This window comes from Magnolia sinica, chromosome 11 (assembly GCF_029962835.1).
Source record: "Magnolia sinica isolate HGM2019 chromosome 11, MsV1, whole genome shotgun sequence".
NCBI classification, from domain to species: Eukaryota; Viridiplantae; Streptophyta; class Magnoliopsida; order Magnoliales; family Magnoliaceae; genus Magnolia; species Magnolia sinica.
Genome location: NC_080583.1, coordinates 73,964,209 through 74,036,297, shown reverse-complemented (window position 1 = coordinate 74,036,297; position 72,089 = coordinate 73,964,209).

The following is a 72,089-nucleotide window of genomic DNA, read 5'->3' as shown; positions in this document are numbered from 1 at the left end:
CTAGCTAGGATCTGCATATTGTATTACATCCGTGGCATATGGCATTTGGATTGCTATGTTTTTGCATTTATATGGCCTAGGCGAGGTTGATGGTATTCATGATTCGTTAAAAATTGTATATTACATTGCATCCTCGGCATCTGATATTTAGCTCATTATGACTCCACGTTCGCATAGCCGATCTGCATTGCATGCTCTGATATTGTATGACTTATGGATTTGCCAGTATTTCTACTTACTATGATATTACATACTTGTCACTTACATTGCGCACACACTTATACCACCCTCTAAGCTTTCTATAAGCTTATACATGATAGATGCGTGCAGGTGACATTAGGTCACATCAGCATTGAGCTTGAAGCGTGCATCTGTCTTTTGGAGCTTTGATTTTCAATATATGTATTTTCCTTTCAGCATTATATTCAACTGTTTATATTAGTTGATATGTGATGATGATGTTGGCTTTGTGATTTGGGTAAACTTGTGGTTATGCTTCTTACGAGATAAATGTACATTAAAAAATCTTCTTTATAGGATCCTAGGATCGGAATCTAGCGTATGGGCGCTGGGAGCCGAGAATGGGATATTACGGAGGCTGTCGGCACCGGATTCGGCAATCGGGAATTTTGTGAGCCCAGTTTTCGAATTTAGGGTGTGACAGTGTATGATCGAGATCTAAAGAGATCAGTCGCCTATTCAGCCACTTGCTTAGTGTGTAAAATTGGATTAGGCAATATATAGAGGGTGGGGTTTGTCCTCTGATGATGAGTTGCACATTTGCCTTCCATATAAAAGGACTTTTCGATATAAACAAAAGGGAATGGAAAAGGGATTCTTGTAGTCTGTCACAAAGAACCACTGTGGAACATTCTGTCAATTGAAGAACTGCGTCCAACATACTAGTGTAAACTCAAATTATAGCTAAATATTATCAGCTACTCGGTTATCGCTACGGATTACACTACAGAATGTAAAACAATGGTCTTGGAAAGTAAAGATTTGCAACACCCTGTACTTTTTAGTACTCGGGTGTTACCATGAAAATCTAAATCAATTTACACGTGTGGGAACACACGTAACTTACCTTACATGTCATCAGGAGGCAACTCTCAATCTATCCATCTCAACTGTCTAGCCCAACCTTCATGCATATAACAAGTCATCCATACGATTGATCTTCAAATTAATCCATCACGATTTCAGAAACATTAATTTCAAGGCATAAGCCTAAAGATCCACCGTCCATCAAGAATGTGGCGTCTCGTTTAATGAACCAATACTAAATCATGTGAATCCGATTATTAGATGGTAATGATGATTATTCGGAAGCACCTAAACTAGTTTAGGACCCTTAGGACGTTGCAAGTGATCCCCATCTATAGATTAAGTGATCCAACCATTATTATGGATCCATTGAACTCATAAGATCCACAATGCTTCCGTTGATTGATCCAACGATCAATTCCTATAACTCGACCATCGGGTTATAAAATTAACTATAAATGGCGGCCCAAGTAGTAGTTATGCGCAAGATTTGGACTTATGGCTTAACAAGACGTGATTCAAACCGTTGATGACTCTAATCAAAGGCGGGTCCCACGTAAAACACTACTACTAATAAAATAAATAAATAAATAAATAAGTAGATACCTATGTATAAACATATAATAATTATATACAATAATACAAATAATATTATTAAAGACTTTAATAGTAAGGGAATTATCAATACAAATTGAGGAAAACCTAACCATTAGATCCCGAATTTTTCCATAGGGCAACCCACCACTTAGTTGCAATAGTAAGAATGTCAAATACCTTTTAAGATCCAACCGTAAAAATAAAATGATAACTGTATTGAGACCCATGCATAAGATTCACATAAACAACTTAGGGAAAAATATAATTAAATCTACAAGAACAAGAAGAAGAAGAAGAAGAAGAAGAAGAAGAAGAACAACAACAACAATAATAATAATAATAATTATTATTATTATTAAAAGTATGGTAACATGTTATTTAATGTTATAAAAGCATAATAGGCCATACAATCCATAGCCATTGATTTCTGGCTTAATGGTTCCTTGGACCCTTTCAACCGTTAACGTTCAATTTCTCACCACAAGAAATAGGATTTTTACCGACGAAATTGTAATTTCAGAGGTAAAAGTTCACTTTTATCGACAAATTTGTAATTTCGTAGGTAAAGTCCTTTTTATCAATGAAAATTTTAGTTGGTAATGGTTGTTTTGAATTTTTGAAAAAAAAAATTGAAAAATTTACTTTTACCGATGAAATTTAATTGTCGTAGTTAAGTGTTTTTCTCGATGGACATGAATCGTCGGCAAAAATCTGGTACGATGTAATTACCAACGAATTCTATCTTCGTCGGTAAAAAGTGTTTTTCCCGATGGACAAACCGTTGGCATAAATCCCGTACAATGTTTATACCGACGAAAACTACTTTCGTCGGTAAAAGTGTTTTTCCTAACGAACATGAAGCATCGGTACAAATCCGGTACAATGTTATTACCGATGATATAATTTTGTCGGTAAATGGTTTTTCCCAACGGACATCAACTGTCGGCAAAAATTCGATACAATGTTATAACCAACGAAAACCACTTTCATCGGTAGCAGTGTTTTCCCCAATGGACAAAGTGTCGGCAAAAATTTGGTAGGCTGTTAATACCGATGAACACCATCTTCGTCGTTAAAAGTGTTTTTCCCGACGGACATCAATCGTCGACATAAATCCCGTACAATGTTATTACCTATGAAAACTAGTTTCATCGGTAAGTGTTTTTCTCGACGGACATCAAACGTCGGTAAAAATCCAGTACAATGTTATTACCAACAAACACCATGTTCGTCAGTCCCGACGGACATCAACCGTAGGCAAAAATTTGGTATGATGTTATTATCAACGAAAACTATCATCGTCGGTAAGTGTTTCAGCAATATTGTTTACAGACGAACTAAAACCATAGGCAAATGTTTCCCACCAAGAACCTTAAAAGCATGACACTTTTGCCGATGAACTAAAACCGTTGGGAAAAGGTTCTCATGATTGAAAATAGTTACTGAAGTGTTTTTACCGACGATTATTTTCGTTAGGTAAAAATAAATATTAAAAGTTTTTCCGACGGCTGATAACAGTCGCTAATTGTTTACTGACGAACAAAAGCCGTCGGTACTAATCCTCTGTTTTTCTGTATATATATATATATATATATATATATATATATATATATATATAGAGAGAGAGAGAGAGAGAGAGAGAGAGAGAGAGAGAGAGAGTTTTTGTATCATATGAGTGGAATTTTTTTTGTTTTTTATAAGTAATGTCACGTGAAAAAAAATATCGAGAAGTTTAAAAATTTTGACAATGTTTGAAAAAAAATTTGAAAATAAAATGATGCTTTTGAAGAAAAAAAAATCAGCATTTTGAAATTATTGAGAAAAAAATTAAATTACGAGAAATTTTTTGAAAATTTGAAAATAAAAAATTAGAATTTGTATTTAATTTTTTTTAAAGAAATAGTTTATAATAAAAATGTTATTTTGTTAAAATGTTTTCAAAAATATACATTTTGAAAAAGAATGTTATTTTTAAATGGAAATGAAAATTTATGTTTGAAAAAAAATATACAAAATTATTAGGCTCATCCACTAATTTTATCTTTAACCATTTTTGGACAATCTAATTAGTCCAGATTGAAGAGTAAATTACTCCAAATGTTTAAATCAAATTTCACTAAAATTGTTGATCAATCTTGTGCTCAATATCTTTTTCATATGTAACCTGATCGGGACGAGTAACTAGTGAAATTGAGTATTGATCAAAAAAATAGAGTGAATGGACCAGACATGTAAAATGGGGCAAATATTTTGGTCAAAATTATGACCCAACTTTATTGACCTCGTGAGAACCTAAGTGTTGATGTTAGTAAGTTATGTGGGCCCCATCATAATGTGTGTCAAACATCAACACCGTGAATTTAATGTGTCCCCTTCAGGTTATGAGATATGTAAAAAATCATCCGTATACGAAACTCAGGTGGGCCATGCCATCTAAAACCATGTGAAGACATCCTAAAAAAATATAAAAGAACATGGTGGGGCTCACGTGAGTTTTGGATGCGGCTGAAACTTGGTCTGACCCCTCATCCAAGTGGGATACACATAATGAGTGGGTTGGATATCTGAATCACATTTAAGCAAACCCAATATATGAATATGAAAGGAAACCCCTCTCCACTCCATTTAGGTGATTTACTAATTACCCTGAGTAAACTTTGTGGAGTCTACCATTAATTATTTAATTTATCCACTTTGTTCATCCATGTTAACAGATGATTTGGGGTCTAAAGAACAAAAAGGAAGCATATCGAAAGCTCAAGTGGACCACACCACATGAAATAGTGTGATTGAATGTAACAACCCAGTTTTAAGAACTCGAGTACACGACTCGGATTCCAAGAACCCATGAGTTAGCTATTGATAACGATGATCAACCAATAAATCAAAGTACGATATAGCGGGAATAAAAATTATGTCATAGATATGGCCTCAAATAGGAATAAAATTCGGGCCCACCTAGCTGGGGGCCGCTTACAAAACCTTAAGTTTCCTTAAAACCCGAATGTACTGAAATAAAATAAATGACTAAACTACTGATTTAGCCCATAGTAGGCTATCGCCTCTTGCTGCAACTCCTCTTCATATGGCTCCTCCTCGGCTGCCACCACCTCCAGACCTGCCATGTCCTCGACATCTCCCGTACCTGTGTCCTCTGTACTATTAAACATTGATGAATGAGTGGCTAGATCAGTGTGATCTCCCCTCAAGATTACACACCGCCGCCCTAAACAAGGAATAATATAAAAGCACACGAGTAATCCAAAACACAGTATATGTAGTCTTATTAAATGCATGAATGCAACGTCGGCCCAGGGAAAACATCCAGATAGCCTATGTCCCGAGGAAAACCTTCGGATGGACATTGGGGTTGTCACCCATGGATGTGATTGGTCGTCAGCGCAACACTCAGCGTAATCGCATGGGCATGAAGATCCAAGTCATCATCATAAATCGATCGGCTGGTCATTAGCGTAACACGCGGCGTAATCGTATGGGCATAATGATTCAAGCCATCGTAGTATGCTATGCATGCATGATTTGCCAGCCCATTATTAATCTAATTGCAATCAACCATTTTTAAGTAAGCTCACGGTCACTATAGGGAGCGCAAGGCCCAGCGTAGGCTGACGGCTCAGGCATAGTGTCCCATTACCACTATCCCCGGCCCATGAGACTGCCGTCTTAGGGTCTGTGTAGTACCCACTAATATGTGGTCAATCAATTCAACATAAAGGGGCCACCACCAATGTTGACTAGGAATGAAATGTTAAAATTACCAAATGTGGCGATTAAACATGATGGCATGAATGGTACAAAGATGAGTAAACAACGATATTTAGAAAGGTTGTGAAGTTCATCCCAAGTCAAATAAGTGAAAACCCACATGGATGGTAAACCCCAGGGTCAGACACTATAACCACAATCCTCCATGTCAGGGGCCTACTTAGATCACGACTAGTATAGTTACACCCCAAGCACGGACTCTCCTTTGATAGGAATTCCCGTGGAGAGATTTTAGCAATATGTGTCATAGCATCATGTATCACAATTTGAAGGAAAATAAGGAACAATTAAATATTCCTATCGATATACAACAACTAAAATCACATAAGATACATGACATAAATGACTGGAATATTATTCACTTAGGCAGTTTAAAGAAATATTCTAAACAATAGTAGGCATGAGAATTATCATGTTAAGCAGATAAATCAAATGAATACTGTTTATTTCCAAACACAATTTATCATCAGTCTAGTTAATCATTTACACTACTAAAACTGCTATTTCTAGTTTAGTTAGGGATGGAAAGCTTAAGGGGAGGAAATCATCTCCAGATAAGTTGTAGAATGCTCCTAGAGGCAAATTCCCTTGAAAAGACGATGAATCCCTACCACTCACGTCACTCCTTTTGCAAAATTATTCACATTAGTTGGTGTGCCACGAGTTTTAACACATAGGGGGTTGAAAGGCCCCAACCAAAGTCGTTTTGGGGCTGCAACCAAGGGCGATTAGCTCACTAAGCACGAGCCCTAATTAAACCGTGTCCAGTCATGGCCCACTAGATGGATGGTGTGGGTAAATTTCATATATCAAGGTGGGGGGTTCCACAGAGTTGCCAGCTGCAATGAGGTCACATAAAATACATGTAGCAATCACATACATGCATCTGGTGGATCCTACATAGAGGTGGCCCTTGCTTTATTACATATTACATGCACAGAAGGGTTTCCCAGCCCACTACAATAGGTGGGGCCCACCACATATCTATATGTATTCTATCCTATAGGTATGATATATTTATATATATTTATTTGTTATATAACCAAAATGGATAACAGTAAAATAAAAGAAAATAATAATAAAATGGAAAAGAGAACGTCCAGCACTGGACGATCTGGATATAACGTCCCTTGATGGACAGTCCTCTGCAGCCTAGTGTGGCCCCACCAACAGTGTAGTTTACCTGGTGAATACCTTCATAGGTGTATGCATATAACCTATATATGGTAAAACATTATTTTCTTTAGATAGGATGCATTTCTAGGGCCTGACATCCTTTGATGGATGGCCTTAACTTCGACTGGAATCTCCACCCTACATGTGTCGTGTTCAAGTCAGTTGATTAATCCAACTTGATTTTAGTCGATGTGGGTTTTAAAGGTAACACTCGTGTACCATTGGTATGGGGTATTACAGTCTACCCCCCCAAAAAAAAAATTCACCCTTGAAATTACCTGAGGTGTGCTATCGAATAGGTGAGAGTATTTTTCCCTAACTTCTGCTTCTTGCTCCCATGTTGCTTCTTCTTCCCCATGGATTGACCAAAGAACCTTGACTAAGGGTATAGTCTTTGTCCGCAAGACCTGCTCCTCGTGGTCCAAGATACGGATAGGTTCCTCGATGTAGGAGGCATTGTCTGTCAGCTCGATCTGCTCCTAGCTAACAATGTGTGACTCATTAGGTTTATACTTTTTCAGCATGGATATGTGAAAGACGTTGTGAATACTGGCCAATGTAGTAGGTAGTACAAGGCGGTATGCCACTGCTCCCACATGATCCAAAATCTTGAACGGACCGATGAAACGGGGTACTAGCTTCCCCTTCTGTTCGAATCTCATCAGACCCTTCATGGGTAACACCTTCAGGAATACATGATCGCCAGCTGTAAACTCTAGGTTGCGACATCGATTGTCTACGTAGCTCTTTTATCTGCTCTGGGCGGTATACAGCCACTTCCTGACCACGTCAATGACTTGAGTAGTAGCCTGGACCAGCTCTGGACCCAACAAGCTTTTTTCTTTGATTTCTTCCTAACACTGTGGGGCTCGGCAAGGGTGACCATAGAGACCTCATAGGGTGTCATGCCAATGCTGGACTGAAAACTGTTATTGTATGCAAATTTCGCAAGTGCCAGGTGGTCGTCTCAGTTGCCTTAAAAGTCCAGGACACACGCTCTCAGCATATCTTCTAAGATCTAATTTACCCTCTCAGTTTGCCCGTTTGTCTGAGGATGGAATGCCGTACTGAACTTGAGTTCCGTGCCTAATTCCTCCTACAGCCTCTTCCAGAAGGTAGAAGTGAATCTGGAGTCTCGGTCCGATATAATCTCTCATGGAATTCCATAGGATCGTACGACCTCCCGGATATATAATCTTGCTAAACTATCGGTGGAATCTGTTGTGCGGATTGGAAGGAATCTGGCAGCTTTCATCAATCGATCAACAATGACCCAGTTTGAGTCATGTTTCTTTTGCGTCCTAGGGAGACTTGATATGAAGTCCATAGAAATGTTGTCCCATTTCCACTCGGCTAAGGGTAATGGCTGAAGGAGGCCAGCAGGTTTGCGAAGCTCGGCCTTGATTTTCTGGCACACCATGCATTTCGCCACAAAGTCAGCGATGTCCCTCTTCATATTGCTCCACCAGTGCTATCTTTTAACATCATTATACATCTTAGTACTTCTTGGGTGGATAGCTAACTTCGAATGGTGGGCTTCTATCATTGCTTCTCTTCTTAATTCGGCGTTGTTTGGAACGCACACTCGTCCCTGGTATCGAAGACCGCCGTCGTTACTAACCTTCCAACTAGGCATCTCTTCATTCTTGCATCTTTCTTTCATCTTGATGAGCCATTCGTCCTGGTCCTGAGTGGAAATCATGTGTCAGACCAGGGTTGGGTCCACAGTTAATAGAGCCACATATGCATCAGGTTCATCGAGGGTGAGCTGGATATCAAAGTTTTGTATGAATTCCATCGTATCCCACTCCTTGATCATCAGGACGTGGCTACCAACTCGTGCTTCTTCTTCCGACTCAGAGCATCGGCCATGGAGTTTGCCTTGCCAGGGTGGTATAAGATGTTGAAGTGGAAATCCTTAAGTGTTTCCATCTACCAACGCTGGCGCATATTCGGATCTTTCTGCATGAATATGTATTTCAGGCTCTTGTGATCGCAAAATAACTAAAAATCTCCTCCATATAAGTAGTGCCTCCATATCTTTAAGGCAAATACCACTGCTGCCAACTCTAGGCCATGAGTCGGGTAGTTCTCTTTGTGCTTCTTCAATTGGTGAGAGGCGTAGGCAATCACTTTGTCGTTCTGCATCAGAATGCAACCAAGGCCCAACTTTGAGGCATCGCTATATACCATGAACCTCTCCCCTTCTTGTGGGAGAGTGAGCACCGGCGTAAAAGTTAATCTCATCTTCAACTACTGGAACACTACCTCTACATTTTCGTCCCATGTGAATTGGGCGTTCTTCTTCGTTAGTTGAGTGAGCGGCCGAGCGATTCAGGAGAATTCCTTAATGAAACGTCAGTAGTACCCGGCCATTCCTAGGAAACTCCAAACTTCTGTCACTGTAGTGGGCTGGTCCCACTTAGATACTGCCTCCACCTTAGCTGGATCGACTGCTATTCCCTCTGCCTTCACTACATGTCCCAAGAATTTCACTTCTTGCTCCCAAAACTCGCATTTGGACATCTTAGCATATAGTTGGTTGTCTTTTAGTGTACTTAGGATCGTACACAGATGCTCTCATGCTCTTCTTGGCTTTTGGAGTAGACTAAGATATCGTCAATGAACACGATTATGAACCGGTCCAAGTAAGGCATGAAAACTTGATTCATTAGGTCCATAAAAATTGCCAGAGCATTTGTGAGACCAAAAGACATCACTAGGAACTCGTAATGCCCATAACGAGTCTTGAAGGCCGTCTTCGGAATGTCCTCATCTCTGATCCTCAACTGGTGATATCCCGAACACAGGTCTATCTTGGAAAAGTACTTGGCGTCCTTCAATTGATCAAATAGATCGTCGATACGTGGTGGGGGATATCTGTTCTTGATCGTTACATCGTTCAGTCTTCTGTAGTCTATAAAGAGACGCATCGACCCATCCTTCTTCTTGACAAAGATGATCGATTCTCCCCAAGGAGAAATACTGGGACGGATAAAGCACTGAGCTACCAGCTCATCGATCTGACCCCTCAACTCCTCCATCTCTTAAGGAGGCATGCAAAATGGAGGGAGTGATATAGGAGCATTCCTGGCTTGAGGTCAATGCAGAAATCTATCACCCTTCTAGGGGGTAGCCCTGGTATTTCTTGAAATACTTCGGGGAAGTCTCGGACTACCGGTATTCGCCTGATGGTATCTTCCACTGACTTAGCTTCCTCTAGAGCTTGCAAGCTCTCGAATTCTAGGCATCTCCCCCTACCCTTCAGGGTGAATGAGGCTTGCCCTGGGATGGATATAGTCACTGTTTTATCACGACAATCCATGACCGCGTGCACCAACGTAAGCCAGTCCATTCCAAGGATGACATTGAAATGTCTGACAGACATGACAATTAGGTTTACTGCGACCTCGTAATTTGCGAGCGTGATGGGACATGCTCTACATACTTTATCGGTTTCCACAAACTTGCCCATAGGGGATGCTACAACTAAGGGAACACGCATCTTAGTGGTGTTCAGTGCTAGTCTAGATGCAATAGCAGAATCAATAAAGGATAGAGTTGCACTAGAATCGAAAAGAGTGAGTACAGGGGTACCGTTAATATGTGCTGTGCCATGGATAGTCTGAAGAGGGTCCTGCTCGGCCTCGGTGGCAGCAACAGCGTATACTCGAGCTGGGGGAGCCCTCTACTAAACCAGGGGCCCCTGCCTGGGCTGCTGAGGCCTAGGTGTTTCCCTTGCTACTCCCTGGTTCTGTGGTGGCTGGTTCCCTCGAGGCAGAATGCCCTGATCCCTCAACCTCCGAAAGTAATTTGGGGTGCTGTGGTTGTTCTTTCCACAATAACCGCAGCCTCCGCCAGGGGGCAAAGGCGGTGCTCGCGCAAACAGTGGCCTGGGTCTCCCTGTAGGGAGAGGCAGGGCAGGAGGGGGCTGTCTTAGTCGGAACGGGGCATCCCGAGTAGGTGGGCGGGAGTGGATGGTGCGTGCAAAGCCTTTTTCCACCTGCATTGCTTTATCCACCAATTTCGGGAAGTCTCCAAAATCCCAGGTGCATAGACGGGATTGTATCCCAGGCTTCAGTCCTTCCTTAAACTTCTCCAGTTTGTACTCCTCATCCTCTAGGGCCTTCGGTATGTATCATGATAGTTCATCGAACTTCACCTCATACTGGGCAACCATCATATTTCCCTGTTCCAACTTCAGGAACTGTGCGATCTTCGCGCTTCGGCATGAACGTGGAAAATACTTCTCCAGGAACTTTGTCCTGAAGCCTGCCCAAGTCCATGCATAACCAGCTGGCACCCCTCTCTGTACGCTGCTCCACCAGTTCTTGGCCTCTCCCTCGAGTAGGTATATGACTAAGGTGACCCTCTGAGAGTTAGTACACTCTAAAGGCCCCATCATCTTGGCGATTTTCGCCAGCCAGTGTTCGGCCTGGACCAGGTCGGGTGCTCCCCCAAAAGTCGGCGGACGGAGTCGCATGAATCGTTCGAACACATCAAAACTCCTGGTATCCCTATCCCTGGATGTGGCCTAAATGGCCTCTAACCCCAGTGTGTGCGTATCCTGCTATTGCTTGACAATTGTATCTTACTGCTATTGCATGGTGGCGGCCATTTGTACAAAGGCTACGAAAGCTGCTGCCTCTGTCGCTATCTCTGCTTGTGCATCTACCGAAGGTGTCTGCCGCTCAAAGTATTGTGAGGGAAGTCCTGATGGGATGAATTGGGGGGGAAGGAGAATCCCCCACTGCTTCTGACCCTGTATTATTGTTTGCCACCCCAGGGGGAAGACCTGGTGTGTAAACAGGGCTACGTTCTCTCTGGCGTTCTGTCGATGGTATAGGGTGAACGTTGACCATGTGGGTCTGACGTGATCGTGTCATAGGTGGCATGGCTTCCTGCGAAATTAGATTTTTGTGGTTCAGGAATAGAAGTGAAAAGAACGGTTCCTAGCTAATATGAGGCATTACAAGGGGAGAATTTTGCAGTTGCATGGCGGGGGAGTTCATCCTTCAGTTAGCACCTTTGGTTTGGATTTTCCAAGGGAGCTAAGGTTTTTGTTTCTAGGTTTTGTTATTTCCCAGGGGATCCTAGGTAATTCATATGCTAAGTTTTTCCTAACTAGTCAGGATCTCAAATATTCATCATCACTAATGCTAAGGGACCTAAGTGTTCTTGTTTCTAGGGTCATTCATCCTAGTTATTCTCTTAAGGGAAAGTTCATAAGTTTTGCCTAAGTTACTCTCTTAAGGTTCGTATGTTGTTTCCACAGCCAGGCTGTCTCATCCTATGCTTTGATACTAACCTGTAACACCCCGGTTTTTAGAACTCGAGTACACGACTCTGATTCCAAGAACCCATGAGTTAGCTATTGATAACGATGATCAACCAATAAATCAAAGTATGATATAGCGGGAATGAAAATCATGTCATAGATATAGCCTCAAATAGGAACAATATTCGGGCCCACCTAGCTGGGGGCCACTTACAAAACCTTAAGTTTCCTTAAAACCTGAATGTACTGAAATAGAATAAATGACTAAACTACTAATTTAGCCCGTAGTAGGCTCTTGCCTCCTGCTGCAACTCCTCTTCATATGGGTCCTCCTCGGCTGCCACCGCCTCCAGACCTGCCACATCCTCGACATCTCCCGTACCCGTGTCCTCTGTACTATTGAACATTGATGAATGAGTGGCTAGATCAGTGTGATCTCCCCTCAAGATTACACACCACTGCCCTAAACAAGGAATAACATAAAAGCATATGAGTAATTCAAAACACAGTATATGTAGTCTTATTAAATGCATGAATGCATGAATGCAACGTCGGCCCGGGGAAAACATCCAGATGACCTATGTCCCGGGGAAAACATCTAGACAGACATTGGGGTTGTCACCCATGGATGTGACTGGTCGTCAGCGCAACACTCAGCGTAATCGCATGGGCATGAGGATCCAAGTCATCATCATAAATCGATCGGCTGGTCATTAGTGCAACATACAGCGTAATCGTATGGGTATAATGATCCAAGCCATTGTAGTATGCTATGCATGCATGATTTGCCAGCCCATTATTAATCTAATTGCAATCAACCATTTTTTAGTAAGCTCATAGTCACTACAGGGAGCGCAAGGCCCAGCGTAGGCCGACGGCTCAGGCATAGTGTCCCATTACTACTATCCCTGGCCCATGAGACTGCCGTCTTAGGGTCTGTGTAGTACCCACTAATATGTGGTCAATCAATTCAACATAAAGGGGCCACCACCAATGTCGTCTGGGAATGAAATGTTGAAATTATCAAATGTGGCGATTAAATATGACGGCATGAATGGTGCAACGACGAGTAAACAACGGTATTTAGAAAGGTTGTGAAGTTCATCCCAGGTCAAATAGGTGAAACCCCACATGGATGGTAAACCCCAAGGTCAGACACCACAACCACAAACCTCCATGCTAGGGGCCTACTTAGATCACAACTAGTATAGTTACGCCCCAAGCATGGACTCTCCTTTGATAGGAATTCCCATGGAGAGATTTTAGCAATATGTGTGTCATAGCATCATGTATCACAATTTGAAGGGAAATAAGGAACAATACCTATATTCCTATTGACATACAACAACTAAAATCAGATAAGATACATGACAGAAATAACTGGAATATTATTCACTTAGACAGTTTAAAGAAATATTCTAAGCAATAGTAGGCATGAGAATTATCATGTTAAGCAGATAAATCGAATGAATACTATTTATTTCCATACACAGTTTATCATCAGTCTAGTTAACCATTTACACTACTAAAACTGCTATTTCTAATCTAGTTAGGGATGGAAAGCTTAAGGGGAGGAAATCATCACCAGATAAGTTGTAGAATGCTCCCAGAGGCAAATTCCCTTGAAAATACGGTGAATCCCTACCACTCATGTCACTCCTTGAGCAAAATTATTCACATTAGTTGGTGTGCCACGAGTTTTAACACATAGGGGGTTGAAAGGCCCCAACCAAAGTCATTTTGGGGCTGCAACCAAGGGCGATTAGCTCACTAAGCACGAGCCCTAATTAAACTGTGTCCAGTCATGGCTCACTAGATGGATGGTGTGGGTAAATTTCATATATCAAGGTGGGGGGTTCCACAGAGTTGCCAGCTGCAATGAGGTCACATAAAATACATGTAGGCATCACATACATGCATCTGGTGGATCCTACGAAGAGGTGGCCCTTGCTTTATTACATATTACATGCACAAAAGGGTTTCCCAGCCCACTACAACAGGTGGGGCCCACCACATATCTATATGTATTCTATCCTATAGGTATGATATATTTATTTGTTATATAAACAAAATGGATAATAGTAAAATAAAAGAAAATAATAATAAAATGGAAAGGAGAACGTCCAGCATTGGACGGTCTGGACATAACGTTCCTTGATGGACAGTCCCCTGCAGCCTAGTATGGCCCCACCAACAGTGCAGTTTACCTGGTGAATACCTTCACAGGTGTATGCATATACCCTATATATGGTTAAACATTATTTTATTTAGATAGGATGCATGTCCAGGGCCTGACATCCTTTGATAGATGGCCTTAACTTCGACTGGAATCTCCACCCTACGTGTGTCGTGTTCAAGTCAGTTGATTAATCCAACTTAATTTTAGTTGATGTGGGTTTTAAAGGTAACATCCATGCACCATTGGTACGGGGTGTTACATTGAACCTTTACCATTAAAAAATTATTGGAGGCCATAGAAGTTTTGGATCAAGCTGATGTTTGTGTTTTCTCTTCATTCATTTCTTTTTGATATTATGAACAGGTTGGATAACAAATAAACATTACTGTGGGCCCAAGGAAGGTATCAATGGTGGAAATCAGTATTCCACATTGTTTCGTGTGGCATGGTCCACTTGAGTTTTGGATTTACCAAAAATTTGGGATTAACCCACACCGTTCATCCATTTTTTGAGATCATTTTAGAGAATTATTGTCATACCCCAAACTCAGAGACCGGGCTCACAAAATTCCTGATCGCCGAATCCGGCACCGACAACCTCCATATTACCCCATTCTTAGCTCCCAGCGCCCATTCGCCAGGTTCCGATCCTGAGATGCTACGAGGAGGATTTTCAACATTAGTTTGATTCGTAATAAGCATAACCAAGAGCATAACTGTAAGACCCGTATCCTATCCCGTCCCAATGGAATTTCGGTGACCCGTGATCTGTTATCGGTGTTTGCGCATAATCCTAAGAAGTGTCCCATATATTAAAGTTGGCTCGACCCGAGACTTGTACCCTAGCGACTGCGCTGTCGCCGCGGTTCCAACACCACGACTCCTACACTGATCCGAAACCCGAGCCAGGAGATGTGGGCTCGCATTCAGTTTGAGGAAAACGCTGCGCTTTACAACTCAAGAGAAAAATTCCATCAATCAATCTCATTAATCACCCCACATGCCAAGTACAATGCCCTATTCCCAAGTAACCCCCAAAGTCAAACAACCCATACCTCTCAAGTCAAGTACACCCATCACACCCATCCCTCTCCCTTACTATCTCTCTCTCTCTTCCTCTTCACTTCCATTGCTAGCCATGGATGTCCCAAGCAAGCTCCATTTCTAGCCCTCTTACCTTTAGATCCCTCCTAATCTAACCCTTAGAAGCCCATCTCAACCATTGGAAGGGATCCTAGAAGGCTTATGAACCCATGAGTAGAAGAAGAAGGAGAAGATCATTCCGGGTGCTTCTCTCTCTCTCTTCTTATCTCCCTCGCTCCTTTTCCTGGTTTGTTGGTCCACCTAGGGGTGATCCAGACCGTCCAGTAGGTGAGACGGCCTTCCTGTCCATCCTGCTCGATTGACCGTCCAGATGGACAGTTTGAATGGGGGAAAAACACCAATTTCGGTTTGGCCTCTAGCCATGTGAACCCCATGTTTAGACCCCATTATGATGTGGGAATTTTGATCCACGCCGTCCAGTAGGCAGGGCCCACCCTGCTGCACGATCTGGATTGACAGCTGTCCAATAACAGGCCCGGACGTAAGGGAGAACACAAATATCAGCTTGTTCCTATAACTGGTGGGCCACATGTGAGGACCCCACCTTAATGAATGTAATTTGTATCCACATCGTCCATGTGGAGATGTGATTGCAGGTATGGCCCACGGTCTAGATGGACCCAGCAGCTGGGCACTGTCCAGACCATTCAGCAGGCTTGTCAAGTGGGGAAACACCCCATTTTCAGTAGGATTTGGAGTGGTGTGGCCCACTAACGTGGACCCCACCCTGATATGTATGTGACCTATGTTCACACCGTCCATTTTGAAGAGATCACTTTTGGACATGGGTCCTAGAGCTGGACAGATCCAGCCGAGCAGAACTGGCCAACGGACAGCCAGGCCCACGGTGATGTATTTGTCCAACCCATTTGGCTGGGAGGACATCGGCCCATCGTTTGGATGACCCACATGTAAGTGGGACCCACCATGATGTGTGTATTTCGTATCTACACTGTCTACCTTTCAATCTGCCTTGATCGTGAGGTCTAGACAGCACCAGTTGGGCAGAAACCTGCCTAGCAGCAGGTCTATTGTGAGGTACGTGTATGTGTCTTATCCATTTTAACCATGTGGGCACACCTGGACAGGCCCCACTTTAATCCAGACCATCCTCAGATGGGGCCCACCGATATATGTGTTGTGTACACCCCGTCCACCCTCTGATCATCCAGCATATGAATCAGGTGGACCAAACAGTAAACAGTGGTATAGGCAGCCTATCGTTGGGATTTTCTTGAGGCCCACCATGATGTTCATTTGCCATCCAACGTGTGGAGTAGGTCACGTGTGACCTGGTTAATGAGAAACCACAAATATCAGCTAGGTTCATAGCTCCAGTGGGCCCGACCATTTCCTGGGATAGTAGAGATTGAATGGCTACCATTGGAGCCTCCCTGTCATCACCGTGATGCAGTGTTTTACCCATCTATCCACATATTTTTATTTAGTTTTCTTTTGTGGGCCCACTAGGCAGTGGGGTCCACATGATGTGTTCATAAAATCCACACCGTCTAGCCAGCAGCTCGAGCTGCTGTATCCAAGTCAGCAAGTCCAGTGGGACGGTGGGACCCTAATGTACAATTGCCGTACGTGCAGCAGCTGTGTGTGGTAGCCACACGTGGGACATGACCCACCTTGATGATGTATTTCATCTGCACTGTCCAGTGCAAAAGGTCTGGATGGTGAGATCCACCTTGATGTGTCTTCCACATGCCGTACATCCATTGCATTCACGCCTCTGACAGGCCACATCATGATATAGTTATTTTTTTTATGCTGTACAGCAGCACGTGTGGCCCATTGAATGTGAGGCCCACCTTGAAGACATGTGCATCCAACACGCGGACCCCACCTTGATATACCCGTCCTAAATCTAGACCGTCCGTCCAGCGTCCAAAAGGTCTAGACGCTGGACCCTTTTCAAACTATAAAATAAAATATTATATAATATCATATTATATATATACATGTTTGTGGTGGGCGCCATGTGGGACCCAATGCTAGACGATCCCCTGGTGTACTCACTCCAGCTTTATAGCTGCTACTCTGATGGCAGCATGCTCCATGGGTCCCACAGTTGGACGTTGCTGGGGTGAAGACAGTAAGTGCTGCGGGCCTGATCATAGGCATGTGTTATATCCAACCGTCCATCTATGGACGAGCTGCACTTCAGTTGCTGCATCACGTCAACAAGTTATGTGGGTCCCGTTTGATGTATGTATTATATTCCACACATCCAGATGTGCTGGATGGTGCTGGATGATGTTTTGACATTGCTGATCATCATTAGTGGGCCATGTACCCCATGGAATAATTGTGCACAGTGGTACACATGTTACACCTATAACTGTTGAAATGATTTTGGTTGTGGTCCAAGCCCACTTGAGGCCCATTGGTGCGACCCATCCATAGGGCCCACCTTCCTCATATTTAAGGCTCATATGATGGGGCCCACCTGCTTGAATCTGAGGCCCATGGGCGGGCCCATTGTGACATATTCATGGTCTATGTGAAAGGCCCATCATGATGTATCTTTGGCCCATGTGCGGGGCCCACTTGATGCGTATTTATGGCCCACTAATGTGGCCCACTTAATGTATATGATGGCCCATTGGTACGGGCCATTGATGTAGCCCACTTGATGTGTATGTGGCCCATGTGCAGGGCCCACCTGTTGCGTATTTATGGCCCACTGTTGTGGCCCACTTAATGCGCATATGATGGCCCATTGGTACGGGCCATTGATGTAGCCCACTTGATGTGTATGAGGCCCATGTGCAGGGCCCACCTGTTGTGTATATGAGGCCCATGTGTAGGGCCCACCTATTGTGTATATGAGGCCCATTGGTGTGGCCTATTGATGCCGCCCACTCATTGTACCTAGGGCCCATGGGTTGTAGCCTATTATGATGTATTTGAGGACCATGGGTCGTGGCCCATGATGATGTATACTAGGCCCGTATATTCGACCCATTGTGATGTATATTAGACCCTTGTATGAGGCCATGGGCCCACTATGTACGGCCCTATGTGGGTCACTCGTTAGGAGCAATGTTGGTTGAATGTCCACATTGATGGGTAATGATGGTTAAACGCCCACATTGTGACCTTCCCTTAGGCTTTGTTAGGCTCATTTTTATCGATGTCGACTGTCGAGGCTAATTATTGTGTCCGATTGCTGATTCCGATTATCAAGGCCAATTCCGATGATCCCAATTTGTCGAGGCCGATTGTATGAGTCGATTTTGATTGTCGAGGCCGAGTAGCGAGGACGATTCTAATTTATTAAGGTCAATTGAATGTGCCGACTCCGATTGTCGAGGCCGAGTATCGAGGCTGATTCCGATTGTCGAGGCCGATTCTGATTTGTCGAGGCTGATTGTATATGCCGATTCCAATTGTTAAGGTCGATTGTATAGGCCAATTTCGATTGTTGAGGCCCATTATAATGGATATACGACTTATATTTGAAGCCCATTGTGATGTGCATTCGGCCTGTGTTTGAGGCCCAATGTGATGTATATGAGGCCTAGGTGATGAGGCCCATTGTGATGCATTTGAGGGTAGGGAGATGGAGCCCATTGTGATGTATATTAGGCCCATGTGAAAGGCCCATCGTGATGAGTATTAAGCTCTTGAGTGAGGCCCATGGTATTATATATTTGGCCCTTGTGTGAGGTCATGGGTCCATTATATGTTAGGATCTATGTGGGCCATTCCTTGGGGGCAATGTTGGTTAAATGTCCACATTGTCGGGGTTGATTATCGATGCCGGTTATTAATACTGATTATGAGTATGTGATAGCATAACATCATGATACATGCCCATACGCACCATCTGCATGTTTGTTATGAGATGTGGTTGATAATTGCATATGTTATTGGGCATGATGTTATAAGACTCCCTGATATGTGGAGGTTATCTCACACGAGCGCACGATATACGCAGGATTGATGTATGACTGGATTGTATGACTCATGTATCTTGCATTATAATTATTGTACGCCCTAGCGACATTAGGGCCGTAGCCGCCACAGGCATATCGTGGATGCCCAAAAGGGACACCAAAAATTTATTCTAGCATCGGGCTGCCATAAATGACCCTGGGTGAAAATCTGTAAACCCCCTTGGTACCAGAGGATGCCCCAACGTCGAAATCGAGTGGATATATGAACTCCCGAGTGCTGAATACCAGGAGGCCGTGTCTTCCACTGTGTTGTGGTCGGTTGGGAGGGGGTGTGACCTTACCCGCCCGAGCGTAGGGGGCATAGCTAGGCTGAGTTTGACCAGCTCGTGAATGGGTCCGCTATCAATGTGCCGAATAGGTATTAGCAGACTATTTGTAAAACCTGGTCCATTCGGTACTATTTTTCATGCATATGTGCATGATGATCGATGTCCTTAGCTAGACCTGGATTGGTCGTTCATAGTACACACCCAACTGACCGGAACCCCAAGACCTCGAAAACTATCTCATATCGATCGCCCTAGCGCTGTGATCGTGGAGGTACCACCCATGCGTCGGTATAATACTCCGTTAGTGAGATACGCCGTGAAGAATAATAAGTGTATCATATGCGCATAGCACCATGTATTGTATTCCACACATGTGCACAACACATGTTATGCATGCATGTATATGCCACACATGGGTGAGAGAATCTCTACCCATGTGTGTGATGTCACATACCCATACCTCTTCTCTCTCATGTGCATGAAAAGTCAACATTTCTTCATGCCATACACTATGCATGACATCACCACACCATGCCATCCCATGCTCTTTTAATCCACCATTAATTACAAAGCTTGAATTAAGTACCATAATCCTAGCCTAAGCTAATATTAATCACATTAGCTTAGCTTAATCAAAATTTTATCCATTTCTTTATAAATACCCCTCCATCCCTTAGCATTTCACCATTTTTCATAAGAGAGAGAGAAAGAGAGAGAGAGAGAGAGAAAGAGAGAGAGAGAGAGAGGAGTGATCTTGGTGGGCCATCAACTCCATCAATCCCATCCCTTCCATCTATCTCAACCATCAATTCCATCTCAACCATCCATCTAATTCCTCAAGGTGAGTACACCCCCCCATCCTTCCTTCTCTTTGTTTCCTTGTTCTCTTTCTTATAGTGTAGCTATGATATCTACTAATGTGGGCCCCACATTGAGGATTACATGTTATCTGGACCGTTCATACTGTCCAATGGATTGGATGGGGCGAAAACACTAAAATCAGTTTGATTTGGAGATTGTGTGGGTCCCACCAATCGTGGGCCCCACCATGATGTTATTGGCCATCCAACATGTTAACCATCTCACAAGGATTTGAATGAATGGGATACATAAATATTAGCTTGCTCATGAACGAGGGTTGCCACCTTCAGCAGCGCTGGACCAGCAACATCCCTATTGCTTTAAGAAAAAAAAAAAAGAAAGAAAAAGGGGGCATGGTTCATAGCAGGACACTGCATATGAAAGATCCACACCATTCATTCGCTCCAACAACTCATTCTATGATATGAATCCAAATAAAAATAAAAATAAATTATAAAATCAGATTAATATAAGACTTAAGTGGGCCATACCAGGTGGAATAAGGGTGTCTACCATTGAAACTCTTTTTGGACATAATTTGATTCTTGATTCCCATCATAACATTTTTTTAAAGGATTTATTGAGTACAATGATCCAGCCAACACAATGGATGGATTGGATCTCTTAAGTGGCCCACCTTAATGAGAAAAAAATGAATAAATAAATAAATAAAAGAGAGAAGAGAGAGAGGGCTGGACGCTGTCGCTGCCAGCGTCAGCGTCCCTGCTGCTTTTGAAGAGGGCAGGGGCTGTGGGCCCACAATACCTCCCCCATGTTCTATGTATTTAATCCACGCTGTTCATCCGATTCCCAAGCTCATTTTAGGCGTTGAGCCGAAAAATGAAACTAATCCAAATCTCTAGTAGGCCACACTATTAAAAAAATATTTTAATGGTGATAAACTTTTAGGGCCCGCTGTACATCAAAATATATTGAATATTAGACTCATTTGATCTGTCACGAGCTAGGAAATGCAACAGACGGGTTGGATTGTCTTTATGTGGGCCCCACTTATGAAAAACCGTAACAAAACAAAAAAAAATTAAAAAAAAAGGGTACATATATGCAAGGGGCGTCAGCCCCTTGCTGTTGACGTACGAGCGTCCAGGGACGTGTAGCGGTTGCTGCTTGTTGGAATGAGCAGGGACAATGGGTCCTGCCACTGGTCCCATCATGATGCATGTCGAGCATCTACACCGTGCATTTGATGGGTCCCCTTTAAAAATGGGTCACCCTCAAAATTCAGCCGTACACGAAACTCAGGTGGCTCACACCATCAAAAAATAAAAAATAAAAATAAAAATAAATTTATGAAGCAGAATAATCAGCAATTTTCATGGGCCTGATCATGTGGTATATGTTATATCTAAACCATCCATCCATTTGGTGAGCTTGTCTTAAGGTTTGAGAAGAAAAATAAGATAGATCTAACTATCAAGTGGACCACACTACAAAAGCAGCAAGGATTAAACATCTACCATTGAAACCCTTTTTGGGTCAGAAGTTTTGGACCAATATGAAATTTGTATTTCCCCTTAATTCAGGTCTTTGTGACCTTATGAACAGATTGAATGGAAAATAAACATTATGGTAGGCCTTGTGAATGGTTTAACGGTGAAATCATTATCCTCACTGCTAATTGAGGTGAGGTCTAAATAATCTTTGGTTATGATTCATTTTTGGATAATTTTCTAAAATGATATCTAAAAATAGATGAATGGTGTAGGTATAATAAATACATCAATTTAGGACCCATGTAACTTTGATCTCCTTGAACCGTTCGTACAACTCCAAGCTGAACATGTAAAATCACTTGTTAGGTCCACCTGAAGTTTAGATGCATCTGAAACTTGGTTTGACGCCGTAACCAAGTGGGACACACATAATAGATGGGTTGGATTCATGGACCACATCTCTGTGGGCCCAACAAATGATTATGAATATTTAATGGAGGATAACCCTCTCAACTTATGTGTGGTATGGCCCACTTTAATGTAAGTGTTATGCCATTTAATCTAACATGGCTATGACATATTATATACTCAAGATCCTCACCGTTTATCTATTTTATCAACCCTTTTGACAGTATGTTGCTAAGACTCAGGCCTATCCAATGATTAGATAGCCGTACATTATGAAACAATGTAAATTGAACTTTCATCACTAAAAAATTTGTTATGGGCCATCTTGGCGATGTATTAGATATTCAACCCGTCTAGCCCATATACTGGGTTCCCTTTAGGCCATTATCCCAAACAATCAATCTAACTTGAAATGGACCATACAATACAAGGCTGAGAGAATTAATGCCTAACCATTAAATCCAACCTAAGGCCCCCATGGTGTATCTATTTAATCTATGCGGACCATCCACTTCCTTATATCATTTTAGGATTTGTACTAAAATCAAAGTAGACCTAAGTCTTAAGTGGGACACATATGACTTAACCTCATCGGAAAGCCCCATGAGCTCCACCATATAGAACTCATTGTAAATTTCATTTATTTGTGGGTCCAAGAATGTTAAGGTCCATTTTAAGTGAATGCCATGTGGGCCCATCAATGGTAGCCTTGGGCCAACCATTAGGCCTCTTCGACAAGAGTTTATAATCTCAATGTATTAATCATATGACAAATTGGTATTGAAAATTTTGAAGTAATGATGATTAATCCCTTAAATGGGTTGATCGTGGATAGCCCTTGATCACTTGGCACTTTGGTTAAAGTACGACCCTAAGTAATAAGATCATGTGACTTGTGTTTAAACCCTTAAACATGTTTAATTATAACAAATATGCAGACTCTAGTGGTGTGAGGGTGTGATATACCTATTTGGTCCATTAATCATGTAGGTATTTGATGTATATATAGCCACCTAATCATAGGCAATGGTGGAGTATATATAGTATACGTAGTCGTCTAATTGTATGAATGTGAAATACGTACATGGCCACCTAACCGTATGAAATCAAGTGGCATTTACTACTCTAAAACTGCGAAAAAAGGATGGTTCAAAACCGTCTCAAATGACCAAAAAGGACGGTCATGGACCGTCGCAAGGGCCGTCAAATTTTGACGTGTCGTATTACTTAAAGGACGGTCGAAAACCATCATTTTTATTGACAAAAAAAAGACAGTCATGGACTGTCCTAAAAAGGACGGTCGTGAACCATCCTTAAAAAGGACGGTTTCAGACAGTCTCTTATAAGCCTTTAAAGGACGGCTATCGACCGTCCTTTAAAAGGACGGTCATGGACCGTCCTTAAAAAAGACTGTCGTAGACCGTCTCTGATAAGCCTTCAAAGACCATCCTTTAAAAGGACGGCCATACACCGTCCTTAAAAAGGACTGTCATGGACCATCTCTTATAGGCCTTCAAAGGACGGCCATATACCGTCTTTTCAAAGGATGGTCATAGACCGTCCTTAAAAAGGACTGTCATGGACCGTCCTTTATAAGAGGGTCAATATATACCTGTTACAATATATTTCATCGTATTCTTCCTGTTATATAATATATTTCATCATATTCACATTCACATTCATCTAAACAACCCAAACTACGTAAATCCAACATAAACTACATTCATCCAAACATAAACTACATCCATCCAAATACAAGCAATCTTATCCACATTACATTCATCCACACATAAATACATATAAGTTTAACATCATAAATAAAAAAAGAAAAAAAATCAGCAACAATTTTCTTTTTGTGTCTTTCACCTGAAAAAAAAAAATATTAAACCAACAAAACATTATAATTCAGAATCATGAAGAATTGCATAAACTTCTTCTAAAAAAGTGGGTACTTTTTAAAAATAAAACTGATCATTAAAATAGGTTTAGGTTTAGGTTTTAGGTTTTAGGTTTAGGTTTAGGTTTAGGTTTAGGATTAGGTTTCAGGTTATAGGTTATAAGTTTAGGTTATAGGTTATAAGTTATAAGTTAAGGTTTAGGTTATAGGTTTTCATTTAGGTTAAGGTTTAGGCTTAGGTTATAGGTTTAAGTTAAGGTTTAGGTTTTAGTTATAGGTTATAGTATATAGGTTATAGCTTTAGGGAATTGAGAATAGGTTAAGGTTAAGGTTTAGGTTTAGGAAATCAGGTCCGACTTCGGGATCAGGTTTAGGTTTGGGTTATCAAGTTTAGGTTTAAGTTTAGGTTAGGGATTTGAGATTAGGATTAGGTGTAGGTTTAGGTTCAAGGATTTGAGAATACATTTCGATTTTAGGTTTAGGTTTAGGTTTTAGGCTTATGTTTAGGTTATAGTTTTAGGTTATAAGTGCAGGTAATAGGTTTAGGTTTATGTTAGGTTATAGGTTAAGGTTTAGGTTTAGGAAATCGGGTTCGGGTTCGGGATCGGGTTTAGGTTTGGGTTTTCAAGTTTAGGTTTAGGTTTAGGTTGGGGAGTTGAGATTAGGATTAGGTGTAGGTTTAGGTTTAGGGATTTGAGAATACATTTCGATTTTAAGTTTAGGTTTAGGTTTAGGTTTTAGGCTTATGTTTAGGTTATACGTTTAGGTTTAGGTTAGGTTATAGGTTAAGGTTTAGGTTTAGGAAATCAGGTTCGGGTTCGGGATCGGGTTTAGGTTTGGGTTTTCAAGTTTAGGTTTAGGTTTAGGTTAGGGAGTTGAGATTAGGATTAGGTGTAGGTTTAGGTTTAGGAATTTGAGAATACATTTAGGTTTTAGGTTTAGGTTTAGGTTATAGGTTATAGGTTTAGGTTTAGGTTTAGGTTTAGGTTAAGCTTTAGGTTTAGGTTTAGGTTTAGGTTTAGGTTTAGGTCATAAGCTATAGGTTTAGGGAATTGAGAATATGTTAATGTTTAGGTTTAGGAAATTGGGTACGGGTTCGGAATCGGGTTTAGGTTTGGGTGTTCAAGTTTAGGTTTAGGTTTAGGTTAAGGAGTTGAGATTAGGATTAAGTATAGGTTTAGGTTTAGGGATTTGAGAATACATTTAGGTTTTAGGTTTAGGTTTAGGTTTAGGTTATTGGTTTAGGTTAAAGTTTAAGTTTAGGTTTAAGTTTAGGTTTAGGTTATAAGCTATAGGTTTAGGGAATTGAGAATAGGTTAAGGTTTAGTTTTAGGAAATCGGGTTCGGGTTCGGGATCGGGTTTAGGTTTGGATTTTCAAGTTTAGGTTTAGGTTTAGGTTAGGGAGTAGATTAGGATTAGGTGTAGGTTTAGGTTTAGGGATTTGGGAATATATTAGGTTTTAGGTAATATGTTATAGGTTTAGGTTTAGGTTTAGGTATAGTTTATAAGCTATAGGTTTAGGGAATTGAGAATAGGTTAAGGTTTAGGTTTAGGAAATCGGGTTCGGGTTCGAGATCGGGTTTAGTTTTGAGTTTTCAAGTTTAGGTTTAGCTTAGGGAGTTGAGATTAGGATTAGGTGTAGGTTTAGCTTTAGGGAATTGAGTTTAGCTTATAGGTTTAGGGAAAGCTTAGGTTTAGGTTATAGGTTTTGGGATTTGGGAATAGTTTTAGGTTATAAGTATAAGTTTAGGTTAGGTTATAGGTAAAGGTTTAGGGATTTGAGTTTAGGCTATATGTTTAGGTTTAGGTTTACGTCTAGGTTTAGGTTTAAGGAATTGAGTTTAGGTTATAGGTTTAGGGAAATGTTAGGTTTAGGTTAGAGGTTTTGGGATTTGAAAATAGTTTTAGGTTATAAGTATAGGTTTAGGTTAGGTTATAAGTTAAGGTTTAGGGATTTGAGTTTAGGTTATAGGATTAGCTTTAAGTTTAGGTTTAGGGATTTAAGTTTAGGTTATAGGTTTAGATTTTGGTTTTAGGTTTAGGTTTAGGTTTGGGTTTGGGTTTTGGAATTTGGTTTTGATTATATGTTTTGATTTAGGTTATAGATTATAGGTTTAGGTTTTAGGTTTATGTTTGGTTTAGGTTATAGGTTTTGATTTAGGTTATAGGTTAACGGTTTAGGTTATAGGTTTTTGGATTTAAGAATGGGTTCGGGTTTAGGCTATAGGTTTTGGCTTTGGTTTAGGTTATAGATTATAGGTTTAGGTTTAGGTTTAGGTTTAGATTATGGGTTATAGGATTTGAGAATGCGTTCGGGTTTAGGATATAGGCTTTGGTTTTGGTTTTGGTTATGGTTATATGTTTTGATTTAGGTTTAGGTTATAGGTTTAGGTTTTAGGTTAAGGTTATAGGTTTAGGTTTAGGTTTAGTTTTAGGTTAAGGTTATAGGTATAGGTTTAGGTTTAGGTTTAGGTTTAGGTTTAGGTTATAAGATATAGGTTTAGGGAATTGAGAATAGGTTAAGGTTAAGGTTTAGGTTCAGGTTCGGGATTGAGTTTATGTTTGGGTTTTCAAGTTTATGTATAGGTTTAGGTTAGGGAGTTAAGATTAGGGTTAAATGTAGGTTTAGGTTTAGGGATTTGAGAATACATTTAGGTTTTAGATTTAGGTTTAGGTTTACGTTTTAGGTTTTAGGTTAAGGTTTAGGTTTAGGTTTAGGTTAAAGTTATAGGTTATAGGTTTGGGTTTAGGTTTAGGTTAAGGTTAAGGTTTATGTTTAAGTTTAGGTTTAGGTTATAAGATATAGGTTTAGGGAATTGAGAATAAGTTAATGTTTAGGTTTAGAAGATCGAGTTCGGGTTCGAGATCGGGTTTAGGTTTGGGTTTTCAAGTTTAGGTTTAGGTTTAGGTTAGGGAGTTGAGATTAGGATTAGGTGTAGGTTTAGGTTTAAGGATTTGAGAATACACTTAGGTTTTAGGTTTAGATTTAGGTTATAGATTTAGGTATAGGTTAGGTTATAGGTTAAGGTTTAGGTTTAGGAAATCGGGTTCGGGTTCAGGATCGGGTTTAGGTTTGGGTTATCAAGTTTAGGTTTAGGTTTAGGTTAGGGAGTTGAGATTAGGATTAGGTGTAGGTTTAGGTTTAGGGATTTGAGAATACATTTAGGTTTTAGGTTTATGTTTAGGTTATAGGTTATAGGTTTAGGTTTAGGTTTAGGTATAGGTTTAGGTTTCGGTTTAGGTTATAAGCTATAGGTTTAGGGAGTTGAGAACAGGTTAAGGTTTAGGTTTAGGAAATCGGGTTCGGGTTCGGGCTCGGGTTTAGGTTTTGGTTTGAAGTTTAGGTTTAGGTTTAGGTTAGGGAGTTGAGATTAGGATTAGGTGTAGGTTTAGGTTTAGGAATTTGAGAATACATTTAGGTTTTAGGTTTATGTTTAGGTTATAGGTTACAGGTTTAGGTTTAGGCTTAGGTCAAGGTTATAGGTTATAGGTTTAGGTTTAGGTGATCGTTTAGGTGTAGGCTTAGGTTATAAGATATAGGTTTATGGAATTGAGAATAGGTTAATGTTTAGGTTTAGGAAATCGGGTTTGGGTTCGGGATCGGGTTTAGGTTTTCGTTTTCAAGTTTAGGTTTAGGTTTAGGTTAGGGAGTTGAGATTAGGATTAGGTGTAGGTTTAGGTTTAGGGATTTGAGAATACATTTAGGTTTTAGGTTTAGGTTTAGGTTATAGGTTACAGGTTTAAGTTTAGGTTTAGGTCAAGGTTATAGGTTATAGGTTTAGGTTAAGGTTTAGGTTTATGTATAGGTTATAAGATATATGTATAGGGAATTGAGAATAGGTTAATGTTTAAGTTTAGGAAATCAGGTTCAGGTTCGAGATCGGGTTTACGTTTGGGTTTTCAAATTTAGGTTTAAGTTTAGGTTAAGGAGTTGAGATTAGGATTAGGTGTAGGTTTAGGTTTAAGGATTTGAGAATACACTTAGGTTTTAGGTTTAGGTTTAGGTTATAGATTTAGGTTTAGGTTAGGTTATAGGTTAAGGTTTAAGGAATTGAGAATAGGTTAAGGTTTAGGTTTAGGAAATCGGGGTCGAGTTCAGGATCAGGTTTAGGTTTGGGTTATCAAATTTAGGTTTAGGTTTAGGTTAGGGAGTTGAGATTAGGATTAGGTGTAGGTTTAGGTTTAGGGATTTGAGAATACATTTATGTTTTAGGTTTATGTTTAGTTTATATGTTATAGGTTTAGGTATAGGTATAGGTTTAGGTTATAAGCTATAGGTTTAGGGAATTGAGAATATATTAAGGTTTGGGTGTAGGAAAATGGGTTCGGGTTCGGGATCGGGTTTAGGTTTGGGTTTTCAAGTTTAGGTTTAGGTTTTGGTTCGGGAGTTGAGATTAGGATGTGGTGTAGGTTTAGGTTTAGGGATTTGAGAATACATTTAGGTTTTAGGTTTAGGTTTAGGTTACAGGTTTAAGTTTAGGTTTAGGTTAAAGTTATAGGTTATAGGTTTAGGTTTATGTTTAGGTTTAGGTTTAGGTTATAAGATATAGGTTTAGGGAATTGAGAATAGCTTAATGTTTAGGTTTAGGAAATCGGGATCAGGTTCGGGATCGGGTTTAGGTTTAGGTTAAGGAGTTGAGATTATGATTAGTTGTAGGTTTAGGTTTAAGGATTTGAGAATACACTTTGGTTATTGGTTTAGGTTTAGGTTATAGATTTAGGTTTAGGTTAGGTTATAGGTTAAGGTTTAGGGAATTGAGAATGGGTTGAGGTTTAGGTTTAGGAAATCGGGTTCGGGTTCAGGATCAGGTTTAGGTTTGGGTTTTCAAGTTTAGGTTTAGGTTTAGGTTAGGGAGTTGAGATTAGGATTAGGTGTAGGTTTAGGTTTAGGGATTTGAGAATACATTTAGGTTTTAGGTTTATGTTTAGGTTATAGGTTATACGTTTAGGTTTAAGTTTAGGTTTAGATATAGGCTTAGGTTTCGGTTTAGGTTATAAGCTATAGGTTTAGGGAATTGAGAATAGGTTAAGGTTTAGGTTTAGGAAATCGGGTTCGGGTTCGGGATCGGGTTTAGGTTTGGGTTTTCAAGTTTAGGTTAGGGAGTTGAGATTAAGATTAGGTGTAGGTTTAGGTTTAGGGATTTGAGAATACATTTAGGTTTTAGGTTTAGGTTTAGGTTATAGGTTACAAGTTTAAGTTTAGGTTTAGGTTAAGGTTATAGGTTATAGGTTTAGGTTTAGGTTTAAGTTATGGTTTAGGTTTAGGTTTAGGTTATAAGATATAGGTTCAGGGAATTGAGAATAGGTTAATGTTTAGGTTTATGAAATCGGGATCGGGTTTAGGTTTAGGTTAAGGAGTTGAGATTAGGATTAGGTGTAGGTTTAGGTTTAAGAATTTGAGAATACACTTAGGTTATAGGTTTAGGTTTAGCTTAGGTTATAGGTTAAGGTTTAGGGAATTGAGAATAGGTTGAGGTTTAGGTTTAAGAAATCGGATTCGGGTTCGGGATCGGGTTTTAGTTTGGGTTTTCAAGTTTAGGTTTAGATTTAGGTTAGAGAGTTGAGATTAGGATTAGGTGTAGGTTTAGGTTTAGGGATTTGAGAATACATTTAGGTTTTAAGTTTAGGTTTAGGTTATAGGTTATAGGTTTAGGTTTAGGTTTAGGTTAAGCTTTAGGTTTAGGTTTAGGTTTAGGTCATAAGCTATAGGTTTAGGGAATTGAGAATATGTTAATGTTTAGGTTTAGGAAATTGGGTACGGGTTCGGAATCGGGTTTAGGTTTGGGTTTTCAAGTTTAGGTTTAGGTTTAGGTTAAGGAGTTGAGATTAGGATTAGGTGTAGGTTTAGGTTTAGGGATTTGAGAGTACATTTAAGTTTTAAGTTTAGTTTTTGGTTTAGGTTATAGGTTATTGGTTTAGGTTAAAGTTTAAGTTTAGGTTTAGGTTTAGGTTTAGGTTATAAGCTATAGGTTTAGGGAATTGAGAATAGGTTTAGGTTTAGGTTTAAGTTATAAGCTATAGGTTTAGGGAATTGAGAATATGTTAAGGTTTAGGTTTAGGAAATCAGGTTCGGGTTCGGGATCGAGTTTAGGTTTGGATTTTCAAGTTTAGGTTTAGGTTTAGGTTAGGTACTTGAGATTAGGATTAAGTGTAGGTTTAGGTTTAGGGATTTGAGAATATATTAGGTTTTAGGTTTAGGTTTAGGTTATATGTTATAGGTTTAGGTTTAGGTTTAGGTATAGTTTATAAGCTATAGGTTTAGTGAATTAAGAATAGGTTAAGGTTTAGGTTTAGGAAATCGGGTTCGGGTTCGAGATCGGGTTTAGGTTTGGGTTTTCAAGTTTAGGTTTAGGTTAGGGAGTTGAGATTAGGATTAGGTATAGGTTTAGGTTTAGGTATTTGAGAATACATTTAGGTTTTAGGTTTAGGTTTAAGTTATGGGTTACAGGTTTAGGTTTAGGTTTAGGTTATAGGTTATAGGTTTAGGTGTAGGTTTAGGTTATAAGCTATATGTTTAGAGAATTGAGAATAGGTTAAGGTTTACGATTAGGAAATTGGGTTCGGGTTCGGGATCGGGTTTTGGTTTGGGTTTTCAAGTTTAAGTTTGGATTTAGGTTAGGGAGTTGAGATTAGGATTAGGTGTTGGTTTAGGTTTAGGGATTTAAGAATACATTTAGGTTTAGGTTTAAGAAATCGGGTTCGGGTTTGGGATCGGGTTTAGGTTTGAGTTTTCAAGTTTAGGTTTAGGTTTAGGTTAGGGAGTTGAGATTAGGATTATGTATAGGTTTAGGTTTAGGGATTTGAGAATACATTTAAGTTTTAGGTTTATGTCTAAGTTATATGTTATAGGTTTAGGTTAAGGTATAGGTTTAGGTTTAGGTTTAGGAAATCGGGTTCGGGTTCAGGATCTGGTTTAGGTTTGGGTTATCAAGTTTAGGTTTAGGTTTAGGTTAGGGAGTTGAGATTAGGATTAGGTGTGGGTTTAGGTTTATGTTTAGGTCATAGGTTATAGGTTTAGATTTAGATTTAGGTATAGGTTTAGGTTTCGGTTTAGGTTATAAGCTATAGGTTTACGGAATTGAGAATAGGTTAAGGTTTAGGTTTAGGAAATCGGGTTCGGGTTTGGGATCAGTTTTAGGTTTCGGTTTTCAAGTTTAAGTTTAGGTTTAGGTTAAGGAGTTGATATTAGGATTAGGTGTAGGTTTAGGTTTAGTGATTTGTGAATACATTTAGGTTTTAGGTTTATGTTTAGGTCATAGGTTATAGGTTTAGATTTAGATTTAGGTATAGGTTTAGGTTTCGGTTTAGGTTATAAGCTATAGGTTTACGGAATTGAGAATAGGTTAAGGTTTAGGTTTAGGAAATCGGGTTCGGGTTTGGGATCAGTTTTAGGTTTCGGTTTTCAAGTTTAGGTTTAGGTTTAGGTTAAGGAGTTGATATTAGGATTAGGTGTAGGTTTAGGTTTAGGGATTTGAGAATACATTTAGGTTTTATGTTTAGGTTTAGGTTATAGGTTACAGGTTTAGGTTTAGGTTTAGGTCAAGGTTATAGGTTATAGGTTATAGGTTTAGGTGATGATTTAGGTGTAGGTTTAGGTTATAAGATATAGGTTCAGGGAATTGAGAATAGGTTAATGTTTAGGTTTAGGAAATTGGGTTCGGGTTTGGGATCGGGTTTTGGTTTTGGTTTTCAAGTTTAGGTTTAGGTTTAGGTTAGGGAGTTGAGATTAGGATTAGGTGTCGGTTTAGGTTTAGGGATTTGAGAATACATTTAGGTTTTAGGTTTAGGTTTAGGTTATAGGTTACAGGTTTAGGTTTAGGTTTAGGTCAAGGTTATAGGTTATAGGTTTAGGTTAAGGTTTAGGTTTATGTATAGGTTATAAGATATAGGTATAGGGAATTGAGAATAGGTTAATATTGAGGTTTAGGAGATCAGGTTCGGGTTCGGGATCGGGTTTAGGTTTGGGTTTTCAAATTTAGGTTTTAATTTAGGTTAAGGAGTTGAGATTAGGATTAGGTGTAGGTTTAGGTTTAAGGATTTGAGAATACACTTAGGTTTTAGGTTTAGGTTTAGGTTATAGATTTAGGTTTAGGTTAGGTTATAGGTTAAGGTTTAGGGAATTGAGAATAGGTTAAGGTTTAGTCTTAGGAAATCGAGTTCGGGTTCAGGATCGGGTTTAGGTTTGGGTTATCAAGTTTAGGTTTAGGTTTAGGTTAGGGAGTTGAGATTAGGATTAGGTGTAGGTTTAGGTTTAGGGATTTGAGAATACATTTATATTTCAGGTTTATGTTTAGGTTATAGGTTTAGGTTTAGGTATAGGTTTAGGTATAGGTTTATGTTTCGGTTTAGGTTATAAGCTCCAGGTTTAGGGAATTGAGAATATATTAAGGTTTAGGTTTAGGAAATCGGGTTCGGGTTCGGGATCGGGTTTAGGTTTGGGTTTTCAAGTTTAAGTTTAGGTTTAGGTTAGGGAGTTGAGATTAGGATTAAGTATAGGTTTATATTTAGGGATTTGAGAATACATTTAGGTTTTAGGTTTAGGTTTAGGTTATAGGTTATAGGTTTAAGTTTAGGTTTAGGTTAAGGTTATAGGTTATAGGTTTAGGTTTAGGTTTAGGTTATGGTTTAGGTTTTGGTTTAGGTTATAAAATATAGGTTTAGGGAATTGAGAATAGGTTAATGTTTAGGTTTAGGAAATCGTGATCGGGTTCGGGATCGGGTTTAGGTTTAGGTTAAGGAGTTTAGATTAGGATTATGTGTAGGTTTAGGTTTAAGCATTTGAGAATACACTTAGGTTATAGGTTTAGGTTTAGGTTAGGTTATAGGTTAAGGTTTAGGGAATTGAGAATAGGTTGAGGTTTAGGTTAGGAAATCGGGTTCGGGTTCAGGATCAAGTTTAGGTTTAGGTTTAGGTTAGGGAGTTGAGATTAGGATTAGGTGTAGGTTTAGGTTTAGGGATTTGAGAATACATTTAGGTTTTAGGTTTATGTTTAGGTTATAGGTTATAGGTTTAGGTTAAGGTAGAGGTTTAGGTTTCGGTTTAGGTTATAAGCTATAGGTTTAGCGAATTGAGAATAGGTTAAGGTTTAAGTTTAGCTAATTGGGTTCGGGATTTGAGAATTGGTTTAGGTTATAGGTTTTGGTTAAAGTTATATGTTAAGATTAAGGTTATAGGTTTAGGTTTAGGTTAAGGTTATATGTTTAGGTTTAGGTTAGGTTATAGGTTTTTAGTTAAGATCTAGGTTATAGTTATAGGTTTTGGGATTTGAGAATATGTTTAGGTTATAAGTATAGGTTTACGTTAGGTTATAGGTTAAGGTTTAGGTTTAGGAAATCGGGTTCGGGTTCAGGATCGGGTTTAGGTTTGGGTTTTCAAGTTTAGGTTTAAGTTTAGGTTAGGGAGTTGAGATTAGGATTAGGTGTAGGTTTAGGTTTAGGGATTTGCGAATACATTAGGTTTTAGGTTTAGGTTTAGGTTATAGGTTATAGGTTTAGGTTTAGGTTTAGGTTTGGTTTTGGTTTTGATTTAGGTTATAAGTTATAGGTTTAGGTTTCGGTTTAGGTTTGGTTTTGGTTTTGATTTAGGTTATAGGTTATCGGTTTAGGTTAAGGTTTAGGGAAAGGTAATAGGTTTTGATTTAGGTTATAGGTTATAGGTTTAGGTTTAGGTTTTGATTTATATTATAGGTTATAGGTTTAGGTTTAGGTTATAGGTTTTGGGATTTGAGAATGGGTTCAGGCTTAGGTTATTGGTTTTGGTTATAGGCTATAGGTTTAGGTTAAGGTTTATGTTTAGGTTATAGGTTTTGGAATTTGAAAATGGTTTCGGGTTTAGGTTATAGGTTTTGGTTTTGGTTTAGGTTAGAGGTTTTGGGATTTGAGAATGGGTTCAGGTTTAGGTTATAAGTTTTGGTTTTGGTTTTGGTTTAGGTTATAGGTTTTTGGATTTGAGAATAGGTTATGGTTTAGGTTTAGGAAATCGGGTTCAAGTTCGGGATTGGGTTTAAGTTTGATTTTTCAAGTTTATGTTTAGGTTTAGGTTAGGGAGTTAAGATTAGGATTAGATGTAGGTTTAGCTTTAGGGAATTGAGTTTAGCTTATAAGTTTAGGGAAAGCTTAGGTTTAGGTTATAGGTTTTGGGATTTGGGAATAGTTTTAGGTTATAAGTATAGGTTTAGGTTACGTTATAGGTAAAGGTTTAGGGAATTGAGTTTAGGCTATAGGTTTAGGTTTAGGTCTAGGTTTAGGTTTAGGGAATTGAGTTTAGGTTATAGGTTTAGGGAAAGGTTAGGTTTAGGTTATAGGTTTTGGGATTTGAGAATAGTTTTAGGTTATAAGTATAGGTTTAGGTTAGGTTATAAGTTAAGGTTTAGGGATTTGAGTTTAGGTTATAGGGTTAGGTTTAGGTTTAGGTTTAGGGATTTAAGTTTAGGTTTAGGTTTTAGGTTTAGGTTTAGGTTTAGATTTGGGTTTTGGGATTTGGTTTTGATTATATGTTTTGATTTAGGTTATAGATTATAGGTTTAGGTTTTAGGTTTTGGTTTTAGGTTTAGGTTATAGGTTTTGATTTAGGTTATAGGTTAACAGTTTAGGTTATAAGTTTTTGGATTTGAGAATGGGTTCGGGTTTAGGCTATAGGTTTTGGCTTTGGTTTAGGTTATAGGTTTTGGTTTAGGTTATAAGTTATAGGTTTAGGTTTAGGTTTAGGTTTAGATTATGGGTTATAGGATTTGAGAATGCGTTCGGGTTTAGGATATAGGTTTTGGTTTTAGTTTTGGTTTTGGTTATATGTTTTGATTTAGGTTTAGGTTATAGGTTTAGGTTTTAGGTTAAGGTTATAGGTTTAGGTTAAGGTTAAGGTTATAGGTATAAGTTAAGGTTTAGGTTTAGGTTTAGGTCTAGGTTTAGGTTTAGGGAATTGAGTTTAGGTTATAGGTTTAGGGAAAGGTTAGGTTTAGGTTATAGGTTTTGGGATTTGAGAATAGTTTTAGGTTATAAGTATAGGTTTAGGTTAGGTTATAAGTTAAGGTTTAGGGATTTGAGTTTAGGTTATAGGGTTAGGTTTAGGTTTAGGTTTAGGGATTTAAGTTTAGGTTTAGGTTTTAGGTTTAGGTTTAGGTTTAGATTTGGGTTTTGGGATTTGGTTTTGATTATATGTTTTGATTTAGGTTATAGATTATAGGTTTAGGTTTTAGGTTTTGGTTTTAGGTTTAGGTTATAGGTTTTGATTTAGGTTATAGGTTAACAGTTTAGGTTATAAGTTTTTGGATTTGAGAATGGGTTCGGGTTTAGGCTATAGGTTTTGGCTTTGGTTTAGGTTATAGGTTTTGGTTTAGGTTATAAGTTATAGGTTTAGGTTTAGGTTTAGGTTTAGATTATGGGTTATAGGATTTGAGAATGCGTTCGGGTTTAGGATATAGGTTTTGGTTTTAGTTTTGGTTTTGGTTATATGTTTTGATTTAGGTTTAGGTTATAGGTTTAGGTTTTAGGTTAAGGTTATAGGTTTAGGTTAAGGTTAAGGTTATAGGTATAAGTTAAGGTTTAGGTTTAGGTTTAGGTCTAGGTTTAGGTTTAGGGAATTGAGTTTAGGTTATAGGTTTAGGGAAAGGTTAGGTTTAGGTTATAGGTTTTGGGATTTGAGAATAGTTTTAGGTTATAAGTATAGGTTTAGGTTAGGTTATAAGTTAAGGTTTAGGGATTTGAGTTTAGGTTATAGGATTAGGTTTAGGTTTAGGTTTAGGGATTTGAGTTTAGGTTTAGGTTTTAGGTTTAGGTTTAGGTTTAGGTTTGGGTTTTAGGATTTGGTTTTGATTATATGTTTTGATTTAGGTTATAGATTATACGTTTAGGTTTTAGGTTTTGGTTTTAGGTTTAGGTTATAGGTTTTGATTTAGGTTATAGGTTAACGGTTTAGGTTATAAGTTTTTGGATTTGAGAATGGGTTCGGGTTTAGGCTATAGGTTTTGGCTTTGGTTTAGGTTATAGGTTTTGGTTTAGGTTATAAGTTATAGGTTTAGGTTTAGGTTTAGGTTTAGATTATGGGTTATAGGATTTGAGAATGCGTTCGGGTTTAGGATATAGGTTTTGGTTTTAGTTTTGGTTTTGGTTATATGTTTTGATTTAGGTTTAGGTTATAGGTTTAGGTTTTAGGTTAAGGTTATAGGTTTAGGTTAAGGTTAAGGTTATAGGTATAAGTTAAGGTTTAGGTTTAGGTTTAGGTTTAGTTTAGGTTATAAGATATAGGTTTAGGGAATTGAGAATAGGTTAAGGTTAAGGTTTAGGTTCAGGTTCGAGATTGGGTTTATGTTTGGATTTTCAAGTTAAGGTATAGGTTTAGGTTAGGGAGTTAAGATTAGGATTAAGTGTAGGTTTAGGTTTAAGGATTTGAGAATACATTTAGGTTTTAGGTTTAGGTTTAGGTTTTAGGTTTTAGGTTAAGGTTTAGGTTTAGGTTAAGGTTGAGGTTTAGGTTATAGGTTAAGGTTTTAGGTTATAGGTTTTGGTTTAGGTTAAGGGTATGGTCCCTGCAAATACAGATATAAACAAGGCTATCCGTTGCAAATAGGCAGGCCCTTCCAATACTGTCCATAAAAAATGGACAGCTTCATCATGGTCATAATAGCGGTTCCCTCTTTTTAGGAAACCCCGTTCTTTCGAATAGCTCCGACGCACATCCGGGTCTGCTCCATTAATTTCGATCAAATACATAAACACGGCATGTCCAAATGGCCAGGCCCCTCCAATACTGTCCATAGGAAATGGACAGCTTCATTATGGTCATAACAGCGGTTCCCACCTTCCAGGAACCCCCACTCAATATTTGGATAGCTCCGACGCAAATCCGGGTCTGCTCCATCAATTTCGAGTTAATACATAAACATGGCCTATCCAAATGGTCAGGCCACTCCAATGCTGTCCATAGGAAATGGACAACTTCATCATGATCATAACAACAGTTCTCACCTTCCAGGGACCCCCGCTCAACATCCGGATAGCTCCGACGCACATCCGGGTCTGCTCCATCAATTTCAATCTAATGTATTTAAAAATAACATAATTATATCTAAAAGCATTTGGATACCTGGGGAAGGCCTCCCATATTCGTATTGTTGGTTACTCATCCTTTTGTCTATAAGCCACAATCGACCAACACTTTTTATTGCTACCTGTACTCTAAAACCAACACAAATATAACTGAGAAACAATATAAGGAATAAAAAAAATGAATTTACCTGTACACATCATTAAACATGCATGATGATACATGGATCTATATATATATGCGCAAATATATGCACATGATTAGGTGTAGGTTTTAGGTTATAGGTTATAGGTTATAGCTTTAGGGAATTGAGGATAAGTTAAGGTTTAGGATTAGGAAATCGGCTTCGGGTTTAGGGTCGGGTTTAGGTTTGGGATCATGCATACATACATACATGCATACAAACATGCATGATGATACATCCATTCATCCATGCATGCATACATATATAAACACATGCATGATGATCCATCCATCCATGATCTAACAATCCATCCATCTATCCATGCATGCATACACACATACACACACATGCGTGATGATCCATCCATCTAGTCTTCCATCCATGCATGCATGCATACATACATACATATACACACACATAAATCCATCCATGCATGTATGCATGCATACACACATGCATAATTTGTCCATCCATGCATGCATGCATACGTTTCATCCATCCATGTGTGCATGCATACATATACACACATACATACATGTGTTTTATCATAAAACCATGCATAATGCATCCATACAAAAAAAATCAAATGAAATCATTTTTTTTACAAAAAGATTTTTTTAATATTATTATAAACAAAAACAGATTTTTTTCATATTATTATAAACAACTATAAATGATTTACAGTTAACCCCAACAAAGAGTTTGAATTTCATTTGATAATATAATTGATAGTAAAGATGTAAATGATTTATAAAATGATCTGTAAAAATGTTTAAGATGCAATAAATTGCAGTCCAACTGGTTGGACTTAAGACTTCTTAATTCTAAATATTTAAGATGCATTAGATATTTTAGTATCTTTGGTTTTTCTCAATCCTTCTGTCATCCTCTGTCTCTGCAACTTGAAAGTATTTGGCCCATTCATCAAGTGTAACCTGCTGAGAACATGCCTTGGAATAAAAAAAGAAAAAAGAAGAAAGCTGGTCTACTATCAGGTGGGACCCAAAATCAAATTCACTTTTCATCTAAGTACATGCCCAAGAAATTAAGATCTAAGGTGCAACCCAAGATGAACACTTTTTGTGTAAAGAGAGGGATTTAAAGGAAGATGATTTCCTACTACATGTATCATATAAATTTATTTATTTTTACACACCCACACCCACATCACACTCACACCCACTCACAAGTCACACCACACACACCCACTCACACCACATGGGCACTCGATCTCAATGTTAAAGTAGAGTCTATCTACCACTTACCCATGGAGCTGGACCTAGTTTAGTTAAAAACAAGCACATCCATCCTGGTGGTTGTTAACAGTCCAATCATTGAAAAATCAAATCATGTGATTCGAATGCACTTGATTGAAACCCAATTTACATTTGGAAGATGATGGTCACTTGGAAGCCATTGCTCAGCTCATGTCAAAACATGAGCCCAAAAATGAGGTAGATCAAAAGCTCAAGCTGGACACACCACAAGAGGTTTAGGTTTAAGTTTAGGTTATAGGTTATAGCTTTAGGGAATTGAGAATAGGCTAACATTTGGATGAACCATAAATTTCAATCCATTGGCCTTATCATGGGAATGGATTTTTTTTCTCCCAATGTGCTGTTGGTTGGAGCGACGTGGAGTAGAAACCAAATTCCATGGATTATGATTTTCTATCAATTTTGATAAAAAATGACTATAAAACGTAAATAACCTAGCAGTTGTACTTTTAATTTTTTGTAAATGCTAACATCCTGTTTAACATCTTAGATTTGGTAGTAAATGGGTATATTTCAAATGCAAGTAACTGTGTCATATGTGTAACAAAAGTGACTCTATGTGTCATGCCCCAAACTCGAAAACCGGGCTCACAAAATTCCCGATCACCGAATCCAGCGTCGACAGCCTCCGTAGAATCCCATTCTCGGCTCCCAGCGCCCATTCGCTAGGTTCCGATCCTGGGATGCTACGAGGAGGATTTTCAACATCAGTTTGATTCGTAATAAGTATAACTAAAGGCACAACCCATAAACAACAACCAAAAGCTCCATCACATTTTCACTATGATAAAAAACTTTACAAGTACAATGAGCATAAAGGAAAATACAATGATGATGAATAAAACTCCAAAATAATCTGCCACGAGCCCAAGCCTCAGCGCTGCTGCGAACTAACGTCACCTGCACGCAACGGTCGTGCATAAGCTTATAGAAAGCTTAGAGGGTGGTGAAAGTGTATGCTCAAGGTGGTAATGCAGTTATGCAGTATCAGAGTAATGCGGAATATGCTGATGAATGCCAAGAATACCATAGCCGTACTAAGGCCATGCGGTGCAAAGAATGATGCCGGCCATACCAAGGCTATGCAATGCGAAATGCAACTCAAGTATACAAATCCTCATCTAAGTCCACATATTGATACAACTCAAAATCTGGAATAACACCGGGGTATAGTATACTCCAAACCAGATTGCCGTCCCATCGCGTGCAATAAGGTGAGTGGAAAAGACCTCACTATCCGCCTGCCAATATCGGGCTCGGCTCATCAATAGCTGACCCATTCCTTGAGCTGGTCAGACTCAGCCTAGCATTGCCTCCTACTCTCAGGCGGGTAAGGCCACACCCCCTTTCAATCGACCACGACAGTGGAAAGCGCAACCGTCTGGTAATCGGCACTCGGCGCTCATGCACCTACTCGGCTCATCAATAGCTGACCCATTCCTTGAGCTGGTCAGACTCAGCCTAGCATTGCCCCCTACTCTCGGGTGGGTAAGGCCGCACCCCCTTCCAATCGACCACGACAGTGAAAAGCGCAACCGTCTGGTAATTGGCACTCGGCGCTCATGCACCCACTCGGTCTAGACGTTGGAGCAACCTCTTTGTACTATAAGGGTTTAGGGACTTTTACCCAGGGATATCTATAACACCCCATGTAGAACAGTATTTCTGGTATCCAATCCTGCTAACCACGATACGTCTGTAGAGGCTACGGCCCTAATGTCGCTAGGGCGTATAGTAACCATATCACACAATGCAAATGCATGAATCACATTATCCAGTCATACAGCAATCTTGCGCGTATCGTGCGCTCATATAGGGCAACACCCCCTGTACGGGAGCCCCTAAACAATCTGCCTAAAAGCATATACTATGATCAGTCATTTCTCATATCAAGCATATGTATGATGTATATGATCATGAATCATGGAACTAAACATGTTATATGTGATGGATGATGTTCATAACGAAGATGGGCCTAGACGGCCTACACATTACATGTATGGGCCCTAGGGGAAGTCATAATGCGGACATTTAACCAACACTATACTTGCAATGGGGACGTCAAACCGCCGTTGCTCCCAAGGTGTAGCCCGACGTAAATATCATTACATAACCCATGTTGGGATCGTACATTGCAATAGACCTCAGGTACATCCCATTGGGCCTTAAATACATCAAGTGGGCCACATCATTGGGCCGCACCAATGGGCCTTATGTGCATTACAATGGGCCATAACCCGTGGGCCTTAGAATGCATCAAATGGGCCTAATCTCATGAGTCTTATGTACATCAGATGGGCCACACCAATTGGACCCCATATGTACATCAAATGAGCCTCAACCCATAGGCCCCAATACATCTTAATGGGCCTTAACCCATGGGCCCGTAACACAACATATGGGCCTCGACCCATGGGCCTTACATATATATCAAAGTGGGCCTCAACCATGGGCCTTACATACATATCAAAGTGGGCCTCAACCATGGGCCACAAGTAAACTGAGATGGCCTCCTACCACCAGTATATTAGATATAATATAATATATAATTTATATATATAATACATACAATATTATATATAATATAATATTATATATATATATATATAAATATATATACACACACGTACACACCCACCCACACATGCACGCACAAGGACACACCCACCGTCCTGGACGGTGGGGATACAACACATATTCCCAGTGGGCTCCACCGCAGCCCACCGTTCGCCTGGACGGTGACGATAAAACACATAAACCACTGTGGGCTCCATGTGGGGCCCACCATAATGTTTATACCCCATCCAACCTGTTGATAAGGTCAAGTAGACCTAGATGAAGGGTGAAAACAAATTTCACCCTGATCTAAAACTTCTGTGGACCCAAAAAAGGGTTTCAAGGGTAGAGTTTAATTCACACTGTTTCCTATGATGTGGGCCACTTGAGTCTTGGATCAGGCTGATTTTTGGAGTGGGCCCACTTCAGGGAGTGGCCCACCCTATGAACGGGTTAGATGACAGATAAACATCAAGGTGAGGCCCACGGCTACAGCCGTGGGTGGCTGTACGTCAGCCCAACCCGCCCGGGCGCTGGTGCACAGGCAGCGCCTGCTGCTCTCTGACACAGCAGCTGCTGCTACTGTGATGTTGTTATTTTTTTATTTTTTATTTTTTTTATTTTTCTGAGGATTTTACAGGCGGGGTCCACATCTTGCAAATCCACTCCATCCAATGGCTCTCCATGGCTCTAGACAAGCAAAGCAAGCCCAATATTGGGCATATTTCAGCGTATAAACAATCAAGGAAGGTTTCAATGGTGAAAACCACCATTTGATATGGTATGGCCCGCCAGGACCTCGGGTTGACACCATTTTTTGGTTCAACACCTAAAAGGAGGTTGGGAATGGAATGGACGGCGTGGATTGAAGACATTCATCAAGGTGGGGCCAAAATAAGTGGGCCTCCTCCATTGGCTTGGAACCAAGCCAATATTTGTTTTTTTCTTTCCAATAAACGTCCAGCGTCCCTGGACGCTGGACTTAGCATATACATTAGAGGTGGGCCCTGCTCAGGTGGGCCACCACTGATGGAGGGTGTGGGTACTACACACATGAAGTGGTTCCCACTTATAAACGGCCTAGACAAAATAGATACTTCATGGTGGGGTCCATTCAAGTGGGCCACACAATCATATCATGATCTTAAAAAAGCAATGAACAAGAGAGGGAGAGAGAGAGATAGAGAGTGGGACACGCGTGATGGAGGGACCCCGGCACTATGGGCCCTCCCTTGCACTAAATCATAAATCAAGTGGGTCCCATTACATGTGGGTCCATGAAATCGAAATCCAACGGTGGAGATTCCTTCTCCACTAAAATAGACGGTCTAGATAACCCTAAGCATGCAAGGAAAATAAACATCATGATAGGGTCCATGGAGAATGGCCCCATCATGGAATGATTATGATGATCCAAGTGGGCCATCAGCCACATCTTAGGGTCCAAAGTGAGATCCAAACCATTGATCGGTTGGCCTCACTTGGCCCATTTTAAAAAATATTAAAAACTACCCTATCAAAGCACCCACCGCTTGATCTTCTTGCTCCCTTGGCTTCCTTAGCTCCTTGTGCTTCTCTTTGATGGAGGAAGATGAGAAATGGATGGCTAGGATGGGAGATCTAGGGATGGAAAGGTGGGCCACACTTGTAGTTTGGAAGAGTTGGAGAGCTAATACGTATGGAATTTTTTTTACTTTTTTGGAGACTTTGAAAATGAGAGAGAGACTTGTAAAGGGAGAGAGAGAGAGGGAGTGATGGGTGATGGAGTGATGGATGTGGTGGTGATGGGTGTAAGAGGCTCTTTTTGACTTTTGTGGCAAAAGTTGTAAGAGAAGGTATGGGCTTGTAAGATCTTTTTGACTTTTGGGGCTTGCTTGGGAATGGGTGAAAGGTGATGTGTACTTGACATGATGGGATTGATAGGTTGATTGATTGATGTGACATCTTGTAGAGATTCTCTCGGAATTCGCACGCGCGGCGTTTTCCTCGCACCGAACGCTGGCCCACATCTCCTAACCACGGTATCGCCTCGGCGCGCGAGTCGCGGCATCGGAACCGCGGCGACGACGCAGTCGCTAAGGTACAAGTTCTGGGTTGAGTCGACTTGGGTTGACAGCATGAGAATCAAGGTCGCGCGCAAATATCGGTTAAGGGTCGAAGGTTACCGGAATTCGACCGGGAAGACCGCGGAAGTCTATGGAATGGTACGGTCTAGGATACGGGGCTTACACTATGCTTCTAATATATTAGACATATAACATGCTAATGATACTTTAATTCTATTCAATTATTCAAACTCTTTGTTGTGGTTAACTGTAAATCATTTATAACTTAAAGCCAAACAAGACAGGCTGTAAAGATGTAAATCATTTATAACTTAAACCATTAACATGCATCCAAAGCTCAGCAATCTCATGTGTCATAGTAATAAATTATTGGTCATTGTATTATTGGTTAAAATAAAATTGTTCATCTCCATTCTTTGTTCATATGGTTCTTGCTCAGTGGTGAGTAGTAATAGTCATGTGTAGAATAAACTTGCTCTCATGAAGCTTGATGATCTGAAATTGTTTCTCTGATATTCCATGATTCATCTCACTACTAGGATTCCCTATTATTATATATCATGTGGAAATGCATCCCTGATATTGATTGATGTAATACCATGGATGATATTACTAATATTACATTTGTTCTACATGATAGAAAAGAAAACCAATAAACAATCAGCACTAAAAATGAAAATATGAAGAAAAATTATGTTTTGATTTATATAACATATTAAATTCATTGGCATTTTGGTTTCCTTGGTGGTTCAAAAGAATTTATTTTGTATCATCCAACAAGTATTTTCTTGAATCAGTTCACCCTGATCATAACTAGCGGAAGGAATATACCTAATTCACATTCTACATTGGCAAGCTCAACAAAAAGAATTTATTTTGTACAGACCAGCAATCCTCATTTTATCCAAAGCTCAGCTGGACCACAAACAGGAAAGAGTGGGGATTATGACATCCACCGTTGAGACTTTCGTAGGGCCCAAAACAATGTTTATTTATCACCCAACTTGTTCATAAGCTGACACAGATAGGGAAAACACAAATATCAGCTTGATTCGAAACTTCTGCTCCCCTAAGAAGTTTTCAATAATGGGTCTTTGATTCCCACTGTTTCCTGTGGTGGGCCCACTTGAGCACTGGATATGCTTCCATTTAGGCTCATGCCATAAAATGAGTTGAAAAATAGATGGCCTGCATGGATAAGACACACACATCGCAATGGCCCCATAGAGTTTACTCGCATGCTTGAGTTGCAAAGTATGCAATCCACCATCTCCCGCAGAGACATTTCATCAAACACATGTTGTGTACACCTTAAACATTCACAACAAATGATGAATGGCAAGACTATTCTATGTCTGCATCCATTGTATACATGGTATACATCTATAGCAACCTAGGCTATCTAGATCACTAGTCCCATTGTTTACCAGACATGGCTAATGAACCCCCACTGCGGATTTACAAATCTGAAAATTAAAAACCTAAATAGAGAAATGAGTACCTGGCCGGGGAAGAGATGAAGGGCAGGGGCTGCTGGCCACACCAGATCTGGAGATGATGCAAGTGAGGAAGAGAGAGAGAGAGAGAGAGAGAGAGAGGAAGAGAGAGAGAGAGAGAGTCGGGGGTGGGAAGAAGCTGGGACTCGCGCGGGTCTGGGACCGGGACGGAGAGAGAGAGAGAGAGTGGCGCGGGTCTGGGAGAGAGACTGGGACGGCGAGAGAGAGAGAGACTGGGACGGCGAGAGAGAGAGAGAGAGAGAGAGAGAGAGAGAGAGGTTGGGTGGGCGGAATGTTGAAATGGGGAGGGGAGGGTCATTGGGCGGGCGGCTCTGTTTTGAGCGCGCTCCCAAATTTGGGTTGGGGGGACCGTGGCTGGTGGTCGATGCTTTATGGGCCCCACCATGATGTAAATGTTTCATCCATTCAGTTCATCCATTTTTACAGATCATTTTAGTGCTTGATGCAAAAAATGATAGGGATATAAATCCTAGGTGGGCCACACCACAGGACAAAATTAATGAATGGATATTCACAATTAAAATCCTCCTAAGGCCCACTGTACTGTTTATTTAACATCCAATCTGTTTATTTGGTCATAAAGACCCAGATGAAGGGAAAAAAATATCAGCTTGATTCAAAACTATTATGGCCCCCAAAACATTTTTAATGGTCAAAATTCATTCAACACTATTTCCTGTAATGTGGTCCACTTGAGATTGAGATATAACTCATCTGTTTTATCATCTCATAAAATGATATATATATATATATATATAAAAATAGATGGACGGCATGGATGATACACATACATCATGGTGGGCCCCACAGAGCACCGACCACCAGCCATTGGCCGGTGTCAGGGGGAGTAGCCAATCTGTTCCCCACCATAGTAAATACATGTGATTTAATCTCCATGTTTTCTACCGTATGGTCCACTTTAGCCTTCGATCTAGATGATTTTTGGTTTCATGCCCTATAATAATATTTTAAAATATATAGACGGCTTAGATAAGACATATTTTTAGGCCCTATAGGGCCCCTTATACCCAAAGCATCATGTGGGGCCCACTATGATTTATTCAATTTACCCACTCCATCCATCCATTTTAACATATAATTTTATCATGTAAAGTCAAAATTGAAGCCTATAAAAATCTGAAGTGGACCACATCATAGGAAACAGTATAAATTGAACGTCTACCATTGAAAATTTTTGGGAGGCCACTGAAGTTTTGGATCAAGTTGATATTTTAGTTTTCCCTTCATCCATGTATTTGTGATCTATTGAACAGGTTGGATGACAAATCAAAATCACTGTAGGCCATTGGAAGATTTCAACGGTGGAAATTATTATCCCCACTGTTTCCGTGGTATGGTCCACTTGAGCTTTAGATATACTTTAATTGTGGACTCAACCACTAAGGGCCTGTTTGGATGGGTGGATTGGAAGGGATTGAATGGTTTTAGGGTGGATGGCATGGATTTCAAGGTAATGATGGTGTTGTCAATGGATTGTCTTAAGATCCATGGAATTACTATATTCCCTCAGATTGCTATATCAAGTCTGTTTGGCACACTTGGCCAATCCCAGGATTAAACCTTCCCATCCCTTCCAATCCCTTGAACCAAACATGTCCTAGGCAAATTTGACCGGATTAGGGTGGATTGGATGGGATTTAAAGGTAATGATGGTGTTGTCAGTAGATTGTCTTAAGATCCATGGGATTGCTATATATCTCAGGATCAGATCACCTAGTTTATTTGACACACCCAACCAATCTATAGGGATTTAACTTCCAATCCCTTCCAATATACTTGTCCAAACGGGCCCTAAAATGATCTGGAAAAATGGATTGACGATGTGGATATCATAAACAGTGACTTTGGGCCAAGAGCTTAAAAATAAAGTCAATCCATGACTTGGGTGGGCCACACCACATACTATAGTTGAGAGGGTAACCCTCCCATTAAAACATTCATAATCATTTATTAGGTCCACCTAGATGTGGTTCATAGATCTAGCCCATTCATTATATACGTGTGTCCCACTTGGATGAGGAGTCAGCCCAAGTTTCACACACATCTAAAACTCATGTGGGCCCCACCAATTGAATGCTTTTATATGTTTTAGGGATGTCTTCACATAGTTTTATATGCTATGGCTCACCTAAGTTTTGTATACGACTGATTTTTGGACTTAAATGGGACACATCAAATGCATGGTGTTGATGTTCTACATACATCATGGTGGGGCGCACACAGATTAACCTCACATGGGAAGTTCCCAAGAGGTGACCTTATAGTACCATTTCACTATTTAGATAACTCCTTCATGGGTGTTACTCTAACCGTGTATGGCCTACCTTGATATATTTTATGTATATCGACATCATCCATATATTTTTCCATCATATATTTAGGATGTGATTTCGAATCATAAGAACTCAATAATTTCAGGTGGGTCATGAAATCGCTCTTATGATGATTTTTTCACCTTTGAAATTTGCTGTTTTGATGAGGCTGTATGTTGAATTCTAGGGTTTGTAGGGCTTGATTTTGTCTTCTTATTAAAGATTGTTCGATTCTACTAGTGGTGTTTGGAAACTAACCTTTGATATTAATTTGATTCCATTTGGGAAAAATTCTGTCTGTGTCAATGTCTTGTGTTTCTACAAGTTCTAGGGTTTCTAGTAAGACTTATGTGTTGTGTTTTACTGTCTTGGAGTCCTTAGAGCTAATATGTGGGGGCCGACTGTGGATGGGTGGAGAGCTGGGAATGCCTTTCATGGAACAATCTCTGCCACCTGATTGGTGGACTTGGTACGATTGGATGGATATCGGTTGTCTTTTTTTTTTCTTTTTTTGAGATTCCATTTAGCTTAATTAACTATATTCCAGTTCCTTTTTAATTAACAAGCAGCTTAAATTATATCTAAGCTGTGCAAGTTGACATCTCATTGCTTTGGAAACGAGTTAATAGCCGAAAAATGATAACATGAGAATGACCTATACTAATGTATGCATTTGGTACCAATTCTTAATGTTGGCAACACCTGGCATACTGTACCCTCTCCAAAGGTCACACTGATTGGATGATCTTAACTGTCTGAAATTGTCGTTGGATTAAGTTGGACCATTTTCTTTTTGACTATCTCGAGGAACATTGACTTGTACTATTCTTTTTAAACATCTAGATGCTTCAATCTCCTTTGGTCTGCACTTGTGTTGACGGGCACATCTATTCTGTTGGGTAGAACACTTATTTTAATACACAATGATTGGATAATCTCAACCATCTGATATTACCGTTGAATTTAAACCATTTTCTTTTTTACTAAGGTATTGAGGAACTTTGATTTGCACTCCTCTTTCTTAAACGTGTATATATATTTTTTTAACCTCGAGTTAACACTCTTCTTCTTCTTTTTCTTTTTCTTTTTTCTTTCATGTTTATATGTTTTTAATCCCACCTTGTGTATTGTAGGCCACATCCATTCAATTTGGTATAGATCCCTTTTTTTTTTCGATTTTTCTTTTCAAAATACAAAATCTAGTTTTATTTTTAAAAAAATATATATTTTTACATTTTTTCAATTTTTTCACAATTTTGTTTAATTTCTTATTTTTTTTTTCAAAATATCATTTTTTAATCTCACTTTTGTTATATAACTTTTTAATTTTTGTTGTCAAAATACAAAATCTAGTTTTCTTTTTTAAAAAATATATATATTTTTTTACAATTTGTCAATTTTTTCACAATTTCATTTAATTTTTAAAATTTTCTTTTTCAAAATATCATTTTTTTATTGAAATCTTGTTATATAACTTTGTAATTTTTCTTTTCAAAATACAAAATCTACTTTTCTTTTTTAATACATACATACATACATACATACATACATACATACATACATACATACATACATATATATATATATATATATATATATATATATATATATATATATATATATATATAATTTACAATTTACAATTTGTCAATTTTTTCACAATTTTGTTTAATTTTTAAAATTTTCTTTTTCAAAATATCATTTTTAAATCTCACTGTTGTTATATAACTTTTTAATTTTTCTTGTCAAAATACAAAATCTAGTTTTTTGTTTTAAAAAATATATATTTTTTTTACAATTTGTCAATTTTTTCACAATTTTGTTTAATTTATTAAATTTTCTTTTTGAAAATATCATTTTTGTTATATAACTTTTTTAATTTTTCTTTTCAAAATACAAAATCTAGTTTTCTTTTTAAAAATATATATATTATTTACAATTTGTCAATTTTTTAATTTACAATTTGTCAATTTCTTCACAATTTTGTTTAATTTTTAAAATTTTCTTTTTCAAAATATCATTTTTTAAATATCACTTTTGTTATATAACTTTTTAATTTTTCTTGTCAAAATACAAAATCTAGTTTTCTTTTTTAAAAAATATATATATATATATATATATTTTTTTACAATTTGTCAATTTTTCACAATTTTGTTTAATTTATTAAATTTTCTTTTTCAAAATATCATTTTTTAAATATCATTTTTGTTATATAACTTTAAAATTTTTCTTTTCAAAATACAAAATCTAGTTTTCTTTTTTAAAAAATATATATTTTTTACAATTTGTCAATTTTTTCACAATTTTGTTTAATATTTTAAATTTTCTTTTCAAAATATCATTTTTTAAATATCACTTTTGTTATACAACTTTTTAATTTTTCTTTTCAAAATACAAAATCTAGTTTTTTTTTTTTTTTGCAATTTGACAATTTTTATAAAATTTTGTTTAATTTTTTAATTTTTATTTTTAAAAATATCATTTTTTAAATATCACTTTTGTTATACAACTTTTTAATTTTTCTTTTCAAAATACAAAATCTAGTTTTCTTTTTTAAAATATATATTTTTTTGCAATTTGACAATTTTTTTACAATTTTGTTTAATTTTTAAAATTTTCTTTGTCAAAATATCATTTTCTTATCGAATTTTTTTTTTCAAAATTATCAACATTATTAAAAGTTCTTAATTTTTATTTCATAATTTAGATTTTTATAAAATTACATTTTTTTTTTCAAAATCTAATTTTTTTTTCTTCAACATTGTTAGTTATTTTTTAAAGTTTTTTTAACCTTTTTTATTTTCGAAATTCATAATTTATATTATTCTTAATGTTTGACTTGAGCATTAGAGACGGTTTAGGACCGTCTCTAATGCAGACGGTCCTTAACAGTCTCAAATAACCATAATAGGACGGCTAAGGACCGCCTCTAACAGAGGCGGTCATTGACAGTCTCCAATAGAGACTGCTAAGGACCGTCCCTAATCCAACTTGTTTTTTACTCACTTCCAACACTCATAAAAGATGGCCGATGACTGTCTATAATTGAGACAGTTAATGACAATCTCAGATTACCAATACGAGACGGCCAATGTCCGTCTCTAATAGAGACGGTCCTTGACAGTCTCAAACAGAGACAGCTAAGAACCGTCCCTAATACAGACTCTTTGACAATCTCAAATTACAGGAAAAGACGGCCAACGACCGTCTCTAATTGAGACGGTCCTTGACAGTCTCAAATTACCAGTAAGAGATGGTCAATGACCGTCTCTAATAGGGACAGTCTTTGACCGTCTCAAATTCTACCATATAAGACGGTCAGGGACCGTCTCTTATTCCCGACGGTCAATGGCCGTCTTTTATCTGCAGTTAACGACGGTTTTTGACCATCTTAAATGATTTTTTAACATTCAAATTTTTAGGACAATAATAAGGACGGTCAAGGGCCATTTAAAAATTTAGAGACAGTTTACGGCCGTCTCTAAAGCGTCTTTAAACCAAGCAATTTTAGAGACGGTCCAGAACCGTCTCTAAATCCGTCATTTTTTCCCATTTTTCACGTAGTGATTAATGGCTATTCAACAACGCAGGTTTGTGCTTATCAATATAGATACCACCACTTGAATCACATATAACTAAGTTGTACACTAAACCAAATGTGATGTAGGGTTATGTTACCCAAGCTAATGCTATCAAGGTCCTAGATTCTATACGCTGTGATCTCTAAACCGTAAATGGTACAATAAAATGTGGCTCTTGGCCCTTAACTATGCAGCACCAAATATGAGCCATTAACTATGTGACGCGTGAAGTGGTTGTAGTATAAGACTTATCATAATTGGTGTAGCCATGTATTCGAGGTCTATGGGCAAGGCCCATTGAGATATATTTCCAGCCCATATGATGAGGCTCATTGTGATGTATTTGAGGCCCAGTGTAGGGCCCACCTATTGTGTATTTAAATCCCATGGGTCGTGAAGCCTGATGTGGTGTGTTCATGGCCCATGAGCCGAGGCCCATTGCGATGTGTAGTGCACATATGATATGACCCAATGTGATGTATATGCGGCCCATGAGTGAGGTCCAATGCGATGAATGTGCGGCCCTTGTGTGAGACTCAAAGTGATGTATCTGAGGACCGATGTGATGTGTGATTTCACCATGATGTATGTATTGAGGTTTATGTGGGCCATTCCTTGGGGGCAATGTTGGTTAAATGTCCACATTGTCGAAGCCGATTATTGAGGCCGGTTATTGATACTGATTATGAGTATGTGACAGCATAGCATCATTATACATGCCCATACGCATCATCTGCATGTTTGTTATGAGATGTGGTTGACCATTGCATATGTCGTTGGGCAGATTGTTATGAGACTCCCTGATAGGCAGATGTTATATCACATGAGTGCACGGTATGTACAGGATTGATGCATGACTGTATTGCATGACTCATGTATCTTGCATTGTGTGCCCTAGCGACATCAGGGCCGTAGCCTCCATAGGCAAATCGTGGATGGCCAGATGGGACATCGAAAATGTTTGGTTCTAGCATACGGGGGTCATATATGTCCCTGGATAAAAATTCCTAAACCTCCGAGACCAGAAGACGCCCCAACGTCGAGACAGTGGATACATAAGGGCCGGAGTGCCGAATACCAGGAGGCCGCATCTCCCACTGTGTCGTGGTCGGTTGGGAGGGGGTGTGGCCTTACCCGCCTGAGGCTAGGAGGCATTACTAGGCTGAGTTTGACCAGCTCGTGAATGGGTCCGCTATCGATGTGCTAGATAGGTATTGACAGACTATTGACCAGGCGGATAATGAGGTTTCTTACGCTTACTTGGACTGTGCTGTTGGGAGAGAGACAGTGCCATTTGGAGTGTACTAAACCCCGGTAATGATCCTAGAGAGGAACTATACTGATATGTGGACTTATTAATTAGGAATTGCATACTCATTCATTCATTCATTCACTATCCACTCGGGCTGATGGTGTGCAACTATTTGTTACGTGTACCTTCGCAATGGCCAGGATTTCGGTTGGGGCGCACGACTAACTTGAGATTAGGATTTACTACATTGAGTTTGACTATCCAAATTAGGTATGGGACTAGTTTGGATAGAAGTTCCTTGTGATGGACCCCGAAGCCTACAATACTACGTACTATCATCCCGACTTCACACTCCAGCATGGTCATTCCATTCGCACTGCATATTGCATTACATCCACGACATACGGTATTTTGGTTTACTGTGCTTTTGCATTTAGATATGGCTGATAGCATTCGTGAACTCATCAGGAATTGTATATTGCATCCTTGGCATATGATATTTTACTCTTCATGACTCTTTATTTGCATAGCTGATCTGTATTGTGTACTCTGATATTGTATGATTATGGCATGAAAATATGATGATAATAATGTGATTATGGATGTGTGTAATACGATTATGGCCGTGATATAGGAGAAATGAATTAAGAGAAATGAAAACGTGACTTGGTGATACTGTTAGCATTAACTCGGAGTATTACTATGATGTATATGCATTGCATTGACATTGATATCATACATTACGTGTTACATGCCTTTCACATATATGATTTCCTTATGGCATATTTATCTTGGTTGCATGTAGAACACATTGCACACACGTGTGTACTCACTAGGCTTTTTGCCTAAGCTTCCTATTTCCCATTTTTTCAGGGTTGGAGTAGCTTGGAAGACTTTGCTTTTTTGATGCATTGCATCTATTTTTTAATTTGGCAATGTTGACGTTGTGTACCTTTTGGAAAGCATTATACTTGTAACCATCAGGATTTATAATGGAGAGTGTTGCTTAGTATTTTAATCATGGATCTTCATGCTCAGGTATTATTAAATGTATATACCAAAAAAAAATTCAGTAAAAAATCTTCCTTGTGGTGCGCCGAACTCGGGACTTGGTGTATGGAAGTCAAGTGCCGAATTCAGGGCATCACGGAAGCTATCCATCCCTAGGTTTGGGGTGTGACACTATTGGCCAGGCAGATAGTGAGGTTTCTTACGCTCACTTGGACTGTGCCGCTGGGAGAGAGGCAGTTCCATTGGAGCGTACTAAACACCAGTGATGATCCCAGAGATTAACAGTACTGATATGTGGACTTATTGGGTAGAAGTTGTATACTCATTCATTCATTCATTCACTCACTATCCACTCGGGCTGATGGTGCGCAACTATTTCTTACATGTGTCTTCGCAATGGCTAGGATTTTGGTTGTGGCGCGCGACTAACCTGAGATCAGGAGTTTACCACATTGAGTCTGACTATCCATACTTAGGTATGAGACTGGTTTAGATAGAAGTCCCTTGTGATGGACCCCATAGCCTGCGATACTACGTACTATCATCCTGACTTTACACCCCAGCATGGTCATTCCATTCGCACTGCATATTGTATTACATTCGCGACATATAGCATTTTGGGTTACCTGTGTTTCTGCATTTATATAGTTTAGATACGGCATCTGATATTTGACTCTTTATGATTCCTCATTTGTATAGTTGAACTGTATCGCGTATTCTGATATTGTTCCTCATTTGTATAGTTGATCTGTATTGCATATTCTGATATTGTTTAACTCATGGACTTGTCAGTATTTTCGCTTACTTTGATAATGTATGATTCATGATCTTGCGCCTATTTCGACATTATATGATTATGGCATTGCGTTGAATACTTGGCACTTACCTAGTACACATACTTACACCACCCTTTAAACTTTCTATAAGCTTATGCACGATAGATGCGTGCAGGTGATGTTAGGTTGCAGCAGTATTGAGCATGGAGCATACAACGGTCTTCTAGAGCCTTGATTTTTGACATATGTATTTCCCTTTCAGCATTATATTCAAGGTTTATATTAGTGGATATATGATGATGATGTTGCTTTTGTGATTTGGGTAAACTTGTGGTTATGCTTTTTATGAGATAAACGTACGTTGGAAAATCTTCCTTATAGGATCCCAGGATCGGAACCTAGCATATGGACGCTGGGAGCCGAGAATGGGGTACTAAGGAGGTTGTCGGCACCGGATTCGGTGATTGAGATTCCTGTGAATCCGATTTCTGGGTTTGGGGCGTGACAGAAGTTGGTATCAGAGCATAACTTGGGAATACCTGAAAATAACATCACATATCTGTTGATAGCTACCCTTCACTGTATGATTGTTGAGAACTTAGAATGGTTAGATCCCCAAGTTTGAATAACTTAGGGATTTTCTGACATAGCCCCCTATCATTGAGATTGCGAGACTACATAATCCGAAGATTAGTAGGGTTACTATAGGATCGATGATGCGTCTTAGGGGTGCGAGGTTAAGATTAAAGACCGCTATCTTCATCCCTTTACAGATTGATTGTGCCTTCACATATATCCTTGATGATGTTTCATCTTCCCGTGTCTGTTCTGTAAATTTTGAGGATGAAATTTTTATTTGGTGGGGAGAGCTGTAAGACTCGTATCCTAGCCTGTACCATTCCATAGGCCTCCGTTGTACTCCTAGTGGAATTTCGACGACCCGTGATCTGTTATCGGTGTTTGTGCACAATCCTAAGACGTGCCCCATATATTAAAGTCGGCTCGACCGGAGACTTGTACCCTAGCGATTGCGCCGTTGCTGCGGTTCCAACGCCGTGACTCATACACTGATCCGATACTCGAGCTAGGAGATGTGGGCCCGCATTCAGTTTGAGGAAAATGCCGCCCTTTGCAACTTAAGAGAAATGTCCCATCAATTAATCTCATTAATCACCCCACATGCCAAGTACAATGCCCTATTCCCAAGCAACCCCCAAAGTCAAACAACCCGTACCTCTCAAGTCAAGTACACCCATCACACCCATCCCTCTCCCTAACTATCTTTCTCTCTCTTCCTCTTCACTTCCATTGCTAGCCATGGACATCCCAAGCAAGCTCCATTTTCAGCCCTCTTACCTTTAGATCCCTCCTAATCTAACCCTTAAAAGCCCATCTCCACCATTGGAAGGGATCCTAGAAGGCTTATGAACCCATGAGTAGAAGAAGGAGAAGATCATTGTGGGTGCTTCTCTCTCTCTCTCTTCCCATCTCCCTCGCTCCTTTTCCTGGTTTGTTGGCCCACCTAGGGGTGATCCAGACCATCCAAAAGGTGGGAAGGCCTTGCTGTCCACCCTGCTGGACTCACCGTCCAGATGGACAGTCTAGATGGGGGAAAAACACCAATTTCAGTTTGGCCTCTAGCCTTGTGGACCCCATGTTTAGACCCCATTATGATGTGGGAATTTTGATCCACGTCGTCCAGTAGGCAGGGCCCACCCTGCTGCATGATCTGGATTCGCAGCTATCCAATAACAGGCCTGGACGTAAGGGAGAACATAAATATCAGCTTGTTCCTATAACTGGTGGACCACATGTGTGGACCCCACCTTGATGAATGTAATTTGTATCCACATCGTCCATGTGGAGATGTGATTGCAGGTATGCCCTACGGTCTAGACAGACCCAGCAGCTGGGCACCGTCCAGACCGTCCAGCAGGCTTGTCAGGTGGGGAAACACCCCATTTTCAGTAGGATTTGGAGTGGTGTGGCCCAATAACGTGGACCCCACCCTGATATGTATGTGACTTATGTTCACACCGTCCATTTTGAAGAGATCACTTTTGGACATGGGTCCTAGAGCTAGACAAATCCAGCTGAGCAGAACTGCCCAACGGACAGCCGGGTCCACGGTGATGTATTTTTCCAACCCATTTGGCTGGGAGGACGTCGGCCCATCGTTTGGACGACCCACATGTAAGTGGGACCCACCATGATGTATGTATTTCGTATCTACACCATCCACCTTTCGATCTGCCTTGATCGTGAGGTCTAGACAACACCAGTTGGGTAGAAATCTGCCTAGCAGCAGCTCTGCTGTGAGGTACGTGTATGTGTCTTGTCCATTTTACCCATGTGGGCCCACTTGGACAGGCCCCACTTTCATCCAGACCGTCCTCAGATGGGGTGTGTTGCGTACACCCCGTCCACCCTCTGATCATTTAGCATATGAATCAGGTGGACTAAACAGTAAACGGTGGTATGGGCAGCCTGTCATTGGGATTTTCCTGAGGCCCACCATGATGTTCATTTGCCATCCAACGTGTAGAGTAAGTCACGTGTGACCTGGTTAATGAGAAACCACAAATATCAGTTGGGTTCATGGCTCCAGTGGGCCCCACCATTTCCTTGGATAGTGGAGATTGAATGGCTACCGTTGGAGCCTCCCTAGCATCACTGTGATGCAGTGTTTTACCCAGCCATCCACATATTTTTATTTAGTTTTCTTTTGTGGGCCCACTAGGTAGTGGGGTCCACATGATGTGTTCATGAAATCCACACCGTCCAGCCAGCAAGTCAAGCTGCTGTATCCAAGTCAGCAAGTCCCGTGGGACGGTGGGACCCCTGATGTACAACTGTCGTACGTGCAGCAACAGTTTGTGGTGGCCACACATGGGACATGACCCACCTTGATGATGTATTTCATCTGCAATGTCTAGTGCAAAAGGTCTGGACGGTGAGATCCACCTTGATGTGTCTTCCACACGCCGTACATCCATTGCATTCACGCCTCTGACAGGCCAATCATGATGTGGTTTTTTTTTTATGCTGTACAGTAGCACGTGTGGCCCGTTGAATGTGGGGCCCACCTTGAAGACACGTGCATCCAACATGCAGACCCCACCTTGATATACTCGTCCTAAATCTAGACCGTCCGTCCAACGTCGAAAAGGTCTAGACGCTGGACCCTTTTCAAACTATAAAATAAAATATTATATATATACATGTTTGTGGTGGGCCCCATGTGGGACCCACCTGCTGGATGATCGCCTGGTGTACTCACTCCAACTTTATAGCTGCTACTCTGATGGCAGCACGCTCTGTGGGTCCCACAGTTGGACGTTGTTGGGGTGAAGACAGTAAGTTCTGCGGGCCTGATCATAGGCATGTGTTATATCCAACCATCCATCTATGGACGAGATGCACTTCAGTTGCTGCATCACGTCAACAAGTTATGTGGGTCCCATTTGATGTATGTATTATATTCCACACCATCCAGATGTGTTGTACAGTGCTGGACGATGTTTTGACATTACTGATCATCATTAGTGGGCCATGTGCCCCATGGAATAATTGTGCATGGTGGTACACCTACAACTGTTGAAATGATTTTAGTTGTGGTCCAAGCCCACTTGAGGCCCATGGGCGGGGCCCATTGTGACGTATTCATGGTCTATGTGAAAGGCCCATCATAATGTATCTTTAGCCCATGTGCGGGGCCGACCTGTTGCGTATTTATGGCCCACTGATGTGGCCCACTTAATGCATATGATGGCCCATTGGTACGGGCCATTGATGTAGCCCACTTGATGTGTATGAGGCCCATGTGCAGGGCTCACCTGTTGTGTATATGAGGCCCATTGGTGTGGCCCATTGATACGGCCCACTCATTGTACCTGGGGCCCATGGGTTGTAGCCCATTATGATTTGAGGACCATGGGTCGTGGCCCATGATTATGTATATTAGGCCCGTATATTTGGCCCATTGTGATGTATATTAGTCCCTTCTATGATGCCATGGGCCCACTATATGTACGGCTCTATGTGGGTCACTCATTGAGAGCAATGTTGGTTGAATGTCCATGTTGATAGGTAATGATGGTTAAATGCCCACATTGTGACCTTCCCTTAGGCTTTGTTAGGCTCATTCTCATCGATGCCGACTCTTGAGGCTAATTATCGTGACCGATTGCCGATTTCGATTATCAAGGCCAATTCCGATGATCCCGATTTGTCGAGGCCGATTGTATAAGCCGATTTTGATTGTCAAGGCCAATTGAATGTGCCGACTCCGATTGTCGAGGCCGCGTATCAAGGCCGCTTCCGATTTGTCGAAGCTGATTGTATATGCTGATTCCGATTGTTGAGGTTAATTGTATTGGCCAATTTCAATTGTTGAGGCCCATTGTAATGGATATGCGACTTGTATTTGAAGCCCATTATGATGTGCATTCGGCCCGTGTTTGAGGCCCAATGTGATGTATATGAGGCCTAGGTGATGAGGCCCATTGTGATGCACTTGAGGGTTGGGCGATGGAGCCTATTGTGATGTATGTTAGGCCCATGTGAAAGGCCCTTCGTGATGAGTATTAAGCTCTTGATTGAGGCCCATGGTGTTGTATATTTTGCCCTTGTGTGAGGTCATGGGTCCACTATATGTTAGGATCTATGTGGGCCATTCCTTGGGGGCAATGTTGGTTAAATGTCCACATTATCGAGGTTGATTATCGATGCCAGTTATTGATACTAATTATGAGTATGTGACAGCATAACATCATGATACATGCCCATACGCATCATCTGTATGTTTGTTATGAGATGTGGTTAATCATTGTATATGTCATTGGGCATGTTGTTATAAGACTCCCTGATAGGTGGAGGTTATCTCACACGAGCGCACGGTATACGCAGGATTGATATATGACTAGATTGTATGACTCATGCATCTTGCATTATGATTACTGTATGCCCTAGCGACATCAGGGCCGTAGCCGCCATAGGCATATTGTGGATGGCCAGACGGGACAATAAAAATTTGTTCTAGCATCGGGCTACCATAGATGACCCTGGGTGAAAATTCCTAAACCTTCTTGGTACCAGAGGAGGCCCTAACATCGAGACCAAGTGGATATATGAGCGCCTGAGTGCCAAATACCAGGAGGCCGCGTCTCCCACTATGTCATGGTTAGTTGGGAGGGGATGTGGCCTTACTCGCCCAAGCGTAGGGGGCATAGCAAGGCTGAGTTTGACCAGCTCGTGAATGGGTCCGCTATCGACATGCCGGATAGGTATTGACAGACTATTGGCCAGGCGAATAGTGAGGTTTCTTACGCTCACTTGGACTGTGCGGCTGGGAGAGAGGCAGTGCCATTGGAGTGTACTAAACCCCAGTGATGATTCCAGAGATTAATAATATTGATATGTGGACTTATTGGGCAGAAGTTGCATACTCATTCATTCATTCATTCATTTACTATCCACTCGGGCTGATGGTGCGTAACTATTTCTTACGTGTGCCTTCGCAATGGCTAGGATTTTGGTTGGGGCGCACGACTAACTTGAGATTAGGAGTTTACTACATTGAGTCTGACTATCCAAATTTAGGTATGGGACTGGTTTGGATAGAAGTCCCTTGTGATGGACCGCATAGCCTGCGATACTACGTACTATCATCCCGACTTCACACCCCAGCATGGTCATTCTATTCGCACTACATATTACATTACATTCGCGGCATATAGCATTTTGGGTTACCTGTGTTTCTGCATTTATATAGTTTAGATATGGCATCTGATATTTGACTCTCTATAATTCCTCATTTGTATAGTTGAAATGTATCGCGTATTCTGATATTGTTTCTCATTTGTAAAGTTGATCTGTATTGCGTATTCTGATATTGTTTGACTCATGGACTTGTCAGTATTTTTACTTACTCTGATAACGTATGATTCATGATCTTGTGCCTATTTCGACATTGTATGATTATGACATTGCATTGAATACTTGACACTTACCTAGTACATACACTTACACCACCCTCTAAGCTTTCTATAAGCTTATGCACGATAGATGCATATAGGTGATGCTAGGTTGCAGCAGTATTGAGCATGAAGCATGCATCGGTCTTCTGGAGCCTTGATTTTTGACATATGTATTGCCCTTTCAGCATTGTATTCAAGGTTTACATTAGTGGATATATGATGATGATGTTGCTTTTGTGATTTGGGTAAACTTGTGGTTATCCTTTTTATGAGATAAACGTACGATGGAAAATCCTCCTTATAGGATCCCAGGATTGGAACCTGCTATATCAGCACTGGGAGCCAAGAATGGGGTACTACGAAGGCTGTCGGCACCAAATTCGCCAATCGGGATTCTTGTGAATCCGATTTTTTTGTTTGGGGTGTGACAATAACCCACAAATAACAACCAAAAACTATATCACATTTTCACTATGATAAAAAAATTACATGTATAAAGCACATAAAGGGAAATACAATGATGGTGAACAAAAAGCTCGAAGATGATCTGCTAAGTGCTCCTGACTCAGTGCTGCTGCGGTCAACGTCCCCTACATGTAATGGTCATGCATAAGCTTATGGAAAGCTTAGAGGGTGGTGAAAGTGTGTGTACAATATAGTAATACAATTATGCAATATCAGAGGAATGCGAAATATGCTGATGAATTCATGAATACAATTGGCCATACCAAGGTCATGCGATGCAAGGCATGAATGATGTCGGCCATACCAAGGCCATGTGATGCGAGATGCAATTTAAGCATACGAATCCTCATCTAAGTCCACATATCAATACAGCTCAACTCTAGAATATAACCGAGGTCTAGTGCACTTCAAACCAGATTGCTGCCCTATCGCGCGTAATAAGGTGAGTGGAAGAGACCTCACTATCCGCCTACCAATATCAGGCTTGGCTCGTCGATAGTGGACCCATTCCTCGAGCTGGTCAAACTCAGCCTAGCTTTGTCCCCTCCTCTCGGGCGGGTAAGGCCTCACCTCCTTCCAACCGACCACAACACAGTGAAAAGCGCGGCCTCCTGGTATTCGGCACTCGACACTCATGCATCCACTTGGTTTAGATGTTGGAGCAACCTCCTGGTACCATAAGGGTTTAGGGGCTTTCACCTAGTGATATCTATAGCACCCCATGTAGAACAAGATTTCTGGTATCTAATCCTGCTAATCACGATATGCCAGTGAAGGCTATGACCCTGATGTCGTTAGGGCGTACAATATACATGGCACACAATGCGAGATGCATGAATCACACAATCTAGTCATACAGCAATCATGCGTGTACCGCACGCTCATGTGGGCATCTCCCTTTACCAGGGAGTCCCATAACAATCTGCCTAATGGCATGTGTTATAAACAATCACTCATCTCATCATAAGCATGCAGATGATGCATATGGGCATGTATCATAATGCTATATTGTCACATACTCATAATCGGAATTGATAATTGGAATAAAAAATCGATCTATAAGCAAGGCGGGGTCCATATATGAACAGCCGATCAAACCATAATATAAAGATCAGCCCTTGGCCGTGGTTATATCAAATCTGATAGCACAAAACCGTCCGTCTGCGGCGAATGGGGCCCACTTATTTGGGTTAATCCACAAAGAAAATGAGCCTAACAAGGCCTAAGGGAAGGTCACAATGAGGACATCTAACTATCATTGCCTATCAATGTGGACGTCAAACCATCATTGCTCCCAAGGCATGACCGCCAAAAACATCATCACATACATCATGGTGGAATCTTAATTAAATAGGTTAATTCTAATGGGCCGAATCGAATGGGCCGAGTCAAATGGGCCGAGTCAAATGGGCCGAATTAATGGGCTAAATGTATATTAAATCGGGCCAAATGTAGGCCAAATGTATATCAAATCGGGCCCACCCTCATGTATTTTGAGATCCGACCTACTCATAAGTTAACATAGAGATAGATGAAGTGAAAACCAAATATTAGCTTGGGTGGGAACCACTATGGCTCCTAAGAAGTTTTAAATAGTGGATGTTACTGTACCCCATTATTATTGCAAATGGTGGGGTCCACTTGAACTTTAGATCTCACTCATTTACCCCATGCCAAAAAAATGATCTCACAAATGGTTGGACGGTTTGGATACAACACATGTATCATGGTGGGTCCCATAGATAGACGGCGTGGATGGAATAAGTGGGACCCACGGAACTTGCAGCTGTGTGCAGCAGTAGGTCTACACGCCACAGTGTAGCTACACAGCTGTTGTACATGCAGCTAATGCTGCTTAAAGAACAACAGAGGTGGGTCCCACGTAGGGCCCACCCTCATAGATGTATATAATATACATATATATAACATATATATTATAATATAATATATAATATATTATATTATATATATTAATATAATATAATATAATATAATATATTAATATTATATTTAATATAGAATCAATGTCCAGGCCTTGGACAGCCTGGACATACACATACATCATGGTAGCCCACTTGTGGGGTCGGTCCCACCATCCAGGGACGGTGGACGGTTTGGATAAAACACATACATTGTGGTGTGGCCCATCAGAATGGATGGACAACGTGGGTGGGTCCCATGGACCCCACCGTCAGTCCTCACCTCACTATTAGCCACCCGTACTAGGGAATCAATGCCAAGACCTCAACATTGAAATGAGGTATCTTTCACCTAGTCTACCTCTTGGGCTATGGATCTAGGTGTGGATAAACATATCAAGGAGGGCCCCACACAGACATGGGTCCCACCGTCCAAGGGTGGTGGACGGTTTGGATAAAACACATACACTATGGTGTGGCCCATCAAAAGGGATGAAGGGTGTGAATGGGTCTCATGGACCCCACTGTTAGCCCACACTTCATTGTTAATACACCCACTGTCAGTCCACACTTCACTGTTAGCCCCACCCCACGTCAGTTTAGCCCACGTCCAACGTCCCTGGACGCTGGACAGTGTGGGTACAACACAGGCATCATGGTGGGTCCCACATGGACGTGGCCCACCTGATTGGATCAATCTAATATTTGTTTCTTCCTTCTGTCTAGGCCCGGTAACGCGCTGGATGGTGTAGATCCAACTCATCCATCGGGTGGGTTCCATGAAGATGGATGGCATGGATAAAATATAGACTTCATGGTGGGCCATAATCATAGAGAGAGAGAGAGAGAGTAAAGGAGATAAAGAGAGATCGGAGATAACGGAGAGGCCCCGCCACTATGGCCCCCTCTTGGATACAAGCATACATCAAAGTGGGTCCCACCATATGTGGGCCCCTAGATTACAAAAGACAAATACAAAAGAATAATAATGTCGGTCCAAGATCACCCACCATCCACTTTCTTCTTGCTCCCTTGGCTTCCTTTGCTTCTTAGCTTCGATCTCAACAAAAGATGATGGAGTTTTAATGGTTGAGATGGGAGATGGGAGGGTACGAAGTGGGCCACATACAAAACTCTCTCATGGAGGTTTGGGAGAGCTTGGACGTGTGATGTTTTTAGGTTGCTTGGAAAGTGTGTTTGAGAAATGAGAGAGAGAGGGTTGTAGAGAGAGAGAGAGAGAGAGAGAGAGAGAGAGAGAGAGAGATGGGTGATGGAGTGATGGATGTGGTGAGTGATGAGTGTGTAAGAACTTTATTAACTTGGGGGTAGATGGTGTAAGAAAGGTATGGGATGTGTAAGAAATTGTTGACTTATGGGGTTGCTTGGGGATGGGTGTGAGGCGATGTTGTACTTGACATGATAGGATTGATTGATTAACTGAGGTGACAAGTCGTAGAGATTCTCTTGGATTTTACAATGCGCGGCATTTTTCTTGAACTAAATGCGGGCCTACATCTCTTGGCCAGGGTATCGCCTCAGTGCGCAAGACGTGGCATTGGAACCGCGGTGACAGCACGATCGCTAGAGTACAAGTCTCAGGTTGAGTCGACTTGGGTTGACAGGACTCGGCTTAAGATCGCGTGCAAACGTTAGATGAAGGTCGAGGGCTACTAGAATTTGATCGGGAGGATCGTGGGAACCTACGGAATGGTACGGACTATGATGTGAGTCTTATAATTATCCAAAAAATGAATCATATCTAAAGATTAAATGGATCGTACTACAAATAAGGGGAACAGATTGGCTACTTCCCCTGACACTAGCTAATGGCTAGTGGTTGGTACTATGTGGGCCCCACCATGATGTATGTGTTTAATCCATGCCGTCCATCTATTTTTAAAGATCATCTTATGGCATGAGACCAAAAATGAGGTATATCCCAATCTGAAATGGACCACATTACACGAAACAGTGTTGAATGAGCATCAACTATTAAAAACATTTTGGGGGCCATAAAAGTTTTGGATCGAGATGATTTTTGTTTTTCCCCTTCACCTAGGGATGTATGACCTAATAAACAGATTGGATGTCAAATAAACAGTACAGTGGGTGAAAAGGCCTAGCTATATGTCCTAGAGGGGGGGTGAATAGGACAATGCCAAATAAAACTTATAATAGCGGAATTAAAAAGAATATGATAGCCAAAATAAATTACAATGCAGGAAAGTAAAATAACCTCAAAATTCAGATCTTGAGAGGTTGATACAAATGTTGTTCTAAGGACAACTTTACACCAAAAACCAGAGTTTATGGTAGGACAACCTTATTTCTAGAAAGATCTTTGTATCAAATCTTAAACCGAAGAGGAATACAGAAATAAATACAAACTGAATTAAAATAAATTGTAATCACAAATGTATTGTTCTAGGGACAGCCATACACCATCAAAATGGCAGGGCAACCTTGCTGGAATAACTTTTAAAGGAAATTGAATATCAAGCTGATAAAGGAATAGCAAAAAATAAATTCTAAACTATTACAAAATTCTCACAATGCTTGAATTAAATGATTACAACATTCACCATCATACATACATCCCACAAAAGAATAATTAAAGATCAGAAGTATAAATCATTCAACCACAATACAAGGGATTATAATGGTTCGCCTGTGTGTTCACCAACTGTTAAACAACAGCCACACAAAATGCTACTCCACTCCTAATATCCTCACACAGGGGATATTAACGTTCACTAACAAAATAGGTTTTCCCAGGTTCACCCAAAACCTTTACAATTGTGTCTTTGTCTGTGGGCTTACACAATTAAAAAACCCCACTTTTCCTGGCTCTCCTCGGATAACCAATACAACAAGATTTTTCCGCAAATCTTGAAAGAAACCAAAACAAAAAGGAATTTACAATTAAATGTAAAATACCGAATTATCTCCCTTTAATGCAGCCGGTAGAACCAAATCAGAGTACATGATTGAATGTCCAAGTTCAATGTCCAGTACTCAATTACAATGGTTCTAATTCTAATAGATTTTAAATTAAACCAAATGGGGCTTGCCTTAATTGATTTTGATTATAAAGAAAGGGAATAACAATTCCTCTTATCAAATTAGATTAGAATAGCAGAAACAAAATCAATTAAATAAAGCTAAGGAAAGAGAATATTAAATAAGCACACTTAGCTTAGATGGAGCACAAAATTATCTCTCAGAAGTTCAACGAAGATTGGCTTGAATAGATTAATTAATTCGATAATTTCTTCTGAGATTCATGCACTATTTATAGGTGAGCAGATCGAGTCTTCAACTGGTCTAGGGAGCTCTTCGACTAGTCGAAGCAATAACAGATATTTGAAAGATCCGGCGGGATAAGCTCTGACCGTTCTACGACTGGTCGAAGGTCTCCTTCGACTGGTCGTAGGTCACCTTCGGCAGGTCGAAGGTCTCCTTCGACGTCGAAGAACCTGTAAAACCTCGGATTTCGAGTCGAAGATTTTCGATCGGTCGTAGATGCGTCGACATCGTTCCTTCGATCGGTCGAACAGATTCCTGGACTAGTCGAAGCCTAACAGATTTCATCCGAAATTTGTAACAAACTCATGACTGATCAAGGAATTTCTTAGACTGGTTGAAGCAACTCTAGGACTAGTCGAAGAAGGCCTAGGACTAAGAACAGACCAAACTCATGTAAAATAATCATTCGACTTATGTATCCAAAATGACCTACTTCTAAGGTCAACCTATGGTCAGTCAAACCTCAATCATGAAGTAAGGACATTGAAACATTAAGAACTAGTGACCTTGAAGTATGAGCCTTGAAGTCTTGATGTAGTTGAAATCTTGATGTAGCTCAATCTTGAAAGTGTCTTGAGTTCTTTACAAACTGCCTTGTACTCTTCTTGAAGTCTTACAGCTTGAGTCTTGTCTTGTGAGCAGTTCTTGCATTCAAGATTGATCCTTGTATTTGTGAGCTTTGCTTGTTGTAAGCTTAGCTTAATTATGAATGTTGATCCTTGAGAGAGCTTCACTTATGCAAGTTATATATAGCAGTGATTTTGGCACCACAAATTTGACAACAGACGGGGATATATACTATAGCACTTATAGTGGGCCCCATCATAATGTGTGTCGAACATCAACACCGTGAATTTAATGTGTCACCTTCAGGTTATGAGATATGTAAAAGCTCATCCATATACGAAACTCAGGTGGGTCATGCCATCTAAAACCATGTGAAGACATATTAAAAAATATAAAAGAACTTGGTTGGGCCCACATGAGTTTTGGATGTGGCTGAAACTTAGTCTGACCCCTCATCCAAATGGGACACACATAATGAGTGGGTTGGATATCTGAATCACATTTAGGCAAACCCAATATATGAATATGAAAGGAAACCCCTCTCCACTCTATTTAGGTGATTTACTAATTACCCCGAGTAAACTCTGTGGGGTCTACCATTAATTATTTATTTTATCCACTCCGTTCATCCATGTTAACAGATGATTTGGGGTCTAAAGAGCAAAAAGGAAGCATATCGAAAGCTCATGTGGACCACACCACAGGAAATAATGTGATTGAACCTCTACCATTAAAAAATTCTTGGAGGCCATAGAAGTTTTGGATCAAGCTAATGTTTGTTTTTTCTCTTCATTCATATCTTTTTGATATTATGAACAGGTTAGATGATAAATAAACATTACTGTGGGCCCAAGGAAGGTATTAATGGTGGAAATCATTATTCCACATTGTTTCGTGTGGCATGGTCCACTTGAGTTTTGGATTTACCAAAAATTTGGGATCAACCCACACCATTCATCCATTTTTCGAGATAATTTTAGAGAATTATCCAAAAAATGAATCATATCCAAAGATTAAATGGACCACACCACAAATAAGGAGAATGAATTGGCTACTCCCTCCGACACCATCCAATGGCTGGTGGTTGGTGCTCTGTGAGCCCTACCATGATGTATGTGTTTAATCCATGTCATCTATCTATTTTTAAAGATCATCTTACAGCATGAGACCAAAAATGAGATATATCCAAATCTTAAGTGGACCACATTCCAGGAAATAGTGTTGAATGAGTGTCAACCATTAAAAAACATTTTGGGGCCATAAAAGTTTTGGATCAAGCTGATTTTTGTTTTTCCCCTTCATCTGGCCCTGTATGACCTAATCAACATATTGGATGTCAAATAAACAGTACAATGGGCCCTAGGAGGATTTTAATGATGGATATCCAATCACTATTGTTTTCATGTGGTGTGGTCCACCTGAGATTTATATACCTCTCATTTTTGGGCCTCACCATGATGTATGTTTTGTATCCACACCTTCCATCCATTTGGAGAGATCATTTTAGGGCAATGTACAAAGAACGAGTTAAATCCAAAGCTCTAGTGGACCCTGGCACAGAAAACAGTGGGACAGTGATGCCCACCATTAAAAACTTCTAAAGGCCACAAAAGTTTTTGATCAAGCTGATATTTGTGTATTCCCTTATTTCATGTTTTTAAAAAAAAAAAAAAAAAACTTTTGAACTAGTTGGATTTCAAATAAACATTACGATGGGCCTTAGGATAGTTTCAACGGTGGGAATCACCCTCCCCATTGTTTTCTGTGGTGGGATCCACTACAGATTTTTATCTGTCTCATTCTTTGCCTCATGACTTAAAATGATATCTCAAAATGGATGGATGGTGTGGATATAACAAATACATCATAGGTTTTTATATTTTTTAAAATATTATATATATATATATATATGGAAAAGGTTCTATACGTCGAGCTCATGGGAACTCCCCATGAGGTCAGGCTGTGTGAGCCCCACCATGACGTGTGTTAAACATCAACACCGTGCATTTGATGGGTCCCCTTTAAATTATGGGATATCCTAAAAATCAGCCGTATACGGAACTCCAGTTGGCCATACCATCTAAAATCATGTGAAGACATGCCTAAAACATATAAAAGCACTTGGTGGAGACCCACCTGAAATTTGGATGCATCTGAAACTTGGTATAACCCCTCATCCAAGTGGTACACACATAATGGATGGGCTGGAATTGTGAACCACATCTCTGTGGGCCCAAAAATAATTATGAATGTTTTAATGGAGGGTAACCCCTCTTAACTTTTGTATATGGTGTGGCCCACACAAGTCACATATTGATTTGATTTTTAATCCCTGGGCCCACCATGGAATGGTGCATCTAACTGATGGGGTAGATGTTTGACACGTATCATGGTGGGGCCCACAGAGCCATACCAGATCCAAAGCTCAAGTACCGTTTTTAGGTGAGAGTTAAAGAATGTGAGTTTTGTATTTGATTTAAAATAATGGTGACTCATTCATAACAATAGTGGCAAAGATTTAGAGTTATCCAGACCATCCAAATAATCGGTCTAGTTGTAGATGGTAAATATTTATAATTTTATTATATAATATAATCTTAACCACCTAGAAAATGGTCCCATGCATGTACAACTGTTAATATAGCTTGTGTTATAAATAATGGAAAACTCACAGAATTCAGATTTTAAGTTTTTATCATATCCAAAAGAGGATATCCGTCGAGCGTCATTTCCATCTTCCAAATTCACCTTTGAGCACCATTGCCTCTTCTCCCTCTTTCATCGAGCATCATCTTCCATCGAGCGTCATCTTCCATCAAAGTACAATCTTCAAATAGGTGAGCTTCTCTTTCGTTGTGTTGTATCATTTTTGAGGCCATGGATTCCTATATGCCCCACCCTCACCCCCTTCAATTTGAATCGAGGTGAATGACAATTAAATATCACTGTAGTCTTTAGAAAAGTTTTAATAGTTGAAATCGTTATTCCCATGGTATGCCAATTTAGAAAATCCCTAATACCGAATTTTTGGGGATCGAAATCCCTAAGCATCGAATTTGGGAAATTGAAATCCCAATTCCTGATTTGGGGATGGAGATCCCTAATTTTTTGATTTGGGGATTGAAATTCTCAATTTTTGATTTTAGATTACATCTTTTATTTTAGATTCATCTTCTCTATGATTCTGGAAAGTTGCATTCCCATACCTTTTATCATGGCAATGAGCCTTGAGTGAGTAAGAAAGATCCAATTCAAATACATTATAATATGTCATTGAAGCTTTTGACATTGGATGTGTATTGTTTTGTAGCTATTGGCTCAAATCCTGGTAGAAAATTCAAGTTTTATATATCTGACGATCGATATGGTGGTCAATGAAGGATTATTTATTTATTTATATATATGATGAATTCCGCCCCTTTTTCTCCACAATAAGGAAAATTACAATTCCTCAAATAATGATTTTCATTTGAAGGTATTGAACTCGGATCTATTTGCAAGAGCAAATTAGGTTAACTTTATACGTGAGTATGTCCCTCATTCTAGGATCTTTAGTTGTAAACTTCTCTCGAAAGTAGAAATCAGCTATTGTTTCTAGCTTTTGATACATTGATGATCTAAAGAAATCTATTCTTTTTTTTTATTTTTATTTTATGGGATATGATTGTAGGATATGCATTTCCAATATATTAACTGTAAGCTGCAGCTATCTTTGTTATCTACTAAAATTTTTCAGTAAAATGATTCTTTTTCAATGTATAGAATGTGATATTTGTAAAGATAAACAATTGAGGCAAGAACTTATAACACATGTTGCATCTTTACAAACAAGTCCGTCTGCATATTAGTGCTAACACTAAAATCCATTTTTAAGAAGTCCACAAAACCTTGTGTTAAAAGCATCATTGGTGAAAAAAATCATGACTAAAGTCAAAGGCGCTAATGCGCAACGCCTTCAAAAAAGCCCCTTCTTTATTCTGCTATAATTATCTGTATTGGATTTATATATTAGAAGACTCAGTATCTTAAAGAGCCACCATTTCCATTTGTGTAAATTTAACTAAATTTTGAAGACAAACTTTCCATAGTTTTCTACTATATGGGAAGGCAATGCTAATGAAACTTGTCATTGCCTAAGATTGTGAGGAGGAATGAAAATAAAAATCTTCCATCAAATGTTACTTGTTATTAAGTTTCTTATAAATAAGTGTTGGTTCTTTTTCTTTTCTTTTCTTTTTTTTTTTCTTTTTTTCTTTTTTTTTTTGGCTCAGAACCTGATTTATTTTTTAGCACATTTGGAAACTCTCTAGCTATGATTCATTTTCTGAGATCTATTGAATGAATTTGGGTTCCTCTACACATGTTTGATGTTCTGCCTTTTATGGTATCATCACTAGAACATGCCTGTGTGTGTACACACTTTATATACTACACCACTCCATGCAGTTCCATATTGAAGTCCATCTTAGGCTTTTTTATTTTATTTTTGTTCTAATGTTTGATGTTTGGGCATGTAATGCATGTTTAATTATTGGAAGTGTGAGAGTGCCTATTTACCTATGTTTCTTGTGTATCATAGAGGATGCAATATGAACAAATAATGACATGCCTTAAGGCATCCATCCCAATAGTGAAATGATATCAAGTTTTATCATTTAAGTAACAACTCAAAATCAACCTAGTACATAGAAGGAATATAGATACACTAGTAATGCAACCCTCATCACATATAATGTAATATCAACATCTTAGTCATAATCAACTCAAAATCAATCTAGTACATAGAAGGAATATAGATACACTAGTAATTCCCCTCAATATATTCATATGGATATTTCTTGCTTTACTTACCTTTTATGTTGGTTTTAAATGTATTAACTCGAAATTGATGGAGCAGACCCGGATGTGCGTCGGAGCTATCCGGATGTTGAGCTGGGGTCCCTGGAAGGTGAGAACCGCTGTTATGACCATGATGAAGCTGTCCATTTCCTACGGATAGCCTTGGAGTGGCCTGACCATTTGGACAGGCGATGTTTATGTATCTGCCTGAAATTGATGAAGCAGACCCGGATGTGCGTCGGAGCTATCCGAATGTTGAGTGGAGGTCCCTAGGAGGTGGGAACCGCTATTATGACCATGATGAAGCTATCCATTTCCTATGGATAGCATCAGAGTGGCCTGGCCATTTGGATAGGCTATGTTTATATATTAGCTCGAAATTGTTGGAGCAGACCCTAGTATAACCCTAAACCTAAACCTACACCTAAAACTAATAGTATAACCCTAAACATACAGTCTCTATTTGGTACTGTAGTATCATGCTTGGTAGCTCTGTTAGGTGTGGTTTGATCTCTTACAACATGGACTTGAGTCAAACCATGTATTCCTGAAACCCATTACAAATAATCCAATACAATGTTGAGTCAATGGTAAAGCACACTTCGAGATAAATTCATTAGAAATTTTGAAAGAGGATAAAGATCCTAAAGAAGAAGCAAGAATCCATTTTGAAATTAGATTTGCTAGAGAGGCCGGCAAGCCTTTTTGAAAATGGAGGCTCACCTCTAGCGTCTCATTCAAACATATGGTCATGCTTATGTTCAATTTATACCATTAATCTAGTGGCCCACCTAACTCAAAAATCACATTAAAGAAATTATCTTAATCATTGTACTAGTGGCATAAGAATGAACTCTTGAGAAAATTTTGGGAAAAGATGGGCATTTGTCATCTTTCAATGGGTAAAAATTACAATGGTCAAATGGCTATGATTGCCAAATGACCATTAATTTCTGCTATGACTTGTTTAAATGGTGGACCATCAGATCAATTGTTCCAGTTTAAAGAGAAATCCAGCACGTGCCTGGTGGAGATGCTGGAGATATAATGGTCGTGAGCATCTCTAGCAAACCTCTTTTAAAATTTGTAACTTGGGAAGATTGCAAAATGAACATACCTGGAAGACTCTGCAATACTATCCATGCTACTATGCAGCTGTAGGTATGTTCATTCCTCTCACGCCGCCGAATATATTTGTTCCAAAGATCACAATAATCAGTCCGATTCCCACACACGTCCTGAAATTACAAAGCAATAGAGAATTACTTGTGAAAATAACAACAAATTATCCCATAGAAGAATTATGCATAAGCAAAGAATTGTCAACATTTACTACCTGATGCATACAGAGATCAACAGCAGACAGCAGGAACTCACAATATTCGCATGTAACAA